Source organism: Phoxinus phoxinus, assembly GCF_949152265.1.
Source record: "Phoxinus phoxinus genome assembly, chromosome: 9".
Lineage (NCBI taxonomy): Eukaryota > Metazoa > Chordata > Actinopteri > Cypriniformes > Leuciscidae > Phoxinus > Phoxinus phoxinus.
Window position 1 is genome coordinate 27,802,846 of NC_136884.1, and position 72,089 is coordinate 27,874,934.

The 72,089-nt window shown below is 40.0% G+C and overlaps 2 protein-coding genes and 1 long non-coding RNA gene across 3 annotated transcripts; 2 read left to right on the forward strand and 1 right to left on the reverse strand.

Moving 5' to 3' along the window:
- Nucleotides 1–11,137: 11,137 nt before the first annotated feature.
- Nucleotides 11,138–13,286, forward strand: LOC307004518 (uncharacterized protein; the record flags this gene model as incomplete). Its single annotated transcript, XM_079623838.1, has 4 exons — nucleotides 11,138–11,209; nucleotides 12,436–12,663; nucleotides 12,872–13,045; nucleotides 13,134–13,286. 4 exons carry the CDS (start codon nucleotides 11,138–11,140, stop codon nucleotides 13,284–13,286), a joined length of 627 nt encoding a protein of 208 aa, XP_079479964.1.
- Nucleotides 13,287–19,704: 6,418 nt separating this feature from the next.
- Nucleotides 19,705–23,244, reverse strand: LOC307004865 (uncharacterized protein). Its single transcript, XM_079624407.1, has 4 exons — nucleotides 23,059–23,244; nucleotides 20,761–20,851; nucleotides 20,464–20,663; nucleotides 19,705–20,316 (listed from the first exon to the last, which is right to left on the reverse strand). Exons 1-4 carry the CDS (start codon nucleotides 23,111–23,113, stop codon nucleotides 20,126–20,128), a joined length of 537 nt encoding a protein of 178 aa, XP_079480533.1. The 5' UTR covers nucleotides 23,114–23,244; the 3' UTR covers nucleotides 19,705–20,125.
- Nucleotides 23,245–24,491: 1,247 nt separating this feature from the next.
- Nucleotides 24,492–27,153, forward strand: LOC307004466. Its single transcript, XR_013799033.1, has 4 exons — nucleotides 24,492–24,989; nucleotides 25,075–25,128; nucleotides 26,482–26,898; nucleotides 27,002–27,153. It is a non-coding gene; the product is annotated as an uncharacterized lncRNA (long non-coding RNA).
- The last annotated feature ends 44,936 nt before the right edge of the window (nucleotides 27,154–72,089 follow it).

Consider the following 72,089-nt stretch of genomic DNA (forward strand, 5'->3'; position numbering starts at 1 on the left):
GTCTGATTTATGTTACATTTTAATAAATAAAAAAGGCAAAAATAGATTTTAGAAAATAGAAGGCTATGGACAGTATATTTTAATTTGCTAGATAATGATATAGGTAAAGCATACAGTAGGTAGTCAACCAGAATGCCTATTACCGCCGCGCCAGCCACCGCAGCAAAACTACCGCGGTAAAAATAATCCAGTCGCATTTCAAAGTCATTCGCGAAATGACCGCCAGGTGGCGCAGAGGGACATTGTGCAAAACAGCAGCTATTGCCGTATTTTGAAATGTAAGCGGGGTTGTTAATGACAATTAACAGTAAGGATGAAATACTATAGAATTTTTTTTTAGGACAAAAAGATTGAATCATAATTTAAAAATAGAGACGAGAACAATATAGCCTTTATTTCATATTGTACGCCTAGACGTCGGTGGGCGACATAAGCCTATGGCTTGTTGGGAGCAGCGTGATAAAAATAAAATAATAATAACAAACAAAAATAAATTAGGTGCAATGAAGCTGATTATTTTTTCACTATTCTATTGAGGAATGAGACGAATGAAGCGCTTCTCTGGAGAACACACACTGGAGAAACTGGGCATTTCTCAGTAAGTAAACTCATGGCCGAGTGGTAGAATTTACATATCGATCATTTGGATGACACGGGTTCAAATACCGAACAAACATGGACTATTGTACATTTTATATTAGCCTATTAATGCATGTCATCATAGCCTATTATTAATGCAGACAATCAAACAAAACATTTTTTTATATAGGATAGCCTTTTTTGGGGGGGTTCCTTTTAGCCTATATAAAGAGTTTGTAAAAACATGGTTTTAAGCAAGGTGCGATTTGCCAGGGGGACAGGGATTTCCTTCTGGTCTAAACATCCCTGCTTCTGCTGAATTATTTGAATCCCCCCTCCCTCCACAGTAATCAATGCTATAAATTACTTCACCAATAGACCATATAAAATATATAAAATAAAGATATACAACAGGCACGTTTAAACGACAAACAATAAAATCAGAACCAGTTTCAGTTACGTTCATGGTTCCAGTGGCCTTAATGCATGCACGGCTTTCAAAATGTCACAAAGCGTTTTGAGGTTATTTTGAATGAAATATTGAAGTTTATAATTAAGTATTTTGGCACACCATGCCGAGTGGCGCTATCCATTGTTCTTAAGTCGGGTTTTATTCTGGCATGTTGAATTAGTGTTTGGCAGACGCGGCGGCGCGTTCATTTGGATTTATTTTTTCTCATAACAGACAGCTAAAATAACTTAGGCCCTAATAGGCTACTCCGTAGTTTTTAGTCATACAGATCAGAGTAGAGTAGCCTACATCGTTCAAAACTGTAAACTTTTATTCATATTAGGCTAACAACAAAAGTTTATCTGTCGTCTCTGTCTCCGGGAACTTATGGGATTAATATCCAGCCATGATTCAAAACTGAATATAAAGTTCTGAATGGTTGAAACTAAGTGTTCGAAAACTCAAAATCTTAAAAAAAAAAAGTTTTGCAAGATCGAAAAATAAGATTTACAAGCTTGCAAAATGTTAAAAAAATAAGAATATCTCTGCAAACATTATGTTGTTTTTGAGATTTCCTTCTTCAGAACTGCAAAACATTTTTTACGATGTTGCGCAATTTTTTTTCAGAGTTTCAAATTTGTCAGTGTTCTCCCACTGTATAGTTTGTTTTCCAGATTTGAAACCTTGAAACCCGTGATCTGAAAACTGGTGTGCGAATAGGTGAAAAAAAGTTTTGAAACTCTGAAAACTGAGGTTCGAAAGGGCGAAACTTATTACATTACATTAAATTTGCACTCCTATTGCAGACTATTTTTTCAGAGCTGACTTTACAACACCCACTTTGCGGAGATACGCGCACACAGTTGCGAGCTTGCGACTCACGTGATTGTTGGCAGCGATGTCACGCAGCTCTGCTCTGAAACTCTGAAACTAAGACTGAGCGAAAATGAAGCTTCGCAACCTCGCAACTTTAAAAAAAGCCTGGAGGGAGGGCCTTTCTGCTCTTGGCCAATGCTTTGCTGTCTGCTGACGTACAGTCCAATCACAAGTCGTATTTACTGGAAAGGTGGCTTCTGCACTGGTTCTTTGCATGTGTCCGGCAGATTGACCGTGACGATTGCTTCTGTAAAGAGTGCAAATCCTTCCTCTCATTACCATGATTTACCTTTTTCTAGGATGATGTATAATTATTTACTATGTTCTAGTATATGATTCACCATGATTTACCATGTTCCAGTATGATTTACCATGAATCTAGCATGATTTACCATAGTTTACCATGACATACCAAGTTCTAGTATGATTCAGCATGCTTACCCTGTTCTAGCATGGTTTACAACAATTGAACAATTGAAGCAACATTCTAGTATAATTTAATATGATTCTAGCATGATTTGCCATAGTTTACCATGATTTATCTTAGTTTACCTTGATTTACCATGTTACAGGATGATTTACCATGATATACCACATTCTAGAATGATTTACCAGGATTCTAGCATGATTCACCTTATTTACTATGATTTACCATGTTTCTAGCGTTATTTACCATGATTTACCACGTTGTTAGCAATTATGTGATGCATCAGAACAAATGAAGTGATAAACTCTGACAAAATATGATTGTTTTATAATAGTAATTGTTATGTAAGGAATTTTTAGTGTCTAAATATATGAATGCAAAAGCACATGTGAAAAGACTATTAAATTGTAGATTGTCCAGCAGAGGGCAGTAGAAGACCACTTATTTTTACAAGTCTTGATTTTTACCAGTATTTTAAGTGGTCTTCTACTGCCCCCTGCTGTCTCTTCATCATACTACTCCCTAATATTGTTATATAATTCATATTTAGACTTTATAAAATCAGTATTTTAACATTTACAATCACATTTTGTCAAAATTCATCTATTGGAGTATTACTATTGACAATTGTGTCACATTGAGAAATGGGAATCCTGAAAATGAAAGTTAAAAAAAATCCATTTAAGAGCAGCAGGATTATATTTGTAATCTTTTTATCAGCTTTCAGCAATGGCTAATAAACAAATGATTAAAGCTATATATTTAATATTATGACATACGTGTAATATGTGTGTAAGCATGAATAATGGAGTAACATGGAGAAACCGGTTTGCTTTAGTGCAAAAAAAATACTGGTAAAAATCAAGACTTGTAACATGCTGAATCATACTAGAACTTGGTATATCATGGTAAACTATGGTAAATCATGCTAGATTCATGGTAAATCATGGTGAATCATATACTTGAACATAGTAAATAATTATACATCATCCTAGAACAGGGTAAATCATGGTAAACTTTGATAAATAATGGTAAACTATGGTAAATCATGCTAAATGTATGGTCAACTGTGGTAAATTGTACTAGAACGTGGTAAATCATGGTAAACCATCCTAGTACATGGTAAATCATGCTAGAATCATGGTAAATCATACTGGAACATGGTAAGTCATGGTAAATCATGATAAATCATCCTAGAAAAAGGTAAATCATGGTAATGAGAGGAAGGATTTGCACTCTTTACAGAAGCAATCGTCACGGTCAATCTGCCGGACGCATGCAAAGAACCAGTGCAGAAGCCACCTTTCCAGTAAATACGACTTGTGATTGGACTGTACGTCACCAGACAGCAAAGCATTGGCCAAGAGCAGAAAGGTCCTCCCTCCAGGCTTTTTTTAAAGTTGCGAAGCTTCATTTTCGCTCAGTCTTAGTTTCAGAGTTTCAGAGCAGAGCTGCGTGACATCGCTGCCAACAATCACGTGAGTCGCAAGCTCGCAACTGTGTGCGCGTATCTCCGCAAAGTGGGTGTTGTAAAGTCAGCTCTGAAAAAATAGTCTGCAATAGGAGTGCAAATTTAATGTAATGTAATAAGTTTCGCCCTTTCGAACCTCAGTTTTCAGAGTTTCAAAACTTTTTTTCACCTATTCGCACACCAGTTTTCAGATCACGGGTTTCAAGGTTTCAAATCTGGAAAACAAACTATACAGTGGGAGAACACTGACAAATTTGAAACTCTGAAAAAAAAATTGCGCAACATCGTAAAAAATGTTTTGCAGTTCTGAAGAAGGAAATCTCAAAAACAACATAATGTTTGTAGAGATATTCTTATTTTTTTACATTTTGCAAGCTTGTAAATCTTATTTTTCGATCTTGCAAAACTTTTTTTTTTAAGATTTTGAGTTTTCGAACACTTAGTTTCAACCTTTCAGAACTTTATATTCAGTTTTGAATCATGGCAGGATATTAATCCCATAGGAACTGCGCTTCACAAAAATGAACTGAAAGCCACTTGCCTCCGCTCAGTCACGATAAGAAATCGGCTATGTCTAAAGCCTTTACATGTCTAAATATATAATAAATGTTATCTGATTAGGTGATCCGTATGAAACCGAGAGGTGCAGAGGATCTACTCAAACATGTTTAGCTATCATGTGAGCGCTTCCCAATGAGGAACGGACAAGGGTGAAAATCTCGCTATAATTAAATGTAGTCTAGGCTAAATCGCCTGAATTAAATAGTAAAAAGAGATCAGATCATTTATTTGTCGAAATGTTGCGATATTATTTCATTTAAGTTCATCATTATTCTATAAATGTTATTTAGTTTAGCAGCAGCACGAAGCACTGTGGTTCGAGATTTATATAAACAAAATAATAATAATTCACAAATCGCGCACTCTGGTTGTAAGGATCCAAAGATCCCCGTGGAATTTAACATTGAGTTGAACATTTTATTCATGACAACAAATGAACATGCGTTTGAAGATTGTATTCAGTTTTGCTTGGAAAAAGTGAGACCGAGGTAGCGTTTTGTTTCTTCAATTATTGAAATAATGAAATGTTTAGTAATAAACTTTTATGACAGAAATATTACTACATGTAGCCTAAATAATTAATATAGTATAGTCACAGAGTGTACAAAAAACAAAGTCACATGAGACACAGACATATTTTAACCGTATAAATACTGGGAACTATATTCTCTGAAGGCGAAGCTGTCACGGTGTGGTTGTGGAAAAGGAGAGCGAGGACTCAAATGCGGAGTTAAATGAATATTTAATAAAGATAAAACATAAAACAAACAAACCAAACAAAGGAATTCGGAAACTAAATCCAACACGGACAGGGCAGGACAGGCACAGACACACGTAACATGAACAACGAACCAGCACAGGACAGCAAACACAGGAAGACTAAATAGGGAGGCAAACAAGGAGGGTAACGAGCAGGACAGGTGGGACAACTAAACCAATAATCAGATAACAAGGGGGAGGGACCAGACAATGACAAGAGCACATGGCCCCAAAATAACAAAACACCCATGTGCATAACAAGACAGGACAGACATGTGACATTACCCCCTCCCTACGGAGCGGCTACCAGACGCTCCATAAGACCAGGGCGGGACGGGAGGGACAGACCAGGGCGGGACGGGAGGGACAGACCAGGGCGGGACGGGAGGGACAGACCAGGGCGGGACGGGAGGGACAGACCAGGGCGGGACGGGAGGGACAGACCAGGGCGGGACGGGAGGGACAGACCAGGGCGGGACGGGAGGGACAGACCAGGGCGGGACGGGAGGGACAGACCAGGGCGGGACAGACCAGGGCGGGACGGGAGGGACAGACCAGGGCGGGACGGGAGGGACAGACCAGGGCGGGACGGGCGGCCAGGGCGGTGAAGACCCCTCGGGCGGCCAGGGCGGTGAAGACCCCTCGGGCGGCCAGGGCGGTGAAGACCCCTCGGGCGGCCAGGGCGGTGAAGACCCCTCGGGCGGCCAGGGCGGTGAAGACCCCTCGGGCGGCCAGGGCGGAGAAGACCCCTCGGGCGGCCAGGGCGGAGAAGACCCCTCGGGCGGCCAGGGCGGTGAAGACGACCCTTTGGATGGCTACGGCGGTGAAGACCAAGGAGGGACAGGGACAGACCCTGGCTCAGGAACAGTCACAGACACCACCGGCTCAGGAACTGCAGACACCACCGGCTCAGGAACTGCAACAGACACCACCGGCTCAGGAACCAGGGCGAGCAGCTCGGGCGGGGCCGGCAAGGCGAGCAGCTCGGGCGGGGCCGGCAGGGCGAGCAGCTCGGGCGGGGCCGGCAGGGCGAGCAGCTCGGGCGGGGCCGGCAGGGCGAGCAGCTCGGGCGGGGCCGGCAGGGCGAGCAGCTCGGGCGGGGCCGGCAGGGCGAGCAGCTCGGGCGGGGCCGGCAGGGCGAGCAGCTCGGGCGGGGCCGGCAGGGCGAGCAGCTCGGGCGGGGCCGGCAGGGCGAGCAGCTCGGGCGGGGCCGGCAGGGCGAGCAGCTCGGGCGACGCGGCAGGGATGGCAGTCACCTCCGGGCTGGTCTCTGGGTTAGAAACCACCAGACGACCCGATGAAGAGGCTCTTCTCCTTCTCCTCCTCCGTCTCCGGACCACCGGATCCGACTCAGGAACAGCAGACACTGGCTCCGACTCAGGAACAGCAGACACTGGCTCCGACTCAGGAACAGCAGACACTGGCTCCGACTCAGGAACAGCAGACACTGGCTCCGACTCAGGAACAGCAGACACTGGCTCCGACTCAGGAACAGCAGACACTGGCTCCGACTCAGGAACAGCAGACACTGGCTCCGACTCAGGAACAGCAGACACTGGCTCCGACTCAGGAACAGCAGACACTGGCTCCGACTCAGGAACAGCAGACACTGGCTCCGACTCAGGAACAGCAGACACTGGCTCCGACTCAGGAACAGCAGACACTGGCTCCGACTCCCGGCCCACTGAATCAGGAGGATCTATGTGACGTTCTAGGAGCCTTATAAATTCCTCAAACGTCGACCTCTTCAAACCTCTCATTATGCCAAAGGGTATGGGCTCATCAAGGGCATAATTAAAGAGATCCTTCAGAGCCTCCTCACTAAGTCTCAATCCCTCTTCCGCTGCAGTGAATTTCTGGGCAAAGTCCCTCACCTTAGTCCCCAGTTGCCGAAGAGAGGCCAATTCCCTGAATTTCACTATCCGTTCATATAACGGGCATGACAAAGGAGGGACCTCCTTCAAAGGTGGTTCCTTTGACTTCTTCCTCCGCTGAGTCCTCATAAGGGCTGGTTCGTTCTGTCACGGTGTGGTTGTGGAAAAGGAGAGCGAGGACTCAAATGCGGAGTTAAATGAATATTTAATAAAGATAAAACATAAAACAAACAAACCAAACAAAGGAATTCGGAAACTAAATCCAACACGGACAGGGCAGGACAGGCACAGACACACGTAACATGAACAACGAACCAGCACAGGACAGCAAACACAGGACAGCAAACACAGGAAGACTAAATAGGGAGGCAAACAAGGAGGGTAACGAGCAGGACAGGTGGGACAACTAAACCAATAATCAGATAACAAGGGGGAGGGACCAGACAATGACAAGAGCACATGGCCCCAAAATAACAAAACACCCATGTGCATAACAAGACAGGACAGACATGTGACAGAAGCACTGCTACTTGGGCGGAGTGATAACCGCTAGTGATGCGCGGGTCGGCTTTTTTTCCAACCCGCGGGTCCGCATTTATGAAATTATTTGGCCCGCCCCAGCCCGCCCCGCACCACTGTATCTATTTTTACAACCCGCCCCGCCCCGCACCCGCGACCATAAAATAGACATGCGTTGTAATGGAAATGAAATAAGCCTATTACAGCCTGAAAGTGCAGAAACATCGCCATGTTAACTGACAACAACAGACGATTATGAATATGAATGAAATGAACCATAAATCAGGTCATGTGATAAACATTTTAAACATTTACAAAGCACTTCACGTAGCCGAAACTGCTGTTGCCTCCTGCTGCAACTATTTCTGAGAACCGGTCCCAAACATTAGATTTAGCAGCCTGACCTTCTTTTCTTTTGAATGATGTAAATTCCCGACCTCAATATCTCCCTCGCCTCGTCTTCCATCTCCACTTTTATTTCTCCTTATTTTGTAGCTGGCGGTGGGAGCTGTTTGGCGCGCCGCTTTCGTGACATCACGTGACGCCTCGTCTGGGCACATCACGCAATATACGTTGCTGCGATCTTCATATTGTAAACTTATCAAATAACCTAATAGAATATGAAAATAAATATATATTCCCAAATATTTAATATAGGCCTTCAGAGAATATAGTTCCCAGTATTTACACGGTTAAAATATGTCTGTGTCTCATGTGACTTTGTTTTTTGTACACTCTGTGACTATACAAATCACAACATGTAAATAGGAAAATGTTTGCGTTATTTTGTCACTTATTTGGATTGGTATGCTAGCTGCAACCATTTACATCCAGTCTTTGTGCTAAGCTAGGCTAGCGGTGGGTGCGTCAAACAGACTTATAGCACGCACGGAGATGAAAAAGGTATGTAGGCCTATGGACTTATCTAACTCTGGGGGATAAGTTGAATAGGCTAAAGTCCCAAAAAGTCGGAGTGTTCCTTTAAGATCTTTTTTAAGGAGATTTCTGGAATTTACATTACTTTAGAGGATAAGAATATCATATTTTTTTATGATAAGTCTTTAGAAAATAATTTATTTTGTTCTTAATTTGTTTATTATTTTAGGTAAATATCACATTCATAAATGTCGATGGGCAAAAAATGCACCTAGTTTTATACAATTTAAATTTGAGATTTGTCAGTATCTTAAACCATTGGAGGGTGTGAGGAACACCAAGGCAAAAAAGACTATAGACTGTTGTAAAGCCTTGAAGTGTTATCCTTTTTAAGGACCTTTGTATTATTTTGTAATTAGAGAAATGGATTTGATTTCAATACCCCAGTGTATATAGTTGTTAATTTGTGTTATATTGCTTACTTTTTATTTATTTTATTTTTCATTTTTACTTGTATTATTATTAACCCTTTGATGCACAAGCTATGCAAACACCTTCTAATGCACAACATGGGTCTAAAAAGACCCGTATTCATTTCCTGTTATTTCATGCATGGCTGGACTTTTTATTTTATTTTATTAATCTTTTGAGAACAATTTATTTAAGCATTTAATATTCCATGATCTATAAATTACATGATTTATAAATATTCAATATCTTGTTTTCAATTACCAAAAATTGTTATTTTAAATTTTTCCTAGGTTTTGTGTTACTACATGAAGTTGACACATATGGGTCAAAATTACCCATCTATGTAAGCATGATAAAACAAAAGAATAAAGACAACATTTTGTGAAATTAATAATTTTAGCAGTTATTTAGCACATTTAACACGTTTATGTGAAATATGTTTAAGTGGCACTTTGTCTCACATAGCATTCACATATCACTGATAACCGATGACACTGAAATTGAACTGCACTGTAAAAAAGGATTCGCGGCTTTTGCTACCTCAACTAATTTTCACAAGTCAGTTCAACTAAGATGTTGAGTGTACTTAAGATATTAAGTTTACCTGTTCCCAACTACTCTGTTTAATCAGAGTAGTTTAGGCAACATACATTTCTTAGTTGTATGAGCGGCCCCTGCATAAATACGTAGGGAAACCCCACAGAGCACGCCCTTACAACTCGTGCCACCTTCGAGAAACTTCCATTTTGGATCAAGATCTTGATCAAGAACTCGAGTTCCTGAGGTAAGCTTGAACTTCTTACTTGTTTTTATGAAAATGCTTGTTAAATTAGGAGTGAACTACATATTACACAGGGTTGTTAGTGGACGCGATACATAGCCTATATTTTTGTCAGCATGTCACGTGCGGGTGTCCGTAAAACATAACAGTTTAACCCCTTATCAAGCGCCCCTATTTTTGAGAATTTTCTGAAAACGGCATACCCAAATACAAATGTCTGTAGCTCTTAAACCCTATGGTCCACATTCATAATTCTTGTCTTTTTTTAAACTAGACAATTGAAACTTTGTTACCCAAGAGTCAATTTTAACTCAAAGTTGAATAGGAAAAGAGTAAAACAAGGTAAATTGGTCAGGGGATCTCTGGATAATCCGTAATTCGTTTGTAATTATAAAACGAAAATACCGTTTTTCTGTTTTTTGTTTCAAAACGAAAAACCAAATAACCGTTTTTGGTGTCAGAATCAAAAAACGAAAAACCAGTTAAAAACGGGCCGTTTTTCGTTTTTGGCGATCATTTTATCGTTATTCCTTTTTGAACAAAGAATGAAGAGAGTCTTTGAACTTCAGTCAATTCGTTTTTCGTTTATAAACAAAAAACGGAGGTCACGTGGTGGATAATCCGTAATTCGTTTTTCTGTTTCAAAACGAAAAACCAAATAACCGTTTTTGGTGTCAGAATCAAAAAACGAAAAACCAATTAGAAACGGTCCGTTTTTCGTTTTTGGCGTTCATTTTATCGTTATTCCTTTTTGAACAAAGAATGAACGAAAAACGGACGTCACGTGGTCTATTCCTTTTTTGGAAGCGAAAGTAGGCTAACCCTTTCAAAATAAAAGTAACTAGCTATAGTTAGCGAGGTGATTGTAGACTAAAACTGAACTAATATAACGTTTTTTAGGACAACTAAAGTAGCACTGGGTGTGAAAAAAAACACTTTAGTTAACTGAAATAAAAATTAAAAATAATAAAATAATAACTGGCTGTTAACTGGAGAATTAAACATTTGTAAGACCATTTTGCCACATGCACAACCAACACCACACTTTATATAAAAAAGATTGGTGAACATTATTTATTATCTATGTAAAACACTACAAGGGGAATGTGTTGCTCTCAGGAGGAGGCTGTATTGGCACCTGGCTCTGGCTAAATCTACATCTGTCCACGGCAGAGGCTATAACCACAACCTGGAGGAGGAACTAGTATAAATGTATAAAAGTATAATATAACATTAACATTATAACATTTACAGTAGGTTTTAGTCTTCACTCACCCACTATGCTTGTAAATCATTTAAGGGCATATATGCAAGTGAAAGAGTTGCAATGCAGAGCCCTGCTTCACTGTACCGTTGTACATTATGATGTACATTTGTATTTAAAGACATAAGTTGACATCATCCAATTCCACAAAAGTAGTGCCACAATTCAAAGATGTGGCTTACCATAAACCATGATGTAAATATTTGAAAGTAACAACAAGGCCCTTTTATGGTGCCGGAGGAAGGAGTGGTGTGCTGCTTTGTCCTGCCAGTCCAGCATTTATTTGAAGAGAGAGTGATGGTAGGTGACTGCATGGGGCCAGTCTTGCTACTATCATCAGTCCTTAAACCCTGCACACAGTGCACAGGTATTGTTCCTCCAGGTATTGGGGAAACTCTGGGAGGCCCTGACACGAGTACCAGGGAGAAAAACTAAATGATTTAACTTCACTTTTATTTTACTTTACACAAGTACCAAGAGTACAGAGCACTGCCTTTCCCTGGTGGTTCATCAAACAGAATTAAACCTTAAAAAGCACTAAAAGATCTGAAAGTCCCAGAGCTAGAGATAATTTTTGACTGAGTAAGGCTAGGTTTCACACACAAGGTCTACATAACTAATGAGAACTACAAGCTGCATAAAAAAATATTTCATCTACTTTACTAACATAATAAGTATATTACACTGGAGAAAAATGCAAAGGAAAATAAAAAGTATACAACTTTATAGTTCACTTGTCTTAATCTGAAGTTACAGGTCAACACCAATGGTCTTACAAATGTTTAATTCTCCCTAACAGCCAGTTATTATTTTATTAGTTTTAATTTTTATTTCAGTTAACTAAAGTGTTTTTTTTCACACCCAGTGCTACTTTAGTTGTCCTAAAAAACGTTATATTATTCGTTATATTCAGTTTTAGTCTACAATCACCTCGCTAACTATAGCTAGTTACTTTTATTTTGAAAGGGTTAGCCTACTTTCGCTTCCAAAAAAGGAATAGACCACGTGACTTCCGTTTTTCGTTCATTCTTTGTTCAAAAAGGAATGGAATAACGATAAAACGAACGCCAAAAACGAAAAACGGACCGTTTCTAATTGGTTTTTCGTTTTTTGATTCTGACACCAAAAACGGTTATTTGGTTTTTCGTTTTGAAACAGAAAAACGAATTACGGATTATCCACCACGTGACCTCCGTTTTTGGTTTATAAACCAAAAACGAATTGACTGAAGTTCAAAGACTCTCTTCATTCTTTGTTCAAAAAGGAATAACGATAAAATGATCGCCAAAAACGAAAAACGGCCCGTTTTTAATTGGTTTTTCGTTTTTTGATTCTGACACCAAAAACGGTTATTTGGTTTCTCGTTTTGAAACAAAAAAACAGAAAAACGGTATTTTCGTTTTATAATTACAAACGAATTACGGATTATCCAGAGATCCCCTGACCGCATTTTCCTATATTTCGTTTCTCAATCTTACTTCTTAAAACTAAATTGTAAAAAATGAAATAAACAAAATCTTAAAAAGCTACATTTTCCACGACGGAGCTATCTTTTTTCATCAGCATTGGCAATAGATGGCTTCAGCAGCCAAATTGTGGCTCATAACACAATGCCTGTTAAAAACAACTTAACAATCTATCAGAAAGTTTACAGGTTAATACATGCCCCATTAACATTTATTCTTTGTGTGTCAGTCTTAAATCAAGGGTTCTCAATTCCTGACCTGAATGAACACATCACTGCACTTTTCAGATGACACAGACTGGAAACATTTTTGACTCCCTGACAAGATATTTCTATGGGCCCCCTACCCATTAAAAACACTATATCACAATACTTTGGTCCTTATGAACAATTTGAAATTGATGTTAAATGTGACACCAGGTCAATTGGTCTAACTAGAATTGAGAATCATTGTGAACTAATTCAGAATGTTTTGAACATTTAAACTGCACTGCCAGTTTTTGAAGCCTGGATTTTCTTTCAGAGAAGCTGTGACAAAAAACGGTATGTGGGATCAAATCCGGGTTGACCATGGAAAAGAGTTCTATATGTGCCTGTATATCCAAGAGCTGCTGTCCAGACACAGATACAATATAAACAGGCAACCATACCTACAGACAAAATCATCAAGGGTAAGTTTTTCCTGCCACATTAAAACCTCACCTGAAGTCCATAATTTCTTTACACAATAAAATAAATAGTATGATACTGTATCCACAGAACCTCAAAGTTGAGCGAATATGGCCAGAAATAAATAACAGAGTCAACTATCCCCTGAAAGAAGCCCTGCTGCAACTTCAAGACCAAGAGGTGATCAACATGGATGACAACACAACTAGATTTTGTGTATGCAATCTCACTTGTCAGTGTTGAGCATCCGAGTGCGCAATTCACCTTCACTCGCGTGTAGGAAAGACAAAACGAAACGTTGCTTAGTGCTGTTTATTCAGCAACCATCACTTGAACATAAACTCAGTTTTCTCTTCTTTACAACTTAGAAGGAGATGACGTAAAACGTAACGTCATCACGTACAAAACCGTATACCTCCAAATAAAACTATAGGTAGTCAATACCGTAATACAATGTATAAGGGTGCAATACTTTTAACACCCCCACTCACTCTTAGCCCATTGTATTTTCAAAACAACAAATTAAACATTAAATAAAATTTCTCCTTTACATAAAATTAGTGTATACATATATTTTTACACTTTTATGTTCCAAACATGTCCCTAGTAAATCTCTTTAACTTCTGCTTGGTGGCTGGCTTTGTCATTATGTCAGCAACCATTGTCTCTGTAGGACAATATTCCAAGATAACCTTGCCATCATTTACAATTTCTCTTATGAAATGGTATTTGATATCAATGTGCTTGCATCTTTGCCTACAGATTGGGTTTTTGGCTAGTGCAATGGTACCTTGGTTGTCTTCGTACACTTTTGTTTGTGCATATTTGTATGTGTCCATACTCTCCAGCAACTGCTCTAAGTAGATACATTCCTGCATGGCTGATGCTAAAGACATGTATTCTGCTTCGCAAGTAGATAAAGCTACTGTTGGTTGTTTTCTGGTTTTCCATGATATCAAAGAGCTTTCTTCACTCAGATTAACACAGTATCCAGAAGTACTACGTCTGTCTTTTGTATCAGATGCCCAGTCAGCGTCACTATACACTCTCAGACCTAGCCTCTCTGTGTCATTTCTCCTGAAGCACAATTGCTGTTCTGCTGTACCTTTAAGGTATCTGAACACGTGTTTTACTGTGTTCCAGTGCTGTTCTGTTGGTTCAGCAAAATACTGAGATAGTTTACTGACGACAAAACTTAAATCTGGTCTTGTGCAAGTGGACAAGTATATTAAACTTCCTACTGCCTCCCTGAACTTCTTTGGCTCTTTCATTTTTTCAGCATTTTCTGTAAAATCAAGCTTTGGTTCACATGGAGTTTCCCTAGATTTACAGTCCTGCATGTCGAAACGATCTAGTATTCTTCTCACATATCTTTCCTGTGACATTTTGACTAGACCCTCTGATTGTTCAAAATCTATACCCAGGAAATGTTTCAACCTTCCCATGTCTTTCATTTTGAACCTTTGTGTGAGCATTTCTTTTACCCTTTCCAGTACACGTTCACTGTTAGCAGCTATAATTAAATCATCAACCCATACTATCAGGATTACTTTCTCATCTGGCTTTTCTTTTGTGTACACGCAGTTGTCAGCTGCGTTCTGTGTAAAACCGTTCTCAGTCAAACATACATGTAACACAGCATTCCAGTTTCTGCCAGATTGCTTAAGGCCATAGAGAGATTTCTTTAGCTTGCATACTAACATTCCATCTTTTTCAGATTTTTGCTCATAACCCTCCGGTTGTTCCATATAGATTTCGTGGTCTATTGGTGCATGCAAGTAAGCTGTCTCAACGTCCATCTGGTGCAAGATCAGGTTGTCTTGTGCTGCTTTCTGCAAAACCACTCTCACACTTGTCATGTCAGCTGTGGGTGAGAATGTCTCATCATAGTCAGTCCCCTGTTTCTGACTGTAACCCTTCGCCACAAATCTTGCTTTGTATTTTTCAGATCCGTCAATGTCTCTTTTAAGTGCGTAAACCCATCTTCCTCCAACTGGTTGTTTTCCTGGTGGTAATTTGGTGAGTGTGAAGGTCTTGTTCTCCTCTAATGATCGCATTTCTTTGTCCATAGCATCCTTCCATTGTTTGGATTTTGTTGATGTTATGGCTTCTTGGTAGGTTTGAGGTATATCACATACTGCTCTGTAGCAAAAATCTATGCATGTTTGCAGTTTGTCTTCTGCATCCTCAATTTCAAAATCCTGTAGGTAAGCTGGCGTCTTCCTGGTTCTTGGGGGGTTCTTTCTGATCGCGGTTTCTGTAGCTCTACCTGACTGATTGGGAGCAGCCTGTTGGGGCAAAGTCTCTGAAACATCACTTTGAAAACCATGATCTGGTTCATCCTCCACATTATCAGCAGCATTGACTTCACTGCTGAAGATCTTTGGATTCATGTTTTCATATCTTGTGTGTGTCTCAGATGTTTGTTTCTCTCTTTCACTGGTTGTCTGTGTTGTGAACTTCACCAATCTGTGTTTTTGGACTTTTTCGGTGTTAGGATAGTATACTAGATAGGCTGGACTGTTCTTGTCGTAACCTATGAAAACACCTTGTTCGCATCTTGAATCCAGTTTGCTTTTCTCTTGTTTGTAAGCAAAACATATTGATCCAAATTTCTGCATTTTGGAAACATCTGGCTTTTTTCCTGTGAATAACTCGTATGGTGTTTTCTTTGTGCGTCTACTGTAACACCTATTTCTCACGTAGGCTGATGTTTGCACTGCGTAGTTCCACAACTCCTTTGGTAACTCGCTCTCTATCAGGAAACATCTGCTCATATCAAAGAGTGTTCTCCATCCTCTCTCCGCTGTGCCATTCTGATGTGGTGAATAAGGCGCAGATGTTTCATGTCTGATCTTATTCCTTGTCAACAGCTCTTGGAAATCTCGACTCATGAATTCAGTGCCGTTGTCTGAACGAATGCACTTGATTTCTCCAAAAGGTGCAGTGTCAGCTAAAAACTTTTCTGTAGCTTGTATTGTGTCACCTTTGGTTTTCAGGAAGTACACGAACATAGTACCTGAATAGTCGTCTGTAAACGACTGTGCATATCTGTGTCCTTCTTTGCTCTGTGTTGGCATGGGGCCGGCCAGATCCGTGTGGATTAGTTCAAGAGGTTCCTTTGCCTTTCTGTCTGGCTCCCGGTTTCTGGTCTGTGTGAATTTTCCTTTTGTACACACTTCACATAACTGCTCCTGTCTTACTTTGTTTCCTCTTATCTCCATGCCTCTTACTACACCTTGTAGCTTCTGTACATCTTCATGGTTACAATGTCCCAAAATTTCATGCCAGGTTTGTAAATCATGACACACTTTGCACTGGTCAACGCCCTCTTCTAGTGTTGGCAAGTAGTACAAGTTTCCACTTTCATGAATATCAAACCTGCTTCCGTTTTTGGTTATCAAGTGGCTGTCTCCTCTTTTGAAAATGAATGTTGCTTTTGCATTTGTTGCTCTAGCTACCGAGAAAATGTCATGTGGGTATGAAGGCATGTATAGCGCGTCCCGTAGCTGTGCAGTGTGCTGTTTTCCAGCATCATCTATGAGATAAATCACTGCCGTTCCTCTTTGTTGCGCCATTCCACTGCACTTCGTTCCGTCGGCTAATTCCACTGAATGATTCTCTGGTTGAAATGACCCATCAAAACTTCTGAACTTTCTGATGTCGCTCACAATATGAGATGTCGCTCCAGCGTCTACCATGATGCCTTTCATCTTTACTTTGTTTTGCGGTTTTTCATATTCTGAGTGTTCAACTTTGAAGAGATGATCTTGGTCATTATCGTGTCCGTCTGTAACCTTTCTGATGCCATCTTGGTCACTCTTTTTCTTGCACAGGAACTCCGCGTGTGTACTATTTTTACAATGATTGCACCACACTCTCTTGTAACATTTTCTCGCTCTGTGTCCCTTTATTCCACATTTGTAACATGTCACATTTGTGTCATCATCTTTTCTTTCTTTAGTGTGGTACCTGACAGGACCTCTTCCTTGTCTCGTCTGTGTCTTCATCACATTATCTGTGGATTCGGTTCCTTTCATTTTCTCCGCCTCTTCGTAAATCCGCAGTCTTCTCTTAAAATCTGTGAACGTAACGTCATCCTCATTCTGTGTTATGTGGATGGCTAGCGGCTTGAAAAAATCTGGTAATCCACGGAGAATCATTGCTATGGTTAATCCATCACTCATGGCTTCTCCTGCATCTCTCAGTGCTGTGATGATGTTCTCTGCTCTTATCAAGTAGTCTGTAACACTCTCGTTGTCTGCCATGCGTAGCTGAGTTAATGATGTGTACATATTTATTATCCGTGGCTTGCTTTTCCCCGAATAATGCTCTTTCAGTATTCTAAGGGCTTTCCTGCCATCGTCAGCAGCTTCATGTCTTATCAGTGACAGGCTTTTATCATCTATCAGTCTTACAAGTTCAGCATAGCAATCAGCATTCTTCCGTCTATCTTCTGCTAGCTGTTCTGCGTTAGCATCTGTGGGCTCATGCAAAATAGTCTCTTTCAACTTTAGAGTGTGTAAACAGCTTAAGAATCTCGTTTCCCAAAGATCATATTTATCTTCGGATCCATCAAACAACGATTGTGTTGCCATGACTCCTACCGCTCTGTTCGCCATTTTCGCCGACTTTTCTTCTTATAACGTTATGTCTCTTCAGTTTAAGCTTTATCGTTAGCTTCATAGAACGCGTAATACGTCGCGTCTGACTTACTCACGCTCGTTTTGTTTCCATGCCTGGGCCCATAACCTGTTGAGCATCCGAGTGCGCAATTCACCTTCACTCGCGTGTAGGAAAGACAAAACGAAACGTTGCTTAGTGCTGTTTATTCAGCAACCATCACTTGAACATAAACTCAGTTTTCTCTTCTTTACAACTTAGAAGGAGATGACGTAAAACGTAACGTCATCACGTACAAAACCGTATACCTCCAAATAAAACTATAGGTAGTCAATACCGTAATACAATGTATAAGGGTGCAATACTTTTAACAGTCAGGTTTCCTCAATTGGGCTTGAACGAACTGTGCTATCATGGAATGCACATAGGATTGCAGGTATTTCTATACATGCATTTAATTTTTTTGGTTGTAACAATTTAAACATCCAAAATTATATACAAATCATTATTTTGTAAATAATTGCTCCATTGTCAAGCTACATCAGGGTTCTCAAGTTTTATCAAAAGCTTGGAGTGAGATCACATGCGGTTAGGGGAGGAGCCCTAATGGAGCCCCGCACCCACCCCTCAATTTTACCCATTGTTCATAATTAACCAGCACAAATAGAAATTTTAACAATTGGTAAATCTGATAAATGACAGAGCAATTTATCACATCAAATATACTCTTTAATGTTATATTCAAAATTACAAATATACAAAAATGACAAAAATATAACAAATTGCTCCAAACTGTTTGGAAAAAACCTAATATTTTTGCATTGTGTGTGTGTACGTACAAGAGTACACACTCCAGCTTATTTTGACAGGATATAAAATATTAACCAGAGCACTCTGCTTTAATACATGTAGCCTTGGCTTAATGTAACTAGAAAGACTATTAATACAGTATAATATACAATTTAAAATAAAATGAAGAAATACATTCACTCCTTCCTTAACATTTCCCTTAGTTTCAGATAACGTAAGCTAGCCAAACTGAGCCAAAGCTTCTGGCCAGGTTGCAAAGTAGTTGTAGAGCTTTTGACTGCATCAATAATAATGTATATGGGCTATATATTAAATGTTCTAGGCTAAAAATGTTACACAAGCTTTCTTCCAACTTACCTTCTCCATCACGTGTGTTCGTGCGATGTTGTTGGTTACCTAGTAACGAACGTACGGTAGCCGAGAACGTTCCGTCAACTTCCGTGTGTTCGCAACTTCGCGCATCCATGTTGCCTAGTAACGAACGCAATCTGGCCGAAATACGTGCGGGCGGCAGGAAACTTCACTTTGTGTGTCTGCGCCTTGTATACAACGTTATATATAAAGTTTACAGGACAACTTGGTTGGCATTGCTTTTTCAGCGTGAGAAATACACGGTGTGGCGTGTGAGCGTGTGAACTGGTTGAATTGCGTGTCTCACGGCCAATGCGTGAGACTTGAGAACCCTGCTACATGTAGATTTTGTCCTCTCAATGATCGAGATCCCAGCAATTTCATGCTAGAGTTGGCTTTACTTACAACCTTTTTAAACCTTTCTTCTTGTTTATATATTAATTATGGTATTGCTGTTGTAGGAAAAGGAATACCAAACATCTTGGCTGAAGGTGGGTGTCCAGCAAAGACTTCCGAGGAACTCCTTCCACAGGCCTCTGTGGTTGCTGACATGTACCAGCAAGATGTGGGGTCCTGTCTGACAAGAACGTCAACATTCGGGACAGATCCCTTTTCTTGTGAGGAAGACAGAGCCCAGGCGGAGGAAGAATTTGCTGATCATTATCCAGACATTACACGGTGCTTTGATCAGGCTGTAAATTATGACTTCACACCCTTTAAAGAAGCCATATTACATCTCATAAATGTAACAAGACGTTATTCATGAAAATGAAGGTTTCTTTAAGAATACCAGGAACAAGACATTCATCATTAAACTAACATTTATTATATATTTCTGTAAACAATAATTTTACAAAGTACAAAAATAAACAGCACGTCTTTTGAACATAGGCATTATCAATTGTATTAAAACAATGCTGTAATTTGAGGTATAAAACTGTCACATTAAAGCTTTAATATAGTGCTATCCAGTGCTGCATTTTACTTCAAAAGTTGAACTTGGCACGTAAACAGTGATATTTGGTATATAACTTACATTGTATGTATAGAATTACTCGGATTAAAGCAGAAAAAGTGCTGACTGTAGTGCTTCTCACTTTTAAATCAATAACTGAACAGCAATAACTTGAACAGTAATAATTTTTTTTTATACTGTATATTCAAGAGTATATTTATTTACTCTTAACGTGTAACAAACACCAGTAACTAATAAAGAGCTGCCGTAGTAGTGCCATATTATAAAACTTCTTAACGTGTGACACTTGTAACAGGTATACAGCTTTTTTCCCCCACTACATTTAATCTTTGATAAGATCACCAAAAGCAGACAATGCACCATCAATTCCTGTGACTCTGTAGGTGTTTTCCCTTGAGTCCTCTCCTCTGCATTTCACACAGGTGTTGGCATTTCGCTGCCACTGGTCAAAGCACACTTTGCAAGCAATGAGACTCTGACAGCAAACTGCAAAAACAGGATCATTCATGGGCCCTAGAAATTAAAAATTAAGAAAATTACCTGTTAGTTTTTTCATAATATTTCTGGGATCTTAAGAGGAAAGTATTACAGTTTAATTCACAAAATACTATCCTGGCTATCAACAAATCTTATAGAGACTAAATTATCTTGTTAACAAACCTTTGCAAATTATGCAAGCAAATGCATTTTTAATAGCTGCACGTTCTTCGTCCGTGAATGTCATAAAACGTCTGCGTGCCGGCGTCAGCTCAGATAAGCCTCTGATGGCCTGTGCAACCTCTGGCAGTTCTTGGGATGCCAACACCACCTCTTCAATTCTTTCTAAGACCTCTGGTAGCTGGCTGTCATCATCCCGTTGGCTGAGGAAAGAAGTTACAATAAGCACACCATGTTTTTCAAATATTTAAGTCTGTTACATGTTAGTAACTGACATGCTCCAAATATCTGCTATTTTACCTTAATCTTCTCCTTTTGGATCTCATATCCAAGAACGGTTGTTCAGGCACAGCAAAAACCTTCCTAGAATTTTGTTTCCAGTAAGCTGACCCTGGGGAAATCATTTGTATTTTAAAAGCTGAATTATGTCAAGATTGAACAAGTGAAAATTTTATAATAGGAAAACAACACTACTAAAATGCAGACACCAAAACAAGGTGATTTCAATGTGCTTTTTGCCCGCTATCAAGGCTTCATCAATCGGAACCTGATCATTTTTATTTCACTTTTTGAGGGTCAGAAAAATTCAGGTCATTTTAATGTGTATCATTTTTATGTGAATTGAACCCTTAATTTCACAAATTTTTTAAATCAAATTTATATTGTTTAGGTGTAAAGAACTTCTTTTTTTATCAACTGGTATTACATTTCTCTGACCTTACGAGTAACCCCAGAGTGCAGTCTGCACGATGGGGCGGGGCGACACGTGTCGCTCCGCCCACACCCGATTTTATTGGTTTATAATACAGCAATCTTATTGGCATAGACGCTTGAGGGCATGAGCATGTGCATTGCTTTATGTACACGTTTATGGTAGGAGTTTATGAATGATCTACGACGCTGTCTGGCCATACTATAGAAATGATAACCATGACGATTTCCGATTTCAGTAATGATCAATTGAATAATATTTTGCTGAATATACAAATCAAGTTAGATGAAGTTAGCGCTCAATTCACATCGTTTCAAAGCAGCTTTACAAAAAGTAATATTGTAGCCTAAGCTTTAGGCTAATATTGAGCAGTTTTAGGGTTTGAGATTTAGCCTAGATACTATATTACATTTATTAATTTACCCTGCAGATAAGTCAGTGCTTTTAGTGAGCAATGACCGACTTCATGAAATTACTGGCATAGCATCAACGGAGAAATAATTTCTATGGGCTGATATAGACAATATTTTTCTGCATCATGCAAGCCCTCCGGAATTTTACATCATTCGTAAATGCTTCTTCGTTTTTCCATTAGGACCAGTGAATAAACAAACTGGGGATTTTACACAAATGATGATAATTCACTGTATTCCAGTAAAACATCGGATAAATCCGTGTGTTTTATTTTATTTTAAAGCAAAACCACGGTGACAAATAAGACAATAATATAGCTACAAGCCATGGCCATTGGGTTCTGTGCGTAGGCTACAATAATAAAAACCAAGCAGTGCTGAAATGTGAAAATAAATAAATATTAATTTACTAAAAAATGTATTATGTCGATCTGGGCTATAGCAAATATTATTATTTATGTAGTGTATTCAAGTATGTAAGCAATATGCCTACATGTTCATATCAGCTCTCTGTTGGGTATTTTATTTATTTTATTATAGGCCTATATTATAATTGCACAGATTTACAACAGTGGGTTTTTGTTATGGTTATGCAGCTAGCCTATATGTGAGTGTTAATACTTGAAACCATTTTTATCCCGTACGTAGCTATACGCAGATTAAAACATGAACATGCAATGCGGGGGTGGATGAATAAATAATTTTATTTTTAATACTTGAGTCGTAGTAGCCAACATAAATGGTTGACTCTTCTTAAACACGAATCTTTAAAACTATAACAAGGATTTACAGAACCAAGAGGCCCTCATTTTAGAGTTTGCCATTAAACATTTTATTTGCACTTTGTACCAAATAATGCATGCATTGGACATCTCGTAAAAAAAATGACAACAAAAACGGTCGTGCTTTAAAAATTTAAATCAGCTGCTTTTACATTCTTACAGTGAATTATCATCCTTTGCGTAAAATCCAGAGTTTGTGCTGATCCACCGATCCTGATAGAAATATGAAGAAGCCAAGTGAATGACAACACGCTATAATGTAATCTCCCTGAAGTAGGCTAGTCTAGAGGTGCGGTCACCAAGCGTTCGTTTTTAAGTACAATAAAATATTAGCCAATAGATATTAACTAAAATTACCATGGTAATACCATGGATACTATGGCGACAAAATAGCCATACGATTAAAGTTAGCATTTAATATTTCTTTAATACGGCCAAATAATTCATAAAACCGTACTTAAAGGAATGCGCATGCTCAGACCTGAATCGTCTACACCAATAAGATTGCGGTATTATAAACCAATTAAATTGGAGGTGGGCGGAGCCACACGTGTCGCCCCGCCTAAAAGTGTCGCCCCACCCCATCGTCCAGACTGCACTCTGGGGTACTACGACCTTACTGGTATTTTCATTGTGTTTTTCTTAGATTTTTTTAAAACAGCTTGTAGTGAATCTCATCTTTTGCAGTTACCTTTTGTTCCCTCTGTATCGAGAATTTCATTCCCCTGGCCATCAGTCAGTATCATACCATCCTCTGATCCAATAGCATCTTGGACTTTTACCAAGATACCAGGAACTGATGCCTCGTGTTCATGAAAACGGATTGCCACAGTTTTCTGGGGTGTCCATTTTCCACCAACCAGATCAGCAAGAAAAACATTCCTTGAAATGAAAATATGTTTCGTTTAATACCCAAAGATGCCAATACAGTGCCAATACAGTGTAGTCATAGTATATTTCTGGCTTCAATAATTCAGGCAGACATACAAGTTGTAAAAAATCCACTCGCTCCAGCGAATATAGCGATGTTGCTATCATCTGTGATGTAAACACTGGAACTACACACCTAAAATTAAAATTGATAGTTGTCTATAAGATTATATAGTTTTGCTTAATTGTAACATTTTCTAATAATTGGCACGGATGGGCAAATTCGGCCCTGCGGGCTCACTGTCCTGCAGTTTAGACCCAACCGTGATAAAACTCGCCTGCCTGTAGCATTCCAGTAATTATTAAGACAGAGATTAACTGGCTAAGGTGTGCTTGATTAGGGATGCAGCTGAACTTTGAATGACATTGGCCTGGATATGGCGAGTTTGCCCATCACTGCAGTGGCATAATATATATATATATATATGTTTAATAAAAAATTTTTTCTAAATCATTACCTGAAATATACGGCTAATCTTATCCGTTGTCATGTCTTCGTCCTTTAAAGTTACCCTCTTAGGACCCCTGAAAAGCGTGTATGTATCCATGGCTTGCTTGAAGGAAGTTTCGCGGCTGATTCTGAATTCGGCATCCGCACACTTCCGTTTCCATTCGTCCCGCTAGCGTGAACTTCCGAGTCACAGCTTAGTAAAAAAATCAAAATGTCATATTCCATTTTTAGGCCAATATTCTAAAATCCATTATTTTAGAGTAGATTATGTGTCTGGCAGAATAGAAAAATAGAACTTTAAGTAAATATAAAAAAAGGCAATAAAACGATAAATTAAAAAACGATAATTTTTTTCGTTTTCTGGTTTTCATTTGAAAACGGATTTGGAATGGACGGAAGATACCCTGATTTCCCCTGACCGTACGTTTTGATAGTTTGTTTTTTCATCAAGAATCAAAACACAAAATAACAAGAAACCACCAAGATCAGATCCAGTCAGCATACTGGCATCAGAAACAGATCACAGTGTTTCCCTCTGTTCTGTGGTCTGATGGAGATCCAGAGTCATATGCCATAGTTAGCGGCAGCTTGGAACATGACAAGAGGTCCGTGGCAACGTTCCTCACCAAGACTGTCCTGGACGTTCAAGAAAAACATCCTGCAATGAGAGTGATGCACATTTTTAGCAATGGAGCTGCCTCTCAGTTCAAAAACAAATTCATCTGGTGTTTCATGTCAAGGTAAGTCTGCACAATTAATCAAATTTAAACTGAAATCACCGTGTTATAGATTAGTTCACGCATATCTCTCATGCTGCTAAACTGTAACCGGCATGTGAGCATGTTCAAAACTCAATTCGGGCATGATATTGCTTGATAATGTGGTGTATACTTTAGACCCCAAAAGATACGGAATTGCTAATGCTAAGATACATAATCATTATATATGCATTTTATCATATCGATATTCTCCGGAGTCAAGAGCACCGGTTTCCCCTCAGTCCCGTCAGTGAATTGAAACGCTGTCTGATTGTAACAGTCTATATAGAACAAACAGTCTGGAGAGCGTTTAATTGCAAAATTAGCCAATGCATTGAAATAATAATTGAAATGTTATTGTCTTAAGTCAAAATCCCAATGATTACTTCATTTCATTAGGCCCGATGGGTTTTTGCCACGTTTATAATGGTTTGGATGTCAGGAGGATCAAGACGATCTGTGTGAAAGAGACGTCCAAAAAAGGTAAGCATTTAAAGTGAATATACAGTATTTTTATTTATTGTTGTTAACTGTGAACATAAATAATTGCTTTTTCTTTTTTTTACAGGTCAACATCTAACTGATTATTGCTAAACATTCTGTAAGCATAAACATTCAAGCGGTAAGAATACAGTATTGATCCCTTATGAACACGAATCATTATACAGTTTTTTACAATTGCTATGACAGTTTTTTCAATACATTTAACAAGTTTCCTAAACTCTTAACACGGTTAGCACAACATCAGTCTTTGTAGGCTATACAATTAACACATTTCTTGTTGCTTTGACACAAAATGCATACAGTTAACACAAATTTAAAATGCTTGAATTTCTTTTACACTCAAGCTCAACAAATACCAAAACAATGTAATTTTACTGCCAAATTTACAAATGCTTTCACACTGTATGTCAGAACAGATAACATCATGTTCTAAACATAACTTATAGGCTAAAGTCAAAGTGAACAGCTGTGCATATTGTGAATTGAAACACAAATATATGCCCTGTATTGTATTCCATTGCTACTGAGAAACAGCTTATTGAAGTTTTGCACATATATAAATTACAGCTGATTCCCATCCAGAAGCACACTCAGGTGTTGAGGTTCTTTCAATCGCATGATCAAATGTTCTAAGGAAGACGAGTACCAGGACAAGGGAGAGGTATATCTTGCAATAATGTTCTTTTGCAAATAAAGTCTTTACTGCAGGAATTCTGTCTCTGTCTTTTTTATTTCATAAACTGTACATAAAGCTACTCTGAGATGGTCATTACAGTAATTTTTTGTATTGAATTTCTGCAGCAAAAGAAAAGAAATGGATGCATTTACTAAACTCAACAAAACAAAAATGTAGAGAAAAATGTATATTCAATACAATATACTGTATTTTGTATAAGGGCAGACCTGACATAACATAATGCAGTTTCTGTAATTTCAGCTGATGTTGGTGTTTTTTTGTCATTGTGTTATGATTGACTAAATGTTCCTGTTGGAAAAGAACATGTGTTAGTGTTTTGAATAATTATTTGATTTTGAAACATGTTTGCAGTGTTTTGTTAGATCTAGTGTATAGTGTTAGTGTATTATTGTATTTTGAAAATTAGTTTTGGAGTTTAGTTTACAATGTGTGATTTTGAGCATGAAATTAACCGTTTTGCCAATTGTGTGTTTTAGGTGTGTTGGTGCGTTAAGAGTTTAGGAAAATTGTTAAATGTATTGAAAAAACTGTCATAGCGATTGTAAAAAACTGTAATTTAAGATAATAAAATAATTTAATTAATTCCAGACAGAATCTTAACTTTTTACATCTCATAAATATTGAAAATATGTTCTAATCATCTAATTTAAAATCATTTAATGCATCAATCAAGGGAAAACAACAAACAATTAAAAATATGTCCCAAACGAGGACAAATTGGGATTAATAAGATTACTTTTCTTTTTCTATTCTGCAACGACTGCCTCTCCAAAGTGATACCTCCCTCTGTTGTCTATTTTTGGGTTGAAAGTCTCAATCACTTGGTCAGGTGTCACCCAAGCCTTATCTTCCATCACAGGTAAGATGTAGACAAATCCAGTACTGTCATTTCTTCTTAAAAACCTTATTTCCAGTGCCACCTGGTCTTGGTTGTTGACAAGTCCAACAAACTGTCTGACAGATTTGTTTGCCGTGAATTGGACCAAGACACAGTCTCCAGTTTTGATGTGCCTTGCAGCTGCTGGGTGGAGCTCAGAGGACTGCTGTGCGGGACTTTCAGCAGATGTGATTTCTGAGGGCAGAAATCTATGGACACTTGACAGTTCTGCCTCCGAGTAGATTTTGTGACGCACTTCTCCCCAGGTGACTGGCTCAAAATGATGAACTGACTGAGTGCCTGAAAGAGCTGTGGTAATGGCCCATCTATCAGCCAGCCTATGATGCTCTATAAAATCAGAGATTTCGGTGGATGTAGTCATTTTGATTTTAATGTTTGGGCAACTCTTCTTTGCAGAATCTGCAAACGAAGCAGCATCTGTCACAACGATAGCCTGTCTGCTGAGGACATCAGTGTTAACCGCACGCTTCACTGTTGCTCCCACACCATCCACTGCACCTTTGCCATGGCTTGTGGCAAAGAAGTGCCACTGCACTTTTAAAGTTGGAAACAACTCCTTGAAGTTGTTTCCCTTGATTGATTATTATTTCAATGCATTGGCTAATTTTGCAATTAAACGCTCTCCAGACTGTTTGTTCTATATAGACTGTTACAATCAGACAGCGTTTCAATTCACTGACGGGACTGAGGGGAAACCGGTGCTCTTGACTCCGGAGAATATCGATATGATAAAATGCATATATAATGATTATGTATCTTAGCATTAGCAATTCCGTATCTTTTGGGGTCTAAAGTAAACACCACATTATCAAGCAATATCATGCCCGAATTGAGTTTTGAACATGCTCACGTGCCGGTTACAGTTTAGCAGCATGAGAGATATGCGTGAACTAATCTATAACACGGTGATTTCAGTTTAAATTTGATTAATTGTGCAGACTTACCTTACTGATGTCTCAGATGTTTGTTGTTTCAAATAAAAAGAGACACACAAAAAGGTCTCTGTTTAAGTTTTCCAGCGTCAGCCAAGTGATGGTTTCGGAACGGTCACGTCCATAACGGAAAGACGTCACGTCCGTAACGTCCGTTTTTCCTCACAAATGGAAAAATTTAAACTAAAATGAAATAAATAATTTATGTTCTATAGAGAGCTGACACTCATCCATTCGGTTGGTTTTTTTTTTTTTGGCTTGTGCATTTTAATTCACAGAATTTCAACAAAGTATATTGTCTCCCACAAACTCGCGTCTTTTTTTGTCACGTCCATAACGCATGTGTATTTCCCTCATATTAAATATAAAACGCATGTGTAGACTGATATTTTTCTAATGTCTGTACTCCTTTATTAAGGGAGTATGGACATATAAACAAACATTTATATATATTGGTATTACAGTTTTTTTCAATCGCTAACAAGCGCTTACCCATACTTCAGATACTTTTTCTAAACTCTTAACACAGACTCACACCTACAAAACACAATTGGCCAAATGGATAATTTTCTTCTCAAAAACACATTTTGTTAAATATATACTAACTCTTCATTTCAAAATAGAACACATCTTTCTCTGCACTCACTAACTTTACCAAAACACTGGAAAACTGACTCAAAATGAAATTATTCTGTCAAAGAATAACACTTGTTTTCACTTCACAAGGTACATGCAGTCAATCAAAGTACACCAGGTTTCAGAATACTGGCTATTGTTGACATTACAAAAACTGCATAGACTTTTATGTTTCTTGGTTGGGAACTGTATGTCACGATAAATACGGATGAACCCAAATGCAAACAGGATGTATAACAAATAGTTTATTTACTAACAAATAGGGAAAACAAAACCCACGAGGGGGCAAAACATAGACAGAACACAAAGAGACTAAACTAGACTATGACTAACAATAACTAGACATTACTCAGGAACAGGAAACTCACAAGATCTCAAAACTCACAATGATCACAGGGATGTAAGGATCACAATGAACCGACACAAGACAGCAAACACAAGGAGACTAAGGCCCTGTCCCAATTGGCACACTCCGGACTTGTGGACTTCCTCAGAGTCCACACTTTGGTGACGTCATGTAGTGCGGACCTATAGGGCCCTTGGCGCGAGTCCACGAGGGCGCATTGAGAGGTATTTTTGGGACAGACTCGATCGCCACGCCGGAAATAGGAAGACGGTCCGGTTGTTGTTTAAATATTATATTTCTACATTTACATATGATTCAGTAAAGCCCTGACATTCGGTTATATTTATTTAATGAATCATAATGCAATCGTAGCCTATTATTCAGTGCACTATTTATGTTTATATTAAATATATATATTTATGTTTGAGACATCAACCACTGGTTGACAATATGTTTGTATAAACTGTAGGTAATAACTGGTAAAATGTACACATAGGTCATAAAAACCATAATGATATTTACACTTAAATATGTTCTTCTCATGTTAACGTGAGCGAAAGCTCCTCCCATTCGTTGTCTGATTGGCCTTTCGCAAATTCGCAAGGATTCCTGGGTAGTTAAAGTGCGTGAAGCCTGCATCTATGCGGGCTTCGCGGAAGACCGCTTCAAGGGTACAAAGGGGGCGCTGCTGAGCACACTTCAGAGCGTTAAAATGATGAATGGGACGGCCTACGGACTCGTAGACTCAGCGAGCACGCGCAATTTAAGTCCACGAGACCGAAAGTCCACATGAAGTGCGTCATTTGGGACAGGGCCTAAATAGGAGAACTAATAAAGGGAACAGGTGATGCTAACTAGACAGTCATGACAAACGAGGATAACAAGGGGGCGGGGTAAAGTAACGAGACACACAAGCACATGGCCCAAACCAAAGACCATGTGTTGTACACAAACATGGGTCTGCCATGATCCTGTCTCAGAATTAGAGAACTCAAGGACTAGAGGACAGAATCATGACACTGTATGTCCACATGTAGTAATGTTCACATTCAAAAGCATTCCAGTAAAAAGCAAATCCTTTACTGTTTACTACATGAGGTACAGTAGAAACACGGTATGAAAGAACAGAAAAAGTTTTACAGTATTGCTTACAGTGAACAAAATATCCATGAAACATACAAGAGCATTCTGAACCCAAAAAAAACAACAACTTTTTTTAGTACTTTTTTTTTTTTGTACTAAAAAAGCACAAAATTACTGTATCTAATCTCTGCGATCTTCAGGGTTAGGCCACATGTTTTTATCAACATCACATCTGATATTATCCAAGGCGATGCAATCAAGAACTGTGATGTCCCTGCAGCCAACATCTGGTCATGTGGCTGATGGTCATAAACCGTCCACCTCCATGCAGAAACAAACTCCTCTATGGGGTTAAGGAAAGGTGAATGGGGTGGAAGGAAGAGACTTACCAGTCTTGGGTGGACTTTAAACCATGTTGTTATTGCTTGAGAATGATGGAAAGCCACATTGTCCCAGGTAATTACAAAGGTCCTCATGTTTTCATGAGAACCAGCCGCTGCTCTGGACCCAGGCGCTGGTGGAGATCATTGAGAAAGACAAGGATGGGCTCGGTATTATAGGGTCCACTGGCTCACTGCATCTCTCACTGGGCCTGCTCTTCTCCCTTCTCCTCCTTTTACTGTATAAGTGTCAATGTAATAGAAAAAAATAACCCCTGCCACTCTAAGCCAGACTGGAATCAGCTGTGGTTGGCCCAATTTACCCAACATAAATCAGCTCTGTGTCAATTATTCAAATGTTTGTTTATTATCAGAGATACATTGTTTTTGAACTGATCATTGCAGATGCAGAGGTTTTTATACTGTATCTAAGGTTTGGAATATTGTTTTTGCTATTGTGGGATGTTGTGTGTTAACATTCGTAAATACTACAAAAACAATCCATCATTTTGTTGGGAGGTATAGCTTGTCTGTTAAGAAAATGTAAGCATTGTGGAAATGTGTTCACTGACTGCATATTGTGTGAAAACGACATGAAATGTGTGAATGGTATGGCCACAAAAGACCGATGCTGTGCTAATTGTGTTTAGAGTTTTGAAAATGTGACAACTGGCTGGACAAACGCTTGTTAGCGACTGAAAAAAACTGTAAATGCATTTTCTGAGAATTTATATTTTATGTTTTGACTGCAAATGTCACGTCCATAACGCTGGAATTGCCCACATGTAAATCAGACAATCAAACATGAGGAGAAAGAGCTCATTTTGGTGAGTAGGCTAATGCCTTAAGCAGCAGTGCTAAGAAACGTGATTTGTGAAAGGTCAGGGGATCTCTGGGTAATCCGTAATTCGTTTGTAATTATAAAACGAAAATACCGTTTTTCGGTTTTTTTTTCAAAACGAAAAACCAAATAACCGTTTTTGGTGTCAGAATCAAAAAACGAAAAACCAGTTAAAAACGGGCCGTTTTTCGTTTTTGGCGATCATTTTATCGTTATTCCTTTTTGAACAAAGAATGAAGATAGTCTTTGAACTTCAGTCAATTCGTTTTTCGTTTATAAACCAAAAACGGAGGTCACGTGGTGGATAATCCGTAATTCGTTTTTCTGTTTCAAAACGAAAAACCAAATAACGGTTTTTGGTGTCAGAATCAAAAAACGAAAAACCAATTAGAAACGGTCCGTTTTTCGTTTTGGCGTTCATTTTATCGTTATTCCTTTTTGAACAAAGAATGAACGAAAAACGGAAGTCACGTGGTCTATTCCTTTTTTGGAAGCGAAAGTAGGCTAACCCTTTCAAAATAAAAGTAACTAGCTATAGTTAGCAAGGTGATTGTAGACTAAAACTGAACTATTATAACGTTTTTTAGGACAACTAAAGTAGCACTGGGTGTGAAAAAAAAAAAAACTTTAGTTAACTGAAATAAAAATGAAAACTAATAAAATAATAACTCTGGCTGTTAGGGAGAATTAAACATTTGTAAGACCATTGGTGACCTGTAACTTCAGATTAAGACAAGTGAACTCATTTTGTATGTAGCTTAGGATAGCAGGTAGCCTATTTATAAGTTTCTATTATTTAATTCACATTTTAGTTTTGTAACATATTTATAGCCCTTCTTGCTATGTGGAAGCTCAACCAGCAGAGGTCCCTCTACCCCCTTCTGTGCACCGACTCTTTCTGTGGCGACAACAGGCAACAAGGGTTTGACCTTTTGACTTGTGTTTTTATCAAAGAGAAGGCAAGCACTGCTACCAACAGAAGCTAATCATTGAGTTTGAAGGGTGTGCAGAACTTCACCTGCCTTCCAGCTCCTCTTTCTATGGCACTATAGCTGCTAAAAACTCTCAGCATCCACCATACTGTTACCCCTTTCTGTGTCAAAAAACAAAACTCTTCCAAAACAAATCTATAAAGTTGTATACTTTTTATTTTCCTTTGCATTTTTCTCCAGTGTAATATACTTATTATGTTAGTAAAGTAGATGAAATATTTTTTTATGCAGCTTGTAGTTCTCATTAGTTATGTAGACCTACTTGTGTGTGAAACCTAGCCTTACTCAGTCAAAAATTATCTCTAGCTCTGGGACTTTCAGATCTTTTAGTGCTTTTTTGGGTTTAATTCTGTTTGATGAACCACCAGGGAAAGGCAGTGCTCTGTACTCTTGGTACTTGTGTAAAGTAAAATAAAAAAAAAGTTAAATCATTTAGTTTTTCTCCCTGGTACTCGTGTCAGGGCCTCCCAGAGTTTCCCCAATACCTGGAGGAACAATACCTGAGCACTATGTGCAGGGTTTAAGGACTGATGTTAGTAGCAAGACTGGCCCCATGCAGTCTCCTACCATCACTCTCTCTTCAAATAAATGCTGGACTGGCAGGACAAAGCAGCACACCACTCCTTCCTCCGGCACCATAAAAGGGCCTTGTTGTCACTCTCAGATATTTACATCATGGTTTATGGTAAGCCACATCTTTGAATTGTGGCACTACTTTTGTGGAATTGGATGATGTCAACTTATGTCTTTAAATACAAATGTACATCATAATGTACAACGGTACAGTGAAGCAGGGCTCTGCATTGCAACTCTTTCACTTGCATATATGCCCTTAAATGATTTACAAGCACAGTGGGTGAGTGAAGACTAAAACCTACTGTAAATGTTATAATGTTAATGTTATATTATACTTTTATACATTTATAGTTCCTCCTCCAGGTTGTGGTTATAGCCTCTGCAGTGGACAGATGTAGATTTAGCCAGAGCCAGGTGCCAATACAGCCTCCTCCTGAGAGCAACACATTCCCCTTGTAGTGTTTTACATAGATAATAAATAATGTTCACCAATCTTTTTTATATAAAGTGTGGTGTTGGTTGTGCATGTGGCAAAATGGTCTTACAAATGTTTAATTCTCCCTAACAGCCAGAGTTATTATTTTATTAGTTTTAATTTTTATTTCAGTTAACTAAAGTGTTTTTTTTTCACACCCAGTGCTAGCCTACTTTAGTTGTCCTAAAAAACGTTATAATAGTTCAATTTTAGTCTACAATCACCTCGCTAACTATAGTTACTTTTATTTTGAAAGGGTTACTTTTGCTTCCAAAAAAGGAATAGACCACGTGACTTCCGTTTTTCGTTCATTCTTTGTTCAAAAAGGAATAACGATAAAATGAACGCCAAAAACGAAAAACGGACCGTTTCTAATTGGTTTTTCGTTTTTTGATTCTGACACCAAAAACCGTTATTTGGTTTTTCGTTTTGAAACAGAAAAACGAATTACGGATTATCCACCACGTGACCTCCGTTTTTGGTTTATAAACGAAAAACGAATTGACTGAAGTTCAAAGACTCTCTTCATTCTTTGTTCAAAAAGGAATAACGATAAAATGATCGCCAAAAACGAAAAACGGCCCGTTTTTAATTGGTTTTTCGTTTTTTGATTCTGACACCAAAAACGGTTATTTGGTTTTTCGTTTTGAAACAAAAAACAGAAAAACGGTATTTTCGTTTTATAATTACAAACGAATTACGGATTATCCAGAGATCCCCTGACCGTGAAAGCACAGTTATAATGGAAAGTGTTTAGCTTTCCAAAATTACAGAACATAAAACTTAATTTCTATATTATCTCCATATGACATTAGCTCGCACACAGCAGACACGGTGCGACACCTACTGGTCTGTTTTTGTAATCGTTTATTATTAACAAATTACTACTCCATATGCCTCTGCTTTTGATTTTGCAATCCATCCCAAAAGAGACAATATGTTCGGAGTAGTAACAAATATAAGGTTGACGCATTGCTGCCACATACATATAATTTTTTTCCCCTCAATTATGTCGTAATAACCAAATGTTATGTTGTTAAAACGACATATTTTCTTGGCCTTATAAGGACATGTGTAGTCATACAAAATATGCCTTTATCCACATAAAACTGATAGCCTGTCACGCCTTTATCATACTTCTACGTTCAAAAAGCTTAAGCAAATAGTAGCAGCCCCCAATCAGGCAAAATTAATCAATGATGCCCTTTTAAAAAAATATATTTTATATAGACCTATACGTTTTTTTAATATAATATATTATAAAATTTATTTTTGTTAATAGGCTATATAAGATATAATTAAACAAAACACATCTAACAAAACATTGGTTTATTTTTTTACAATTTTTTGTTCTTCTTTTGTTAAATTAACGAAATGTAAATCTTCGTCTTTATAACAGAAGATACAATACAAAAATCTTCAAGATACAGCCTACAATCTTCACATATAGGCTATAACGGTCACCTTAAAAACAGTCCTTTGTGTGGTGGAATAAGCAATGCTATATAGAAATATATGGTTAGTATCTTAATTTAAACTTTATTTTATTATTTTATTAGTTCATTAACTAATTATGCTTACTCAACTAATTTAATGTAAAGAGCTGGATACTAATTAGTAATTAAATAAATGTCAAATATTAAATGTAGGCTAATGATTAGAGTTGCCATAGATAGACTAAAGATTTTTCTAGACTAGTAGTCATTCATTTAAGCAATTAGGACTAATCGCACGTTTATATTCAATCCTGGGTTGTAGGCTATAGCCTATTCCGCGCTTAAGCGCATGCATAAAACTTGCCACAAAGCACCGGCAAAAGTAGGCTAATGATAATAAATGTGATAATAGAGCTACTACTGTAACGAAATACAAATTTTCAGCAGTTTTTACTGTAGAATTATTTTTTTAAGAAGCTTTAAACTTGGCACTTTACACAGTGCACAATGAGCCGCCTAATGTATTTTCTGCCCATTTCGCCCAATGTGCTTGACTGTCACCATGCACAAATTCAGACATTTGTACAGTAGCATTTTGAACTCAAGGACCCATGAATTTAACAAATGTGATAATACAGTTAAAGGAAAAATTGCATTGTTGGCCCATTTGGGGGCGCTATATTTCAGCTGCCTTTCAGGGTGCGTTAAATGTTGCACTGGGGCCTTATACCCAGTGTGCTTGACTGTGACCAACCATGCACAATATTAGACATTTCTACACTAGAATTTTGAAATTATGGACCCATGGCTTTGACAGATATAACATTTAGAATAGCCATTGCATTGTCAGCCCAATTGGCGGCATTTTATCTCAGCTGCCTTTGATGGTTCGTCAAAGTCCCACTCTGATCATGTTTTGAGCTATTTTTTAAACAACCTGTGCCGTTTTCTGGGACTTCGCTTCAGCAGAGCGGCAGTAGCTCATTAGCAATTCGCCTCTGCGTTGTGGGCGGAGCCGTTGGCACGGAGAAGCATTACAGTATTATATATACACGTTAATTATTATTATCCGAAGTTAATCAAAGTTATCACCGATCATTATTTCACTCCGAGACGTCGCGGTAAAAACAGCTCGACTTCGCCTCAATATTTCATCCCTCCCACAGTGATCAATCAGGACATATTTAGTATCAGTGGATCGCTCGGAATTTCGGGATTTTTATAATGCTAATGTCACCGTTCTATCTGAAAAACTGACTGACTCTCTCACGAGTGATGGGCTTGACACACGAGGGGACAAACGACTGCGACAGGCGAAACTCGTCGCCACCCGGCGTGTGCAAGTCTACTTGAACGAGCGTGGAATTTCACATGCACGAATGTCGCCTGTTGCTTGGCTGGAGGAGGCTGGCTGCCCTCTCTCATTATGTAATGATGTAATTACTGACGGTATCAGTCTGTGCTCTCCAAACTTTAGTTTTGACGATTGATAGACGGTGAAAAGTGACTTATTTGTTACAGTATGTGTTCCAATTTGAGTATGAGCTTGTGGCCCCGCCCAGTGGAGTTACTACGTCACAACTCCAGTCTATTTTAGCCGGCATTTTAGCGTCTGCTACTGATTCACAGCCATTTGAATGTAGAAATACTCAGAAATACAACTTTGAGCTTATTTTTCTCAAGATATGTCCTCTAACATCAGAAAAATGCAACAAGAACATGTTAATACCTAGAAAAACATGATTTTCATCAGAGTGGGTCTTTAAAAGTTGCATTGTTGCCTTATACCCAGTATGCTTGACTGTAGCCATGCACAATTTCAGACATTTTACTACAGAATTTTGAAGTTATGTACCCATGAATTTGAAGTATAAATGATTTCTGTCACTGTCCATGGTGCTAAAACTATAACAATTGAATTTGAAGAACTGAAAATACATTTTGTCTAGCATTAAACAAAGTTATTCATTTATCTTCATCATTTACTAAATCATCATTTACATTTACTTTTTGTGGTTATATTATCCTATATGAAAACGTTTTGAAATTTTGTTATTAAATGTTATCACTATATGAAACCGGAAATTTAATGGGTTGTATATAAATATACATACAAATATGGCCAGTCATATTTTTAATTAAATGTAAAAATCAGCTCAGATCATCATGAAACATTACAACACATGCACACATAATGAAACACTGGAAGCACCTCAAAATATCACACTCAAATGTATTGATTGATTCATTTATTGATTGATTGAGTTATAATATTCATTTGACTTTGTCTAACACTTATGTCTCATTTGAGACCAGTTTCTGTAAACTGTTTAAAACCATATTATCAGTGGATATTTAACATTCATTATGTAGTAAATGTTACACTTCAAAGGTACATGACAGTATATTATCTACTCATTATGGATGATTGCTGTATATTTCTTTTGTGTTTGTAATTCCTGTGTTGTAGGAACGGAAGACAATTCCAGTCTCTCCTGTATATCTTTAATCTTCACCTATTGAAGACATGAATACAAGTATTGTTTTTATTATGCTAATATAATATATTTGTTATACACATTTTTTTATTCTCAGATGTACTGTACATTGGCTATGCTTAGTAAAAACACTGTAAAAAGTGAACACTTACCTAAAAAAAAGTTAGTAAATCCTTTGCTTAATTAAAAAAAGTTAGTAAATCCTTTGCCTTAAAATTATTAAGTAAAATAACTTAATGCTTAATTTAAAAAAATTAAATTATGTGAACTTGACAATTCCACTTGACTCAATTTAACTTTTAATTTTTAATCGAGCATTATTGAATTAATATTTTTAAGGCAATGGGTTTCCTCAATATTTTTGTATTTTAAATACTGATTGTTTTTCACAGTGAAGCTGTAGTTACGTGCTAGTAACGAATCACTGTGAAAGGCAAATACATGCTCATGACAAGTGACTAGAAATGGCAAAAGCTAGCTCTAAAAAACAACAACTTTTGGTTGTTATAAAAAAAAAAAAATGTTGTACTTGTGTCTAAATTAATGTAATACATAACTAAATATTTTCATGACTGTTAGGGGATGTTTACACTAGTTTAATAAAAGTCTTACCTTCAAAAAATACATGACTTAAAAAAGCCTTTTCCGGTTGATAGCGGTTTAATCCCTCCAGTTTTCTCAGGATGCACAGGGTTACCTTTACAATATAAACGAAGCGTCACATAACATGAACTGCTATTCACATAAAAGGCAAGAAGATATCAAAAATAGACTTAACAATTACCTTGGGTGTCGTCACATCCAAATTAAATGAAAGTTCCTCCAAGTCTGTCTTTTTACGACCCAATACAGTGTCCACTCTTTCTATTATGGCTGTCGTCTGGATATAAATAACCAAAATTACGTTTAAATTTCACAAAACTATTTCTCTCCTGTTAGAAATGAATTGACTCCAACAAAAGTGTCCCCCCAGTCTCTGTCTTTATTCAGGCATGAATAAACAATTCGTCCAGCGCTGGAGGAGAGAAGATTCTCTAAACTCAGACAATGGTTTAGCACAATATATAGAAGGAGTATAAGGGGAGTATTACCCCTTCAACCAATAAAACCATACACTACATCATATAGGATCATATAGCATAGTTATATAACACATTCTAAATATGGTCAGTTTCCTGTCAAAGCTCCACAAAGACATGTGTATCCGAACGGGACCCTCCAATGGAAAGAATAGGAGACCCTCGAAACAGCTCTCCACTTGAGCAATGGGAACCCTCTTAATGTATAACAGATGTGTCCATTACATTAACATAAAGGAATGCTTATGCTGCATATATGCAGGTCTGAGAGCATGCAGGGATATAGGAATATAAAACAGATATTTCTAACAATGGCCCCTTTGATAGAGAATTATCATATAATATAATTATCCTATCATATCATATCATTCTGCATGCCTATTCTTATACAATAAACATCCTTCAAACATTTCTTTCAAAGCATTAACACTTTACAGTTCTGTTCATCAAAGCATATTGAGAAGATACAAAAGTATTCATAGCACGATGAATCAAAATTCTGATAAATGGAATAATACAACAAATAATAAATGTAAGGATTAACAGTATAACCCCTATCGGGATCAAAGCAGATACAAGCATTTGTTTCCAACTTGTGATCCAATCACCGAACCCACCTCTGTCACTCACTTCTCTTCTTTCTAACTCTTGAGCAATTCTCGTCATGTTGTCTATCCCCTGGGAAATCATGTGACCATTTAAATCGTTTTCCGGAATGAAAGTACAGCAGGAAGCTCCAACAATAACACACACCCCTCCTCTTGCCGCAGTCAGCTGATCTAGGACCAACCTATTCTGTAGAGCAGTTAAGCGGAGTCCTCGAAGTTCCTCTTGGACAGCAGATAGTGTGTCCCTAGTAGTTTTAATAAATGAAATCAACTCATATCTTGTAACTTCTACTTCTATTTGAAGACTGGATATTCCAATTATTGGAAAAATACCTTCAAAGAATTTTTCCGTACCAGTCCAGAGTCGATGTTCTTTTGGTACTGGATTATCTCTACCCAGACTACTAACTGAACTGCGATCAGAGAGGGAGCGTGTGTTTCGTTGCTTCTTCATATCATTGGTTTTTGGTGATCTAATAATCATAGAATACTCTTCCAAAGTTACTAAAGCACATCGTCCACTCCAATTAAAAGGTAAGGTGGTATAGACCATATGTCCACACAACCAAAACCAATCTTGTACAGCTCTTGTTCCTTTTAAAGTTGGAACATACCTATGACAATTTTTACCCGAGTAAAGTTCACAATACTCGGCGCACAGTTCTTGAACTTCGGGAGTTGCCCATCCATAAGCAGTCATAGTGGATAGAGGGGCAGGAGATTGTTTCATACATTCTTCCGAGTTAAATTGTCCTTTTCCCGAAATACAACTCATACAACAGGGTTTGTTTCGTATTTCACAATGATAATATGTTCGATTACATTTACTCTCAGGAATTAAACCCATTTTCATAGTTCCTACTCTTCTTTCAAGACATATCAATGAGTCAGGAATTGAACCTACAGTTGCCACTTTAACATGTACTTGTACTGCAACAGTCATTGTCCTGTTACCACCACAGCTCCATACTGCAGATGAGTTTTTGGGTGCAATCAATCCAGTTATACTAACGAATAAAGGACATTCCAATTCTTCATTCGTTGTTGGTGATCTAACACTTACGTGTGGTCCAGAAGCACTTTGTGGCATTTTTGTGCACACATAACAGTCACCTTTTTTTTTCCTCCGGCTTTAGCAGTGAAGTTAGCTAATCTCCACCACATATTAGTTGCAAACGCATGTGGCTCTTCTTCGTACTTCAGCCAAGTTTCATTACCACTGCTAATAAGGGCTTGTGTGTGCATAAGTACATTTGTCAGCACGAACAGGTACAAGATCAATTTTGCAGGCATGGCTGACTGGATTCAATGATAATTATTGCTGATTCTTAATTAGCAATTTCCTTTCCTCGTCTTCTTCCACGTTTCTTGGTCCTTCCGCTCAGTGCTGGATGTCCACTCTGCATAGGCTTATGCGTTCCCCAGGGATGGAGCTGCCTTCACTCTGCTAGCATGGATCCACTGCGGCTGGAAATCAGTCAGCACACCGGTCCTCGTCACAGCAATCACCGTGGCAGGCCCCAGATAATTTGGTTCCCCGAGTTTCGTGGGTTTCAGACACCGGATCAACACTGGTTGTCCTGGAACGAAAGGATGAGTCGGCTTTTCTGATGGAAGAGGGAGAGAGAGAGAAACATCACCATTTATGCCATTCAAAGTTCTAACTAGGGAATCCACGTAATCCGCGATGATCACCTCCGTGTCACCTGTGGAAAGATTGCCAGCGCGACCTCTGACCCACGGGGTCGGGAAAGGTCTACCCATAAGAATTTCAAATGGAGACATTTTTGTGGTTGCTGATGGGGACATCCTTATTTCTGTTAATACGGCCGGCAACAAATCAACCCAATTTCGACCCGTATCTAGACACGCCTTATTTAGACGTTCTTTTATCGTCTTGTGGGTTCTCTCTATGTTGCCTGATGACTGCGGAGCGTAAGGAATGTGGAAGTGCCAATTAATATTAAGCTCTTTGGCTAGTAATTGTGTGACTTTTGACGCAAACGGAGTTCCATTATCACTTGCTATAACGGATGGAATGCCGAATCGCGGTATAATTTCTTTTGCAAGAACCTTTACTACCGTCTGCGCATTTTCTTTACCACACGGAAAAGCTTCAGGCCATTTAGTAAATCGATCAATAATCACGAGCAAGTATTTGTGATTCCCACATGGTGGCATGTGTGTAAAATCGATCTGCAAGTATTGAAAAGGAAGTTCAGGATGCGGAAGAGCGTCATGTCTGGTTGCCTTGTGCCTGTTTGTTTGTGCGCACACCAGACAAGCATCCAATATCAACAAAGTATTCCTTCGAACATTTGCTATGCAATAGGATTGATTCAAATTTTGTATCACTTTTTCTTTTGACACATGTGATACACCGTGATAATGTCTGCACAGCATTACAACGGCGGATGCTGGTAGTGCGATTCTACCTTGTTTATCTCGTAAAATACCAGATTGATCTGGTTTTACTTCATTGGCAGCCCAATGAGTCAAATCAGCTTGTGTAGGATTAGCTTGTAGTACTTTAATGTCCAAATCATTAATCAGTGATGAATTCATCATCGGCACTTCGGTGCTTTCTTCTTTTACATGCGGACTAAGTATTACATCTTTTGCGGCCCATTTCGCTACTTCATCTGCAAATCTGTTTCCTCTAGCCTCATTCGATTCACCGGTTGCGTGACCAGCTACTTTAATGACAGCAAGTTTCGATGGTTGCTGTGCTGCACTAATGAGCTCGGAAACAATATTATGGTGTGAAATTGGTTTTCCATCGGAGGTTTTGAAGTTTCTTTCTTCCCATAATTTAGCAAAATCATGGACTACGCCGTACGCATATTTGGAGTCAGTGTATATATTGATGCACTGACCTTTTGCCAATTGACAAGCTCTCGTTAAAGCTATCAACTCTGCTACTTGTGCTGATTTATATGGCAAAGAATACGCCTCAATTACACGATCAGGTAATTCAACAATAGCGTAACCACACAAGTATAAATTGTCATTTGGCTTGAAGCAGGATCCATCGATGTACCAATGTCTCCCCTCCTCCAGGACAGATGTAGACACATCTGGCCTGCAGGCAGTCGAGGTTTGGATTCTGGACAGGCAGTCGTGGTCGTCACTCTGAAATTCACCCTGTGTCAGCAACCTGTGCAAATGTACAGTAGGGCCATGAATAACAGAAGTTACTTTCAACGTTAAATTAGCAGTAGCTAACAATATAGCCTCATAGCCTGAGCGGCGTTGGGCAGTCATGTGTTGAGTTGAAATGTTATGCATAATGGCTCCCACCTGATGAGAAGTGTGTACTGTGAGTGGATGTGATAAAACAACCCTTTCAGCGTCCTGTACCATGATCGCAGTCGCAGCCACTGCACGCAAACAGGCAGGGAGTCCCCTAGCCACAGAATCAAGGGTTTTAGATAGATAAGCTATAGGACGAAATGTACCCCCATGGTCTTGGGCCAGGATTGCGGCGGCCGTTCCCCCACCCTCGTGCACGTACAGATGGAAGTCTTTTGTGTAGCATGGGAGGCCAAGGGCAGGAGGCCTCAAAAGGGAGGATTTCAAATGTCTGAATGCTTGATCCATCTCAGTTGTCCATGTAATGTCCTCTTTATCACCCAGCGTAGCTTCTCGCAGGATTTTGTCATACATGGAGCAATTAGGCACCCATCCTCGACAGTAATTGACCAGTCCCAGAAAGCTTTGCATTTGCTTCCGTGTCGATGGATGCTTGAAACCAGCAATGGCTTTGACCCTGTCCGCAGACAGACAGACTTTGCCTTGTGACAGTTCATGGCCCAAGTAGGTGACTTTTCTTTTCACCCACTGGAGTTTCTCTTTAGATGCCTTGAAACCAGCCTCAGCTAGAATGTTGCAGACAATTGTGGAGGCAGCAGCACACATGTCCTCCGAGGCACCAGTGACTAATATGTCGTCAGCGTACAGGAGAAGACAGGTGTCAGGAGGTAGCTTGGCATCTTTCAGAGTCGCGTGCACGATCGCGGAAAAAACGGCCGGCGCGTCCTTTAACCCCTGAGGCAGTCTCGTCCACATGTATTGACAATTCTGAAAACAAAATGCAAACAGTGGCTGAGTCTCACGATCAACAGGAACACTGAAAAAGGCGGAGCTTAAATCAATGACAGAAAAGAATGTATGCTCCGAAGGGATAGAATTAATTATAGTTTGTACATCTGGCACAATAGGAGCAAGTGGTTTTATCAAATCATTAATTTTTCTCAGGTCTTGCGTTAAACGCCAAGAACCATTTGCCTTCCTGATTGGATTAATTGGTGTGTTATAAGGTGAATGAGTGCGGACCAGAATGCCTTGAGCCAGTAATTGATCAATGAGGGGTTTAATTCCCTCCTCTTTTTCCTTTGAAAGCGGATATTGCTTTTGAAACACAGGCCTATTCGTTGTCAAATTGGCCTTGTAGGGTGGTACATCAATGAATCCTACGTCATCCTTGTGTCCCGCCCACAATTTGGGATTAACATCAGGTATTTCCTGTGTCAGCACAGTTGCAGGCAGATCGTTGAGGAGAGCACTTCCTGTGTCAGTCAAAATGGAAAAGGCTGCAGGAAACATAAGAGTCAGAGAATCAGCGTCAAATTCAAGTGTAATACCCAATTTATGCATCAGATCTCTACCTAGCAGGCAAAAAGGAGAATTTGGAATTATTGCAAAATCATGCATTTTGAACAATGACGGTATGTCATTAGAAGTAACCGGCAAAGTTGGTGTCATTTCACATTTCACGGGGACGTTATCGATTCCCACAGAGTTGATTTTCTTCCCCGTGATGGAGCCCGAGTACCTAACAGATGAGATTGAAGATATAGAAGCACCTGAATCGATCAAAAAGACATATGGTTTATGATCAACGTTTAATTCAATAAATGGCAAAACATTTGTTCTGTTAGGATAATTCATGGAAATCATTGAGAACTCAGGCTCATAGCTCTGTGGGCGACGTCATTGTTTCCTCCATTCCGTGGCAAACTGCTGGCCAGAAGAGCGCAAGGTGGGGGCTTTTGGCCCATAGCCATCCGAGCGCCGGAACATCTGGTTCCTATTAGGCTGCTGCATCTCAGCTTTGCTCCTACAGAACCTGGCGATGTGCCCAGAACGGCCACAACAAAAGCACTTTACAGGGTTTTTATTATTGGCTAACGGACGGTTTTGAACGGCGTTAACCTGAAGCATTGCTGGAATTTTTCCTCTGGAGGAATCAAAAGCTCCGGCAGAGGAAAGTTCCCGAAGTCTCCTACCCAGATCATCTATATTCATATTAGAAATGTTCGTTGTTGTAATTCTAATCAATTGTGCAGTTTCATTGTGCATGTTATTTAAAAACGTGTTCACAAACAACAGACAATTATCGTCATCAACAGGAATTGCAGATTCTTCGATCCAGGCACGCTTAAATCGATTAAAGAAAGCAACTGGACTCTCGCCAGCTCTTTGTTTAGTATTAGCTGCATGTGAAATGTCTTGTTTAGCAGACGACAACTTCAGCAAAAATGCAGTTAATTGTTTGAAAAAAAGTTTGAGCTTACCCGGACTGGCCCACGCCCATTCCTTGAAGAATTCATCATCTTCATCATCTACCAATCTCAATTCGCGATAAGGTCTAGACAAATCAATCGGTTCTGAATCTTTTATCACAATGTTGCGAGCAGGCGGTGCGTCATTTTGCGGGTTTAACAGTTCCACTCCGTCAATTAGCTCCTCTTCTGTAATTTCGGCAGGCAAAGTTTTAGTCAGAATGAAGCGGTAATCTCGACCAGTCAATTGACTGTATGCTGTTAAACGTTTCAATACCGACACATAGTGATGAGGAGATCTAGCAGGGTCTGGTAATTCTTTGCAAATTGCCATCACTTCGGTGATGTTAAGAGCGTGGACCTTAAATCCATCTGATGTTTCCACGAAGGGAAAAGCAGTCGCCGTCTTTAAATCTGGATACAATTTATTCTTTACAGGTTTAGAGACTGCAGCAGTCTGTATGCTCTCGTATTGGGGAGGGAGCGGCATAGTCACAGAATGCTGTTCTGCCTTTTTTTCCTCTCGCTCAGCCGGGTGCACAGCGGACGAGACAATCTGCTCTGTCTCACACCGTGCAGCCGGAGAAGCAGAAAGGTTTTTCTCAATATTTCTTGCTGGACCACGATTCCAATATGATTTCATGTCATTCCAAATTTTATAAGAATGTTTCATATATTCGTAATCCCAATTTGGATCTCCCCAATTTCCACAGACCATATCTTTTGCTGCGCGCAAATCGTCATCTTTAAACGATCCCTCACTGGGGAACGGAGACAATTGTGACTTGCCAGCCGTCCAACCCACTAAATTTGACAAATATGGTTCTGTGAAGAACGCTTGATTATTTCTAATCATAAAATCTTTTGGCGATTCATCGAATAATGGTGGACTAATTTTATTCCCCATTGTTAACACACAAAGATTTCTCTTCTAAATCAATTAAACTAAAACAACTTTCAAAATAGCCAAATAGAAAACAAAGAAAACAAATCTGGATTTTGCAGATTAATTGTGTTAGTACATTAGACAAAAAGGAGAGAGATAAAGAGACAGAAAAGAGAGAAAAAAAAAATTAAAAGTATTATTCATTCATAGCCCAAAAGACAGAGACTTCACATTGAAACAGGCTTTGCGAGAGAGAAAAAAAAAAATCTCAGCTCCAAATCTATTTCCTTCTTACGTACAGCCCTATCGTAAGGATTTCACCAAACGGAGGAAAGTGATCAATTTCCCTACACGCTCTTCCCACATTTATTCAAAATGCGAGGATAACCATCCCGTAATGATTACGAGGTAACCAAAAGAGGAGATCAAATCTCTTTTGCGTTCTTCCCGTTGTTTAGTTAAAAACACGAGGATACCTGAGTTTACCAAATATGGCAAAAAATCACGGCACTATAATTATCAAAAAATGTTTTCTCAGCAGACAGTAAGAATCAACCTTCTCCTTAGAAAAAATTTAAATTCTTACCGTCTGGAGATATCTCGAACGAGCCCCCAAATTGTTAGAAATGAATTGACTCCAACAAAAGTGTCCCCCCAGTCTCTGTCTTTATTCAGGCATGAATAAACAATTCGTCCAGCGCTGGAGGAGAGAAGATTCTCTAAACTCAGACAATGGTTTAGCACAATATATAGAAGGAGTATAAGGGGAGTATTACCCCTTCAACCAATAAAACCATACACTACATCATATAGGATCATATAGCATAGTTATATAACACATTCTAAATATGGTCAGTTTCCTGTCAAAGCTCCACAAAGACATGTGTATCCGAACGGGACCCTCCAATGGAAAGAATAGGAGACCCTCGAAACAGCTCTCCACTTGAGCAATGGGAACCCTCTTAATGTATAACAGATGTGTCCATTACATTAACATAAAGGAATGCTTATGCTGCATATATGCAGGTCTGAGAGCATGCAGGGATATAGGAATATAAAACAGATATTTCTAACATCTCCTTATCACATCTTTGTATTATAATTTATTACTAATAACAACAATGATTAATTATTATTATTACTATTATAGTCATACCTGTTTTTCATTGAAGATACTGATTAGGGCTTCTCGGTTTTGTTTGAAATTGAAATTGGGGTGACGCTTAAGATACATCCGATTTGATCGCAACACCCCAGTTCTAAGGTCATCTGCAAGTTTCTGTGAATCCAGAGAGCACAAATTGAAAATTACACCACATTAAAGACAACTGTGTAGTTAATGAATCTATAATTTTTTTTTTTCTGTTCAATTATTATTATTGCTTAATTTTGATATTTTAAACTTTTACTTACATCTCCTCATCTGTCACGATACATTCCAACATGTGCTTTTTCACAGCAGCCCTCGTTCTATAATAAAACTGCAGTTATGGCATCATAATTTGTGGTTTTATATCACATGACAGAAACATTGTGTGAGGCCAACCTTCTTAAAGTTTCATTTTGCATCCACAGTAAAATGATGTTTCAGTGCCTACTTCACTCGGATCTATTCCTGCGCATTCTGTGTGAAGCCAACCATGACAGGAATTGCACTGTATCCATTGCACATTCTTTACTTCTGGAGTGCATGGTTCTGTAAAAAACAAATCTCTCTTGGTCTTTCTCTACATATTTACACACACACAGACACACACACACACACACACACACACACACACACACACACACACACACACACACACACACACACACACACACAGTAATGGTCAAAAGTTTGGAAGTGTCTTATGCTCATCAAGGCTGCATTTATTTATTTAAAAAAACAGTAATATTGTGAAATATTATTACAATTTAAAATTATGATTTTCTTTTTAGATATACTTAAAAATATAATTTATTTCTGTGATCAAAGCTGAATTTTCAGCATCATTACTCAAGTCTTCAGTGTCACATGATCCTTCACAAATCATTATAATATGCTGGATGCTCCAGAAAAATTTCTGATTATGATCAATGTTGAAAACAGCTATGCCAACCTGATCTCACGGCAAATCATACATATTTTACGAGTTGGCCGTAATGCTACTTATTTTTTGGGGGGAGTCTGTGATAATTTTTCCAAGATTAATGGATAAAAAGTAAAAAAGAACAGCATTTATTCAAAGAAGAAACCTTATTTTCTAACAATAAACAGATCCTTGCTGAAAAAAATGATCAATTTCTTAAAAAAAAAAAAAAAAAAAAATCCTATTTTGAATAAATGCTGTTCTCTATAACCTTTTATTCATCAAAGTATCCAAGTATCGAAGCGATATCTGTGTGAATCTGTCTTGTCTTATTTATTGTTGTCTGTCAAGTTGCAATATATATTTTATGGCAAAAGGAGGGCAAACAAGCGTTGTGTTGTTCCCTGCCCACATTATATCACGAGCGGGGACACACACATCAGCTTGTTTGGGAGTGAAACATGCCAACAGTCAGTTCTTGAGGGGACTGCCTGTGAGCATTGCGAGAAGCTGTCCGTGAGGACGCTCCGCTCCCGCTGGCCGTTCTTCGAGGAGGACGGTTCGCCAGGGCTCTACAGTGCGAGTGTTTCACTCGCATTTGCGCCTAAAAATAGTTATGTGCGAACTTGAAAAATAATTTACGAGCACAGTGTGCGAGTGACGGGCTGTTCTCAATACACTGAACAACAGCGTGATGAAGCAAAGCATCCCATTGATTTCACATGGAACTGAGCAACAGTATATAAAAGAGCAAGAGGACGTGACAGCGTCGCGACTGCGCGATGTGAACACATAGACAGTATGTGTGAAAATCATAAAATAGCATGATGAGGGGCTTAACTTTATGCAAATGAGAGCGACGATTCGCAACCAATGAGCCGATCACTGAAATAGTGTGGGAATGTGCGGGAAGTACTGCTGGATTTTAAGTGAGAGAGTCAAGTGAGGTAAAAACTGGAAAGAAAATATTGGTACAATAGGTAAAAATGAAGAACATAAGTTTTTATTTTAAGCGAAAAAGAGATGAGTGAGTCGGTCAGTGAGATCAGAACGCCGCATACAGGTGAGGTGATGTCACATATTTTGCGAAACGCCCGGTTAGGTGATGTTAAAAAAAAAAAAAAACTATTAGGTGATGTATCATCCTCTACATGGCACAAACAACTGTTTATTAAGTTAAAGGTTTATTGCTGATTAGAACTTTAAGTAGGGCTGTGCGATATCTCTTGATCGTGGATGATAAATGTCTCCACGATCTGCTTTTGAAGAAATATCGTAGGATCGTGCATTCCATCAGTTTGCAGTTCTGGCGCCTCCGTCTCAACATACTGTACAGCGCGACGTATATCCACATGAAATGCAGAGGAACGGGACACTAGTTAATAAAAAATAATTATTTGCATGTGCTTTAAAGCCTTCCCGGTTAAACATGTCATTTGCTGCTGATGCGCTGTTCTAACGAGCGCAATACACCCGACGCGCACATGCACTAAAAGCCTGTTAACAGAGATACTGGACTAAGTTATCTTTCGAGTCGTATTGCGCTAATACTGTCAAATACACACAAGGTTTACATAAACAAAGTTGGTTATGTCTAAAGTGAAAGAACAGTAGAAAAAAAAGAAAAAAATCTGGTTGTAAAATGCGTGTAGACTCGTTGCGCGCAGATCTTAAAGTGACAGTAGCCCTAATAGTAAACATGCTGCCGCTTGTCCTTAAAGGGACAGTTACCCAAAAATAAAAATTCTGTCATTATTTACTCTCACTCTAATGTTGTTAAATACCTGTATTAATGTATTTCTTGTGCTGAACACAAAAGAAGATATTTTTAGGAGTGTGGCTAAAAGGCGGTTAACTTTTTTGTACTGTGCTCCTAAATTTCTTTGTGTGCTCCTAAATTTTTTCATTTAGGAGCACATGTACTCCTTGGGAAATAAGTTAGCGTAGAGCCCTGTTCGCGTTCCCCGAGGCGCGGGTCCCGCTGTTGCCGAGGCGCGGCGGTGACTGCTATCGTGGGGTTTGCAAACGGATCTGACAGCGGGGGTTGAAACGGGCGCGCCCTATCTCAGCTTTCACCTGCCAGATCCCGTGCCTTATCTCAGGGAGAAGCAGTTATTTTCCAGTTCCGAGGAATTGGTATCGTTAGTGTTTTGTTAAGAAAGAGAGAACAAAACAATAAAGAATATATATATATATATATATATATATAACTCTATATCTCAGCCTCCTCGTCGGGGATTGCCCCCCTCCTATCTGCACACTGAGGTGTCGAGATCGTGGAATAAATCGGTTTCTATTTATGTGTTTAAATCCCCAAACTTCTACTATAGTAATGTTATGGGTATTTCGTATCATGGTATGACAGAGCCTCGGGTTAAAGAGACGCTTGCAAGCTATCTCTCTCCTGAGTCGGCGTCATTATAACCCCGACGTTACCCACCACCCATCATAAATAATAGATAAATATTATTAGGCAGCGCTGGTCCGTAAAGTATATATATATATTTATATAAGGAAGATGAATGTGAGGATGTCAGCACTGACGCTATTCGAGAATTGAGTGCGCAACAGACAAACTATACCGGGGAGGGACGGTTTCGAGAAATCGTTTTTCCTCGGCGTCCTCTGGGGGGCGACTCTCTGAGGAGGGTCGCAGCGCTGCCAGTTCGGTTGTTTCCTGCTGGTGGCCACGGAGTTATATAAATTAACTTCCGGAATTATGGATACTGTGGGCTCTGCCTCTGAGGGGGCCCAGCTCATAGATTCAGTTCTCTCGACCGAGGTCGTGGAGACCATACTCCAGTCTAGAGCTCCCTCCACGAGAAGACTGAATATGCATTGAAATGGAAATTGTGGAAACTGTTCTCTGCCTGGTGCGGAGAACGCCTTCTGAATCTTGTTATCTGCCCTGATGGTACAGTACTTTATTTCTGCAATGAATGTTTCTTAGCTGGGTTATCTCTGAGGAGAGATCCTTATTTCGTTTTCTCCGTGGTACATGAGGCTGAGGCCTGCACATACTTAGATTTGCACCTGGTATGGTGATAGTCTTTCTTCACCCCAGGCCGGGTTGTATTCCTAGATCCTTTCTAAATTTGCGGGTCATTTGTGCTGCAGGCCTTCTGTCCTCCACCTAATACCCCAGATCAGGAAAAACTTAATCTGTTATGCCCTGTCCGGGCTTTGAGCTGCCCTGTGGCGTATATAAGAGCAATTATTTGTTTGCTTTGGGTTAACTAGTTAGGTTGCCCTGCATCTAAACAGATAATAAGCAAGCGAGTAGTTGAGGCTATCTCACTTGCTTATGAAGCGGCCGGACAGCCTTCACCTTTGGCTTACGGGGCCCATTCTACGAGGAGTATGGCTGCCTCTATGGCTCTAATTTCGGGAGTTTCCCTTCACGACATCTGTGACGCGGCAGGCTGGCCCTCGCTGCATACATTTGTCAAATTTTATGACTTAGACCTCTGCACTCCTGGGGCTAGGTTGCTTGCTTCTAGTGTGCGCAAGGTCTTCACACAGAACGGGCACTTGTCATTATGGCGTAGTGGGTATGGGGTTCCCACAGCGTAAACGCAGCGGGAGTTCCCTTGATAGGGAACGTCTCTGGTTACGTATGTAACCTTAGTTCCCTGAGAGGGAACGAAACGCTGCCTTCACCTGCCATACTTCCTGCATGCCCTGATCGACTTGCTTCAGGCTTTTCAGAAGCTGTCACGCTCTGCGTTCAGGGGTGATTCATAGTTCCTGGTCAATGACGTCACCTGACGTCCCGCTCATTCTTTGGACTGTTTTTACACATGCTTCATGACGCAACACTTGGAAGTGTTCCCACAGCGTAAACGCAGCGTTTCATACGTAACCAGAGACGTTATACTACGTAAACACACTCAGGCCCACGGAGAATATAATGAATAATGGAATAAAGTAGTTTGTTTTGTTTGTTTTTTGCGCACAAAAAGTATCCTCGCCGCTTGATAAACATATGGTTGAGCCACTGCAGTCACTTGGACTATTTTAACGATGTCTTTGATAACTTTCTGGGCCAGCAAGTTTCAATCCCATAAAAAGCCTATGGAGGAGTGAGACAGCTCTCAGATTTAATCAAAAATATCTTAATTTGTGTTCCGAAGATGAACGAAAGTCTTACGGGGTTGGAACAACATGAGGGTGAGTAATTACTGACAGAATTTAAATTTTGGGGTGAACTATCCCTTTAAAATTCATTAATTGTTAACCTACAAATGCTTTGTAAATTTGTAATTTTGTGATTCATAGTAATTTCCTTTTTCTCTTATTAGTCAACTGAGGAAGAGGTGGTGAAGGGGATGAGTGTTGGACTCTTGGTGGTCACAGATGAGAACACTGCAAACCTCCCCCCAAAGGAAATAATTTATGTGGCTGTGGTGTTAGAGGAGGACATTGTGCTTGATGGCTTAAAAGACGTGTCAAATGACTTTGCTGTACTAATGGGGCTTCTTTATGCTCTGAATATCACTTACCCAAAGGAGGTCAAATATACATTTGAAGTACTCCAAAAAGTGCTCATGAAAATAGGTGGCTAGGCATGTTCGACCAGAGTTCACGGAGTAAGGAACAAACTGTTCAGTGTTTAGTGGAAGAGGATTTTACTCTCCCCTTTTTTTATTCATCAACTTTGAAGACAAAATCTCAGAAACAAATATAACTCTTCGTTAGCTCTAATGAAAAGGAGAAAATCATTGTGTTCAATGATATGCAACTTCAATGTGTTTATTTTTTCTTCTTTCATTGCACTCGCACATCCATTTACATTTCCCTTTACATACACTCACTCATTGAATTAGATATAAAAACAGTGTTTGCATTCAACCACATTTTTTGGAGAGTTTGAGTTCATATAGAATATCCTTGTAACAGAACCGTTGTAAGCTTAATTTTCATTATAAAATGTTATAAATTGGTATAAGCCTTTAAAAATGTGTAATAGATGAAGAAACCTGTTTCGGAGGGTTAGTTTTAAAGGGTTAGTTCACCCAAAAATGAAAATTGTCATTACTCACCCTAATGTCGTTCCAAACCTGTAAGACATTCTTTTTTGGAACACAAATTAAGATATTTTTATTTTTAATGAAATCTGAGAGCTTTTTGTCAATCCATTGACAGTCTATGCAACTATCACTTTCAAGCCCCAGAAAGGTAATAAAGACATCATTGAAGCAATCCATGTGACTCCATTGGATTAACCTCAAGTTTATGAGGTGACGTGAGTGCTTTATTTGCACAAAAAAAACGTGAATGTGCGTTGGAGATTGATAGATTAATATTTTGTAAATATTTCTATTTTTTTGAGCAATCAAAGACAACTAGGTGTGTTTGATCAGGGTTGGAGCTAAACTGTGCAGGACAGCTAAACCCATATAAGACACTCCAACCAACGCCCTAGCAACCACCCAGGATACCCTAGCAACACCATAGCAACCTGCCAAAATACCCTAGCAACCACCCAAAAAGGATGTTTGGGCCAGGCTTTCTGAATAAAGAATGAATTAATGGACATCTTACAGTCCTCTTTTCAAAGTTCAATGTTAAGCACTAAAAACAAGTTTTAATCAAAATGAGATCCCAGCAAGTTAGTTTTCCATAGCCTATGTTGTTTTTATAAGGGATTTTTTGGACCAAATGGAAAGATCGATTGATGTTTGTGATTAATTAATGCTTAATGCTTTTGATTTAATGTTAAATACTTTGTTTGTTTGTTTTTGCCAACTTTAATAAAATACAATTTTATTGAATGTGATATCATTCATTTTACAGGTAAGAAATCCATACTATATTGAAATAATGATCATCACTTCAACTCAGTTATCACTTTCAACCCCGTTATGCTGAGTTCAACCCTGTTATTTGAGAGTTTTTATTAATATTTTCATGATAAGAAGACAAATTAGGTCAATGTTTGTTTTGCTGTGTGCAAAATTTACAGGACAGTCGGACAAAAATATGAAAGCCTGATTAAATCCCAATGTTAATGCATATTTTGTGATAAGATATGAAGACCAATGTTAGATACAGTTTTCATGACCTGATTTGGTATTCAAATGGTGAGTATTTAAAAATAAAATTCTACATGCAATAAATTATATCAAACAAGGGACATCTCATTGAAAAGCTTCTACAAGAATTTACTTGAAAATCTTTTAAAATCATATTTAAACAGGGTCCAATTGGTCTGTGACGGGGTTGAACTCCAAAACAACTTTCAGTAAGAAAAAACACTCAATATCGATTAGAAATACATGCCTGAGGTGGGAAAATGTATTTTCTAAAAGGTTCGACTAATCCACTATCACATGAAATGATCAGAAATATAACTATTTAAGGTAAAAAAAGAAAAGAAAAAGGTATGACCCAAAAGTCCTCAGATAATCACTCAGGCCTATTGTGAAAAGTCCAAAATAAACCAGGACAGAACAACCATTAATAAACAGAACTAAATAAAAACACTTAATCCAGACAGAGTTTTCTGTCAGGAATTACACTTGTGTAAACTACCGGCGAAGAACATTCAGGAATCAGATTCTGGCAGGGAGAATAGACATCTTTTTTTTACGGTCTATGGTCGAAATTCGGCACAACACATGATTTGAGCCATTATTAATCTAGTGTGTATTAATCTAGTATTAATCATTATTAATGTTACCTGTCATGTTGTTCTGCGCAGGCAACTCTCTTCGCCTTCTGCGGGCGATTGTCTCGGATAACATACCGAGGATAAATCGTTGTGTGTAGTATAAGGCCGGTGACACACTGGATGCGTGGCGTGAGCGTGGCGTTTCTGTTGCGTGTCAGCTGCGTGGCGTTTTCTCTGTCTTTACACACCAGAACCGTGCTTGACGCGGCGCTGGCGCGCTGCTGCTGCTGTAGGTGACAGAGGGACAGAGTAGGTGAAAGAGTTTCTCCACCTCTTCAATAGCTGGGTTTCATTACCTATTAACCTGCCGTCGTCCATCGTTGCAAACTCGAAGTGTAGCCAACTTGAAAGTGTCAAGTCGCGTGATTTGGATCACCCTTGTTCACATATGGGGAGAGTTGTGGAAGGCTATACTTCATGTTAAGCATACATACCCTACATATAAAGCCTACTGATAAAGGACACTGTCAACAGTATTGACGGCAAAATAGACTATGTTTGACAGGTGCAATATTTGAAAATCGATAATTATTTTTTATTTTATTTTTTAAAATTACATTTATATCTGAATTTGTCAACCTATAGACTTTCAAACATCAAAATGTCATTAATGAATATGTATTTGTGTACAAAATGACATATAAACATATTTTCCTATTATATTTTGCATGGAAACGCTTCCAACACGCTTGCGTGTCGCGTGAAAAATAGGCGTCGGTTCTATTTCTAGCATGCACGCTTTTTCCGCGCGTGTCACGCAAGCAGTGTGCAAGCTCTAACCTGTTAACATGGGAGCCGAAATAAAAACGGACACGCCACGCAGCTGAGACGCTTACGCCACGCATCCAGTGTGTCACCGGCCTAACGGTAGCTCCATGCTGCCTATTGTTTTTATCTAGATATATCTACAGTTTGTAAATGTTATTTCACTACTGTCTGTGTCTATATAACTGTGTGTTTGCACTACAAGAGTTAGTATAGACGCTCCCCGTCAGTGAAATCATGAACAGAACTGGTGCGCCTGTGACGTCACAGACAGAACCTGTCAAGCGCGAAGCTGTTTATACTAGACGCGTCCGCACGAGCGCGAATGTCCGCGCGGCAAAAATGACATTACGGTGTGGGCGGTCGTGCGTGTTGGGTGCGCAAGACCCCATTTCGCCCTAGCGGTGTGCACGGCACTTTTTGTATCATCGCACGCGGCGCCGCATCAGAAGATGAACAACTTCGAGGCGACTTTGTCCGAGCTGGTACGTCTGTACAAGCATGTTTATTATCCTTCAATGTGGGACCATAGAGACAGTCAGATGGCACAGAATTCCTCGAGACGTTGGGGAAGGAAGTATTTTGTCGAAAAGTATGGAAAAATCACACCTCGGATTCAGGAGGAACAGTGCGGTTTTCGTCCAGGCCGTGGAACACTGGACCAGCTCTATACCCTCTACAGGGTGCTGGAGGGTTCATGGGAGTTTTCCCAACCAATCCACATGTGCTTTGTGGATTTGGAGAAGGCATTCGACTGTGTCCCTCGTGGCGGCCTGTGGAGGGTGCTCCTGGAGTATGGGGTCCGGGGTCCTTTGCTAAGGGCTGTCCGGTCCCTGTACGACCGAAGCAGGAGCTTGGTTGCAATTGCCGGCAGTAAGTCAGACTTCTTCCCGGTGCATGTTGGACTCCGGCAGGGCTGCCCTTTGTCGCCGGTTCTGTTCATAATTTTTATGGACAGAATTTCTGTCAACACAAAAAACGCGTTCGGCCACCGTCTAAATTGCTCGAAACCAACAGAAGAGCCTAGACAAGGCTTTCTTCTGTGTAGACCAGCAGTTCTTAATGCCAGGGGGTCTGTGAAATAATTTGCTATAACCTACCGTAGCCTTTTTTCCGGACTGTAAAGTCACGTTTTTTTATCATGAATCAGCTGTGATTTATTCCAAAGTGACTAAGGCATATAATGCATTTAACATAAAAAAATCTAAATGTTGACTTTCAAAAAGTCAACGCCAAGAAGGTATTCAGGTATACATCTATTCACTGTATTTTGGTTCATTTTTGGTGTGAGCCAGAAAGATGTTCAAGGAGACCGAGACGCGCTAAAGCAACCCATCATGTTGTTTTATTTATTTAAGGCATGACATTTTGTAGTCAATTTGAATGTACACAAATAAAAATATACATTTAATTTTTTCGAATGATGTCATATCTGTATGACCGCCATTAAAGCGACCCGCTCTGTCAGCCCCCTTAGCAAAGGCTACTGCAGTAGTGTATCCTCAATAAGTGAGGTACCCTCCTCTTCCCTGTCAGAGCGCTGAGAATTTACACCACGCGCTCCGCCGCCTTCAGGCACTCGGAGCAGCTTTTTGTTTGGTGGGCGCACCAAGGGTCTCGCCGCTTTGAAACAGTCTGTTTCGCTACTGTGTGCTTATGTACATATGCAGGCCCACTCTGTTGGCCGCTTTTTCCCACTTAACTGTGTCCCCCGGGTTGTTTTTTCCCCCTGGGACTTATGCAGTGGATGCTTGGCACGCACGGTGTTGACAAGGGGTTCCTGTAGCGTAATGCTATTACGCAGTACGAGAGAACCTCTCGTAAGAGAACGTACTCGGTTACCTAATGTAACCTCGGTTCTCTCTAGAAGAGGGAACGAGTACTGCGTAACCTGCCGTGATCGCGCCACGAGCTCATTCCGCTTCAGTCGATGAAAACCAGGTTAGCAGCCCCTGAGCCCTTCCTTATATACACTAAGCCACCCCCGTTCTGGCGGGCGGCGTCACGCAAGGCTCAGCGGTAGGTTGCTGCAGTTGCCTCACGGCAGCCAATGAGCGCGCTAGTCAGCCTGCTCAAGGTCTGCCTGCTGCTGCACTGCGTTGACAATAAATACAAAAATTAAGGATAATTTTTTGGCTTCATATCGAGAGAAAAGATGACTTACAATGCTATTATGCAGTACTCGTTTCCCTCTTCTAGAGAGAACCGAGGTTACATTAAGTAACCGAGTACGATTTTCAATATTTGTGATGCGATCTGGGAAAACCCACCACCTATTACAGTTTTTGATACAATATTAAAGCTGGTTTCAAGCCCTTTCCAACTCTGTTTTTATTTATTTCATCATTAGTCGGTAGCAAAAGTTATGGTTATCTGAAGTATGCTGATCGCTATGGTTTTCAGGAACGGAATTTTGAGAAAAACAGGTTTAATTAACGGTCACGTCCTGGTAGTGGGACGATTGGCGCTCTTTTTTTATTGCCTTTTTTTCATATCACATATTTTAGTAATCATCATAGATTAGGTATTATTCGAAAGCTTACAAACTCAAAATTCATCCTGTGAAAACCATTTTGAAATTGGACGATTGAGAGGCGAGCAAGATCTTGTAAGCGAGCAGCAACTTCAGACTCCGTTGTTCTCTTGTGCTCTGCTCTGCATCTCAAGATAACGTTGGATAAAAATAAATAAAAACTTGCGTGCTGTTGTAGTTTACATAGGACTGGCGGGAAATGCACATTGATATACCTTTTCTGTTATGTGGTTTATTTTGATAGGTGAACTGTCTCTGTCTCTGTAGTGTAAAGAGAAGGAGAGCTATGGTAGGCTATGGGCGTTTTTTAAAGTTAAAGACTAAATAAAATAAATCGCTATTTTTCTGCACTAAACTAGTGTAGCATGAGTAGGCAGTTACAGAGATGTTGTTTTTAAAAGATAAAATCAGCTAATATTTGTGGATAAGTGTTCGATTACCGTTATTTACCTTATTTCAGGCTAACGTTAACTTAGATAAAGAGGGGTTGCTGTTGCCTTTTTATGTTACGTTAAGTTTGTGTTTTCACTAATCTCATGGTAACTAATGTCATATTTATGACTTTCACAGAGTAGACATGTAATGGTATAGAAATTTCATAGCATGATTACAGTGACCAAAATTATCAATCGTTAAAATTAGGTAATAATCTAATTTTGTTAAAATGAGATAAAAATGTTAAAAAAGAACTGATACGCACACTTAAACCATTTCAACAAGTTTTATATTTTCCTTTCAGTTAACACGATCAAAATACTTGCACAGCTTCTGTTCATAATCCGACAGTCCCATTCCTTCATGTGTGTGTGAGTGATCTCGTTCATTCAAATTCATCATTTTCATCTTTGACACTTCTCCAATGCGTCTTCTGTTGAAGAGGGTATTCACGAGTTCACACTTACGAATGATCAGAGAGTAAATGGTTATGCGTATTTGGCGTGCTGTCCGGGGGAGGGCTCCGAGCTCGGAAATTGGGCCCGAACCCAGAGTACTCCCCCGTCTCTGGTTAGGAAGATAGCCATGCAAGTGTGAGGAGATGGGGTGGTGGAGGGATGCTGAAAACTGTCGAGGAATAAGGGTGAGTTGACTGTGAATATTTATGGGTTTTACTCATGCTGATTGAGTGGATCTGTTGATTACTGATTGATGACAGCTGGTTGGAGTGACTTGATTGCTTGATCATTAGAACGTGTTCCTCCCGAACCTTGTTAATAAAACATCATTTCACGAGTTCACACTTACGAATGATCAGAGAGTAAATGGTTATGTGTATTTGGCGTGCTGTCCGGGGGAGGGCTCCGAGCTCGGAAATTGGGCCCGAACCCAGAGTACTCCCCAAAAAGCTAAGTGAGCAAAGGACAGCCGCCAGCTTAAAGACCCCCCGAAAAGAGCGTAGAGATTGGCGGGCTGGCATTTCAAGGAAGATCCTGGTTGTTTGGCCAGGAGAGCTCTCGCAGCGTCCGACGGGTGTTCAATATGTAAAGTCTTGGGCGGGTAAGTTCAGCTGGCCTGCGGGAAGGCAAGTATGGATGTTCGAACGGGAGGGTACTTGTGGCAATTGTCCCGGCATCGGAACGGGTAAGCCTCGCCAGTCGGAAAAGAAAAAAACGCAAATGCTTGACTGGAAGAGTTTGCTGCGTCCACTGGGTGATTAATACTCGCTGGACAGAGAAAGAGGAGACGAAGTCGCCTGGCCTGAGGAACTCTTGTTGTGTCCGCTGGGAGATCAATACTCGCTGGACAGAGGAGGAGGAGACATATGCTCGACCGGGAAGGCTCTCGCTGTGACCGCTGGGAGATCAATACTCGCTGGACAGAGGAGGAGGAGACATATGCTCGACCGGGAAGGCTCTCGCTGTGTCCGCTGGGAGATCAATACTCGCTGGACGGAGAAAGAGGAGACAAGTTTGACTGGAGAGGCTCTCACTGAGTCCGCTGGGAGATCAATACTCGCTGGACGGAGAAAAAGGAGACAAGTTTGACTGGAGAGGCTCTCACTGTGTCCGCTGGGAGATCAATACTCGCTGGACGGAGAAAGAGAAGACCTAGATGCTCGACGTACAGGGCAATACTCACTATATATAATTTTTTTTTTTTTTATCCGATGAGGGTTTGGTGGGCTTTTTTAATGTGGAATCGGTTGGTTCTGATGTAGCTTTGGAAGGCGTCTGAGGACCATCTTCCAAGGGCTTGGATCTGCTGCTGGGAGAGGCCTTTTTGAGCTGCTGAGGTTGCTGCCCCGATGCGGAAGGAATGGCTGGAGAAATTCTCTGCCGGGATGCCTGATTGTTGGAGAACGGATTTGAGGTGTATTTGGAACCAAAAGCGTGTCACAGGTTTGTTGGAATCGTCCACGAAGAGGGGTTCGAGATGGGATTTAGCCTGAGAGTTTCTCAGTTGGAGGTATGCCAGCATGGTTTGGTATGGTTGAATTGGTGATGAAAGGTTGAAAATGTATATAAAATGACCTTTTTGGTTTGGTCTGTTTTGCTTTGTTTTATCAAAAAGGAGATTGTCTCACTGTCAAGTACTGATAGGTCTGAGATGCTTGGGTGTACTTTTGGGTCAAATCGGGAAGTGATAGCCAGTTCCGAGCATCTGAGAAAACCAAAAAAGGCTAAAATAAACATGGCATCGAGCGTGCGAGAGGTGTTGAGGGATTGGTAGCCTGTGCGCAGGGTATAAATACATTTAGTGAGAATATCTAACGTGATGGGATGTCTTGTGTCCGGGCGGGTGGGCTGGGAACGTTGGATGCCTTTAATTAGGAGGGAGGTTTGAGAATTATTTATTTCCGGGGAGGGGGTGCCATGTATCAATTTGTGAAAAAATTGGATGCCGCTCAGGTAGCCTTTGATGGACCCAACTTGGAGGCCCTTAACGCTGTTAAGGTAAGAAATGAAAGAGGTTATTGAAAGGAGAGAAAAATCGGGGAATGGTGAGTTGTAGGAAATGTGGAAAGTTTTAAAACATTTCCATGCGGTCACGTAGGATTGGAGAGTTCTGGGAGAAACTGCTTGAAGAATGGTGTCGAGCGATGTGTCGAGGAGGGATTTTAACGAGTGGGTTACGGGAATATTAATTCCGAATAGTGAGGTACTGGAGTTGGGAATTTGTCCGCCTCTGGAGCTAGCGTCCTGAATTTCTGAAACAAAGCGAGACAGAGAGTCAGCGATTTGATTTTTTGACCCGGGGATATGTCTAGCGATTAAAATAAATTGATCACACGCTGAAATCCAGATTGGACGTCTTAAAAGTGGCATCAGTGCGGGTGAGTGGGAACGGCCTTTATTAATGCATTGGACTGTAGCTTCGTTGTCGCAATGCACTAAGATACTGCTAGCAGTCCATTCCTTTCCCCACAGGAAGGCTGCTACTACGAGAGGGTAAAGCTCGAAGAGTGCGGACGACTGTAGAGTGTCCTGGATTTGGGGGGGCCATGGAGACGCGAACCAGCGTCCTTGGCAAAACCCCCCAAAGCCGACTGAGGGGGCTGCATCTGTAAATAGCTGGATGTCGATGGGGGATGAAATTAGGTTCTTATAGAAAAAGATAGGCCGTTCCACTGATTAAGGAATGTTATCCATAGCCTGAGTTCGTCACGGCACGCTGCTGTTAGGGAAATACGATCCTCTAACGCGTGCACTGAAGATGCGAGAGAGAGGAGATGCGAAATGAAAGGGCGTCCTTGTGGAATGATGCGCATGGCGAAGTTTAGGTGGCCGAGCAGGGATAGGAGTTCGCGTTTGGAACACTTTGAATGGTCTACGAGGGTAGATGAGATGAGAATTATTCTATCGATTTTTTCCTTGGGCAGGGAGGCCTGGTATTTAACTGAATCTAAGTTAATGCCGAGGAACTCGATGGATGTGGCGGGACCCATGGTTTTTTCTTGGGCGATGGGGATTCCGAGCTCGGAAAAAACTCTTTGAACTGTGAGAATATGAGCGGCTGGAATGGCACTGGAAGGTGAAATGATTAGAAAATCGTCTAGCAGGTGAATGAGGTGAGGAATTGCGTAGTTGTTTGACAAGATCCAGCAAACAGCTTCGGATAGCATGTCAAAAATTTTGGGGCTGCTTTTGCATCCAAAAGTTAAACGAACGGCAAAATAGAATTTCCCTTGCCAGCGCACTCCGAATAAGTGCCATGAATCAGGGTGGATGGGCATCACTTTGAAAGCTGAGGTGATGTCAATTTTTGCAAGCCAAGCGCCCCGACCCACGATTTTTATTAGGTCGACTGCGTGATCTACGTCATGGTATTTGAGAGAAAATTCGTCAAGTGGGATCAGGCTGTTAATGCTTGGGAAAAATGAATTATGCAGAGCTGACAGATCAACTATGAGACGTTTCTTACCTGAAAACTTTCTCGTAGCCACGCCAATGGGGCTGATGCGAAAATTTTTAAATGGAGGATCGTCAAAAGGGCCAATTATAAACCCTGAATCGACTTCTTTTTTGATCAGGTTATCTACTACGTCGGGCTCGGCGAGAGCCGATTGGAGATTATCGCAGATGACGTTTTGGGAAAGCGGGCAAACCACTCCAGGTTTAAAACCATGTTGGAGGCCGGAAAGTAGATATTCAGTGAAGTCGGAGTCCGGGTGGTGAGCTAGTTCGATAGCAAGGCAAGAAATATCCACGGGAGTCAATAAATAATTTTTTTATTGACATCTTTAAACACAGGGCATACGGGACGGGCATGAGCGCCGCCGCAGAAACTGCATATGTGCAGGTATCGACAACGCTGCCTGGTGCACTTGCCGGCGTTAAAATTATTGCAAGGCTGTTTGCTATCCGTAGAAGCTCTGGAGCTAAAATCGGCAACGTGGGGATTTGCGTTGATGGTTGCCGGTCTTGGTACATAACTGGTGGATTTAACTGGTGCTGTGTTTGAGCAGGGGGGAATGGAGGGGTTAACTTGTGGGCATGATATGGTGGAATGAGCTACTGACCTGCAGACCGCGCAAGAAATGTTCCTGCAGCCAAGGAATACTCTGCTGTGAAGGTCGGTGTTGAGTGCTCCCCAGTAAGGGCACTGGTTCCACTGGGAAACTCTAACGGCGCACTTTGCTGAGAAGAGTTTGTGGTAGGTATAAAAATGCCCTCCCCCATAAGATAACGCGAGCTCGGCTATGAGCGCTAAATAGTCGTTCAGTTCGCGCCGCCTATGAGGGAATGCTGAACAAATAACTTCAGTGAAATGGCTGAAAGCGATAGAGAATTCAGAAAACGAAAGTAAACGTGATGAATGCATGTTTTGATTTTTTAAAGTCACTGAAAAATCCCCGCAGTCCAACTGGCGGTTAGAATCGGACACTGGAAGCAGAGAAAGTAAATGTGAAAGGTCTATGTCTGCACCTGCCAGGATCTGTGCTCGGATGTTGTGGGCCACTGGCGGAGGCTCCAGAGCGACGGCGTTTTGTGGGACAGGCATCGGTGTAGCTGTAAAAAGAGAATAGTTAGATTTTGCGTTTAGAAGAGAGCTAAAAGGGAGAGAAGCCGGGGCTGCAACTATCGGCGGAGGCAGCCTCACGCTTAAATCGGCCTGTGGGGCTTGGGGAGGGAAATTGAAAGAAACATGAGGGGGAAAAGGAGGATATGAATGAGAAGTGTGAGCCTGAGTTACAAGCGGAGGCAGCCTCGCGCTTGCTTGAGCTGCAGACCACTGAAAAGGGGAGGAGTTAGCAGTAGTCGCGGGAAGATGACTGAAAGGCTGGGCCTGCGCCGCTAGCGGAGGCAGCCTCACGCTAGCGTCTGCTACGGGAGCCGGAGGCCACTGCAGAGGAAATAAGTTGGAAATAGCGGGAGGAAGAAGCTGGGAGGCTGAGGGTGGGCCTGCGGGCCCCGCTGTGTAAGGCGCTACGGCAGGAAGCGCCGCGGTGAAAAGCTGAGCTGAGGCGGGAGGTGAGTGAGGGCTCGCAGCGGTAGCATCTGGGGCGCGGCCCAGGCTCGCTGAAGGCCTGGTACTGCGGGCTGATGCACGCCGAAAACCGGATCCTAAATGAGGAGGTGACGGCGTCTGGCGAGGCGGATTCGGGGCCTCCCGGGTTTTTCTCAGCCTGCTGGCCGCCGTGGAAGCTGGGGTGGATTTGGGAGAGAGATTGGATGACTGCAAGGTGACGTACAGATTGTACAATTGCGCTTTGTTCATCCTGCGGGAAGGCTGAATATCAGAATTTATCAGCGCTTGTCTCAGACTCATGACTGTCCACTTTCCAATGGGTGGAATCGTGGGTACGGCCGAATGGTAGAAGGATGCCGGGGAGACAGCTGGAGTCCTCGCTGGTGGAGGTGAGGGCAGGCCTCGGCGTCTTGGCGTGCGGGGGGTTGCTTGTGCAGACCGGCGTCCGCGAGATGAAGCCTGGGGCTCGGAGGCAGTAACAGGCGGAGAAGAAGTGGTCCTAGGGCCGGCTGATGGCGGCGGAGGAACCGGAGAGCGGTTGAGTTCGTCATCGGACGGAGAACGTTGCATTTGAGACATCGTTTGCAGAACGGAGAACCAAATGCTGAAAACTGTCGAGGAATAAGGGTGAGTTGACTGTGAATATTTATGGGTTTTACTCATGCTGATTGAGTGGATCTGTTGATTACTGATTGATGACAGCTGGTTGGAGTGACTTGATTGCTTGATCATTAGAACGTGTTCCTCCTGAACCTTGTTAATAAAACATCATATCTTGGTCAATGTTCTATGTGCTAGACTAGAATAAGTCTGAACTGTTGCCTCCTTCAGTGCTGTGGTTGCCAATTCCGCACTTTTGTCAAGATGCTTGTGAAGTTTTTTAATGTCTTCAGTGAGCGGTAGATTGTCTGATTTATAGTACTTCAAATCACTAATTGTACTAAGAGCACATGTGTGATATGTACTCTGACCATTTTGCCTTATAGTTTCTGGAACGCTTCTGACGATTGAATTAGGTCCTCGTCTCCAGCCATAAGAGCATGACAACATATTATGTCACTCACTTTCAACAGGGAGTGTCCTATTTTCAATGCAAGGCTTGGAGTTTTGTAACTGTTTCTAACTGTTCCAAATCCTGCCGTCTCCTTTACCGCCTCAATTACATTCATGAAGTTTTTTGTTTTAATGGCATCCTCTAAAGTCAGGACTGGAGAAATTTTGCCTGAAGTCTGGAGAAATCTTCCAAGCTGGCGGGTTTTTTGGCGAATATAGTCGTGTTTTGATGTATCATGACCATGTTTCAGGGATGTGATTTTTCCGGATTAATCCGGAATTCCGGATTTTCCGACCAGAAAATGTGACCTACGTGAATAATGCAGATCTGTAAAAAAAAAAAAAAAAAAAAGTCTGTCGCGCCCGCGAGACAGAGACTGTGCTCCAAAGTCCAAACCGCGTAGCGCGTGCATGACAGATCGAGAGAGAGAGAGCGCGCGTGTGACTCATGAAGCACATGTAAGACAAACTCTACATTATACCGCTTATTACATGGCTACCTCACATTATCCGATTATTAACCGTTAACTGATAAGATGGTAACACTTTTCAATAAGGTTCAGCCAGCACTGCCGCTCCCACCACGCGCATCACGCACTGTGCGTAGGGTTCCGAGTGCTGAGGGGGCACCAAAAAATAGCCTAATGAAAAATCAATAATTATATTTTAATAATTATTTTAAATATATAGCTCACTGATGGCCGCAAATAGTTTCTCCCGGAATCTAGAGCGAGTGAGCGCGCAGAGCTTTTGCTCCAAACCACTTAGCGCGTGCTTGACCGAGGGAGAGAGAGAGAGAGAGAGAGAGAGAGAGAGAGAGAGAGAGAGAGAGAGAGAGAGAGCAAAAGACTGCGCGCGTGTGCCTCATGAAGTACATGTAAGACAAACTCTACATTATCCCGCTTATTACATGGCTACCTACCAAATAAATGAATAATTTGACACAAAATATTGATTTTAAAAGGAGTTTATTTATTTAAAAACTTTTTTATTAAAAAAAAATATATATATATATATAAAAAAAAAATTATATTGCTTCCGCTAAAGAAAATAGTCCGTCTCACTTTTCGTACTTAAGTAGAAGTACAGATACTTGTGTTAAAAAATGCTCTGGTAAAAGTAGAAGTACTGATTTAACTTCTTTACTCAAGTTAAAGTACCAAAGTACAGGCTTGGAAATTTACTTTAAGTACTAAAAGTAAAAGTAGCCATGCGAATGATAACCATTTTTTTATGCAAAGCTAACGTTACCTGGCCCACACAAATGCTAGAGTGCAAGCTAAGAAACCTAAGTGGATATGGAAGAAAGGTTCTTTATAAGCCGTGGCCTACATTTTAAATGGTCTCAATATATTTTCCTGCTTTTTTGTCCTTAGCCAATCACATGCCTGATGTTTGCTCTAAAGGGACTCTGCAAAACGTAGCGAAAGTCGTTGCAAACAACACCTGAAATCACGTCGTCATGCATACGACTTCTTCAGTGCTAGAGCATGCAGATTTGAACAGTCCTGCAAGGCCAAGAACTCGCTTTCTGCCATGATGTTCACTGTCCCCTGGTTTGGAGGAGCACCTCTTCATGCGTCTCCACAACTCGGGACGTAAAAACATCCCCTTGCAGTGGACACAGTACTCATAATTTTTACTGTCACCTTTTTAGCCTTTCGCTTCACTTTGAGTGAACCGGATCCATTCTTTAGAACCTCATTGTTGTGCATGAATTTTCCCCTATTCCGAAGTTTCTCAAGCAACTCCTTCCTAGTTTTTAGGACCCGGCAGGGAGACTAAGAGCCTTTGTTATGTCACCATCCTCATTTGTGTGTGTTTTGAAGTGTCGCGCTATTTTGAAAACAGGCTTTTGGCAAACAAAGCAGATATTTTGCCCTCCACTTGAAACAGCAGTTGATTGTATGGTTTCACTTTATTTATCCTTAGGAAGGAAATTTGGTGTGCAGCAGGATATCTAGAAAACAAACAAACAACTAAAACAAAATAAAAGCACCATCAGATGCCAACAACATTTAAAACAACACAAAAACATACATCAACACATCAATGGAGGCACTCTTTCCCTAATAACAATGACAGAAACAAATACAATACACGGGTCAGTATATCATAATGAGCTATAACAGAGATAAGATTAATTTAATAAATAAACATATACTAAATACACAAATATCACCTATGTGAGTTAAGGTTCCTAATCGCCACAGGAATAAAGGAGTCCCTGGCACGTCTGGTTCTTAACCTTGGTATCCTAAAACGGCGACCTGAGGGGAGCAAATCAAACTCCCCAAAAAGTGGGTGATCAGAGTATTTTAAAATTTGATTAGCCTTCCCTAGGACCCGTTTATCATATATATGCTGCAGCTGAGGTAGCTGTACCCCAACCACCTTAGACGCAACATTTACCAGCCTAGCTAGCTTACGCTTGTTGATCATTGAAAGGCCACTGTACCACACCACAATACAAAATGTCAAGACTGATTGAATAAAACACTGGTAGAACAAAGTCATCAGAGTCCCACACACGCTAAATGATTTCATCTTCCTCAAAAAAAAAAGTCTCTGTTGGGCCTTCTTACAAACCACAACTGTGTTACTCTCAAAGGATAATTTACTGTCAATGATGGTTCCTAAATATTTATATTCATTTACAGTCTCAACATTCATTTTCTGAATAACCGTTTGTGAAACATTGTGCTGTACTCTACAAAAATCAATAATCATCTCCTTTGTCTTAGAAACATTGATAGATAGATAGAAGTTTTCACACCACCTAATAAAATCATCAACTACAGGGCCATGCCCATCCTCATCATTATTCAGAAGGCTCACTATAACAGTATCATCTGCAAATTTCAGACAGTGCCTATTCTCATACTTACTCTTACAGTCATTTGTATATAAAATAAAGAGCAAAGGCGAAAGAACACAGCCCTGAGGAGAGCCTGTAGAGCAGGGGTCGGCAACTGGCGGCCCGCGGGCCAAAAGTGGCCCGCCAGCAATATTTTCTGGCCCGCCAGATTATTTTGGAAGTCCTTTTTTATTTTTTTTTTTTTTACAATAACGGTTTACAAATAGGCCCCGTGAATCAGTGATGCGCGGGATGATCCAAAATGAGCGACGAGTGCCTGCGGTCACCCGCGGTTACGAGTAATCCAAAAATATTTTTAATGATATTCGGGTCGCGGTCGGTCGGGTCGTTTGAAATAAAGATGCCAATTAAACCATTGTAAATTATATAGTACTAGACATAATGTTCTATGAAATACATAGGTCTACACTTTATTGGCTGAATGCGCGAGGATGACGCACACGCAACGTCGGTCGGGTGCGGGTTGTTCATACATTGACCCGCGCATCACTGCCGTGTATCATTCGTTCAATCGTTTTTTTCCCCCCAAATTAAAACCAAAAATAAAAAAATGAAAAACGACTTGTTTTTGAGATTTGAGATTCTGAAAACGAGATCTAAATTTTTAAAGCAGGTGAACACTTTTAAGCTTTTACTTTTAAGTATTTTAAGCGGTTGCTGAATTGAACCTTGTGGGAGCGGGACGGAAAAAAACAGTCCCGCGCAGACCTCTTGTGTCCCGAATAAATAATAATTAAAAAAAAGGAATAAAGTTCAAAAGTTGTACAGTCCATTGGTAATACAATGCTAAATCAGATATATGTACAATAACATGTCCAACAATCGATTTAAATAGTACATGGGGTTTAATTTATCGTTAATAAGATGTATCCGCGGCATTTTCTTGTGTGCTTAAATGGTCCAGTGGTAGAACATTCGTCAGGTGTGTAAAAGGTTCTTGGTTCTAATCTGCATTTGTATAGTTTTTTTTTTTTTTTTCGTTTTTTTTTTTCATCAAAACCGATTATGCTCATCAGTGGTTGTATATAAGTAGTAGGGACACGTTTGTGTGCATTATATTTTGTGATTTCACCGTAACGAATAGGCCTATTCCATGTAGCTGGCCCGCCATCTACTGGATAAAAAAAATATTGGCCCGCGGTCAAAGTTACTTGCCGACCCCTGCTGTAGAGTAAGGGCTTTTGAAGATAAAACACCATTTACTCTAACACACTGCGACCTGTTAGATAGAAAATCTAGTATCCAGGCAATTAAGTTAGAATTCAGGTTAAAAAGGGACTGAAGTTTTTCAGCCAACAAAAATGGCTGAATAGTATTAAATGCTGAAGAGAAGTCGATAAATAATAGCCTTGCATGAGTTTTTGAGGATTCCAGATGTTGATAAAGGGAATTTAACAACGTAAGTATTGCATCCTCAACACCTCTACTAGCCCTATAGGCAAACTGGAGAGGATCTAACTGCTCTTCTACATGCTTCAGTAACTCTTGCTTGACCAACTTCTCAAAAATAATGATGTTGAGGTCTCAATGCAGTCTTTTAACAATTTCTGCTGACGGACGATGTGCGTTGTCTAAATCCTGTTAAGTACGACCATCTGTTGCCTTGACGTTAACATGTTTCCCGTCGAGGCTTCCAACACAGTTTGGGAAGTTCCAAAGTCGCCAAAAATCTGAAGCAATAGCTTCCCACTGGCTGGTTGAAGGGCAGGGCAAAAATTCGGGCTGCAGCGCAGTCCACAGCGCTTTGCAGACCTCCGATACTATGCGGGACACCGTGGTCCCACTAATTTTGTAGCCCAACCCGGTGATCTGTTCGTTTGCATCTGAAGATAAAATCTTCAAAGTCACTGCCAGTCTCTGAGTGAGGTCAATAGGCATACTGTGTATACTCTGATAAGGTACAGTCTAGACCACACTTTCATGTAGACTGCCTGCCTTCACCTAGGCCTATTACCATTGAGTCTTTCCAATGGTAATGGTAATTGTCAGTTTTCTTTTCTTTTATTTGATCACATTCAATACAGTTACACTACACCACACACTGTAAAAACGAACAAGTTCATTCAACTTGAAATAATTTGTAACCTGGCTGCCTTAAAATGTTGTGTTAAGTAAGCTAAGAAACTTCAGTTGTTTGTACATATATTGGAGTTCTATCAACCTAGAATTATTCGTTGGGGTAACAAAGGTGAAGCTGGCAAAATAGTCTGATCAAGTTTAATGAATTTGTTTTTTAGTTGGTCCAACAAGACATTAAAAGTTGTGTAAACCTAAATCCCATTTGAGACAACATAAAATTAGTGACACCAACAAACTTTTCTGCTGTCTTAAGTTGTTTACACTAAGCATCTTGTTGAGTCAATTTATAATTATTAGTTGTGCAAACAATATAAAAATTGGCTAAACTATTCATTTTGTTGAATTAACTTTTTAAGGCAGCCAGGTTACTTTCAAGAATAGTTCATTTTATTTTATGTTTCTTAAAGGTCTACAGTAACTTATTTACTGTATAGTCCACTATTAAATTATCAACCCTCTATATTGTTATCCAAATGTCTAGCAAGAATTATCCTTACTTGTACATCAAGGGGCTCAAGGAGACTGCGCAGGTCAGAACAGCTACTAGTTCGCACTCTGTACATCTGTAACAGTCTTGGGACATACTTGTCGAGTCCATCGAAGAAAGACTGGTGGAGATCAGTAGAAACCAGGCGCATAAACTCAGCACTAATCTATTAAGAGAAAATCCAAAGGAAAAAGTCAGTCATAACACAGTAAGCTGAGCAAAGAGGTTGGCATTGGTTCGGCTTTGGCTCTTATAGGCCATTATAATAAAAAAAATTTGGCACCTAGGAAAATCTTAACAAAAAACAAATTCCTAAATCAAAAAACGCATAAACCACTGATATTGAACCAAAACTCAAATCCAAATCTAAAATTTGGATGACTCCAAAGCTTCATATTTGTAAAAATACAAAATTACCTGTTTTTTTGAAAACAGTGCAGGCCATCTGTCTTTGATTTCAGACACAGGAGGCTCATAATGAACAATCTCCTTCCTTCGCAAGGCAAAGGTGCTTGCCATCAGAGAATCAATCATTTTCCTGTCACTCTTCTTTTTCTTCATCTCCTCCGTCAGAGCTATTCTTTCACTTTCAAGGCAGTCTGGAGACTTCCCCTCAGGAAAATCTAGCAAAAAGTTGAGCTCAGACCGTTTTGGTTTCTTCATTGTCCTGTTCGCAGTTGATGTGTCTGTTGACCTTTTCATTGACTGTAAGCTCTGGGCATCCAGCAATACAGTACTTCTGACGGAGGTTACCCATCTTAAAAGTGAGACTGAACTTCCAGCAGTACCACCCATGAGAAGAACTTGGCTCTCTCAAACAGGGATGCTTTTCGATAAGGGCTTTCGCAACATCCTCAATTTGTTTTGATGTTGGATATGCATTGTGCTCATACATGGCACTCCCTACTTTATCAAGTATGTCTCTCTTCATTGCAACATTAACAGCAAGTAGGGACCCATCTTTTTCATAAGTCTCATTTCCCTTTCGGAGCTTAAGTTCAACATCATAAGAGAAAGTTGGTATGATAAAAGGGTCAGGCCAGTGCTTAGAGCGAGGGTTTGACAGAGAACATCGGGAGGATGCGGAGGTCCCAATGGCCATGTCAGAACAACTGCTGTCCAAGGAGGATACAGAGGGGGGCATGTTGGGTGGTACCTTTAGTATTACCTTCAGCCTTGTTCTCTCTGTGGGTAGCTCAAGATATATAGATTGCAAAACGTATAGGCCTACAACATGGCCACAATTTAATCAAATGAGCGAACAAATTAATAAGTGATGTGAATTAATTAATTTGTGGCTGCGAATCGCGATAAATAATATTTTTGACCGCATGTCATGTGCAGGTGCAGTAACTTAACTCCTTATCAAGCATCGGCCCGCGGGCGGGCCGAAGGGGCGTGGCTAAACTTTTATTACTTTTTATCGGCTTTGTTTTATAACAAATATTCAATCAACTATCATAAACTATGCATCATTTGAAAGCTAAAACACTCAAGAATCATGTTCTGAGCTTGTTTTTGCAATCAATACACCAGAGAGGAAAGGGTTAAATTAAATGCTGACTGACTGACCTTGTAAACATGAACACAATGAACGGCAATACTTATCTTTGATCGCGTATGGTTCAGATCAGTTCGGACGAATCCAAGAAACACCAGCATACATTTCAATGTAAGGGTCTACTCTTCAAAATGCATCCCACTGTTTAATCCAAAACAACAACAAAATAGGGGAAAAAAACGAAATATCCTCCTTTGTTTACATGAGCGTTTTGAGTTAGAGTAATCCATCATGTTCATTTTCAATGAAATATCGATTCCAACGTTCAAAAGCCATATCTCCCCCGTAGTTTGGAATCTTCCGGGTAAATTGAGCCCTCCCTCGTGTCTATCCTTCAATCACAGGCTTTGTTATTGACTGGAACAAAAAGGGAGCATTTTACCGGCTGCGTGAACTGTCAATCGCGCTCCTCGGTTTTCAACTGGATAAAAGCCTGGATAAAGCCAGCCAATGTCTAGTCAGCAAAGTTTTGATTGATGGGAGTATTGACCAACCAACATCGATGCAGTGATTGACGAATCTGCTTGCATGAAACGTGTAATACAAGAACAAAGCGCAAACTTTTCATTCACACGTGCGCTTTCGCCATTCCACACGCAAGAGCGCACACACATAGTGCGCCGACACATACACACACATAGCGTTGTTTTACATTGTTTTGCCCACGGAGTTCGAATAAACCATAGACAGTATATAAACACACGGATTTAATCCAAAGCTTATATCTGAACATCTCTACCATTGATCGTCGACTACAGAATACTTTGGTGGTGTTTTGAAGAAGGTGGAGAGGAGAAGCGACGAAGAGCAGCAGAAAGTAATAGGATATCGATTATAATAATCAGTTTACTGTAATTTATTTGAGTAAAAAACACTGTTCTAATTACAAATGTTCTAAAACTATTTTATATATATATATAAATATATTTTATACATTAGTTGGAAAACGGTCACTTCTGGAATGTCTAGGCTATACATTTCTAATGATAGACGTTTTATTTCACTGTTTTTGCTATTAGAATTGATCAAAATAAAGGGTATTTTGTTAAAATGTTAAAATGTTTTGCTGAAATAGTTTTTTATTGTGTGGTTTGATGGGCAAAACAGTCTTGAATTGATATACATGCATGTAGTATGTACTGTTTAC

Bases quoted from the DNA above. Each gene is read 5' to 3' on its own strand.
- LOC307004865 (XM_079624407.1), bottom strand. From the start codon at position 23,113: ATGATACTGACTGATGGCCAGGGGAATGAAATTCTCGATACAGAGGGA. The intron at 20,664-20,760 runs GTAAAATAGCAG...TTCTTTCCTCAG, and splicing joins TCCAAAAGGAGAAGATTAAG to CCAACGGGATGATGACAGCC. The intron at 20,317-20,463 runs GTTTGTTAACAA...TTTAATTTCTAG, and splicing joins TGCTTGCATAATTTGCAAAG to GGCCCATGAATGATCCTGTT.